Source organism: Tursiops truncatus, chromosome 21 (genome assembly GCF_011762595.2).
Source record: "Tursiops truncatus isolate mTurTru1 chromosome 21, mTurTru1.mat.Y, whole genome shotgun sequence".
Taxonomy (NCBI): Eukaryota; Metazoa; Chordata; class Mammalia; order Artiodactyla; family Delphinidae; genus Tursiops; species Tursiops truncatus.
Window position 1 is genome coordinate 21,440,333 of NC_047054.1, and position 72,089 is coordinate 21,512,421.

The 72,089-nt window shown below is 42.2% G+C and overlaps 1 protein-coding gene and 2 long non-coding RNA genes across 3 annotated transcripts; all 3 read left to right on the forward strand.

Annotated features, from left to right (window-relative positions):
• The first annotated feature begins 8,357 nt into the window (after positions 1-8,357).
• LOC141277485 (uncharacterized) lies at positions 8,358-15,954 on the forward strand. The gene is made up of 3 exons (XR_012328939.1): positions 8,358-8,489; positions 8,602-8,709; positions 11,837-15,954. It is a non-coding gene; the product is annotated as an uncharacterized lncRNA (long non-coding RNA).
• A 4,585-nt stretch (positions 15,955-20,539) lies between these two features.
• LOC141277518 (uncharacterized) lies at positions 20,540-55,693 on the forward strand. The gene is made up of 3 exons (XR_012329028.1): positions 20,540-24,849; positions 34,338-34,433; positions 53,025-55,693. It is a non-coding gene; the product is annotated as an uncharacterized lncRNA (long non-coding RNA).
• Positions 55,694-63,489: 7,796 nt separating this feature from the next.
• Positions 63,490-65,211, forward strand: CLDN23 (claudin 23). Its single transcript, XM_004312220.4, has one exon. It carries the CDS (start codon positions 63,893-63,895, stop codon positions 64,772-64,774), a length of 882 nt encoding a protein of 293 aa, XP_004312268.1. The 5' UTR covers positions 63,490-63,892; the 3' UTR covers positions 64,775-65,211.
• The last annotated feature ends 6,878 nt before the right edge of the window (positions 65,212-72,089 follow it).

Consider the following 72,089-nt stretch of genomic DNA (forward strand, 5'->3'; position numbering starts at 1 on the left):
TGCCATCTGCATATCTGTGGGAGATCTACTGATGGATGAGTCTTGGGAGGACCAGAAAGCCTAGGATTCTGAGGTTGGAGCAAATGAAACAAAGCAACAGGAATTTGTTTCCTGCCCCAGTGTGCGGGCATCCCATGACCAGCGGCAGTAATGGCCCATCTTAACCAGTCTCTTTCTGTAGTTTGGCTTTGCTGACCTTCTGGCTGCCAGCTGTCCTCTCCTATGACCTGGGGATCTGGCCTGTGTGTAGACACATAGCTTCTAAGAGTTGCCTGCTTCCCTCTTATAAACTTTTCACCTCCCAACCCCCCACTGCACCTCTACGGTGCCTTTTTAGACTTGTTTCCTGATCATCTCCCTGCCCCCACCCCCTCTCCCACACCTTTGACCATGAAATGTTACTACCATAGATAATATTCAGTATATCTGTTTAAATACAATGGGCCTTTGGAGGACTACAGACCACTGTATTATCTAAGTTTTTGTTTGCTCTGCCAAAAACAACATTCACCTGTTTTCTGGGTAAGGTCACTCCCACATGAATGAATGCATGTAGTCAATTCCCCTTCTGCTTAAGTGGACCAGAGTTGGTTTCTCTTATTTGCAACCATGAACCTTGAGTGGCACACCCACTCTGTGTTTTGGCACATTAAGGCAGAGGAATGGGGAAGTTTTTTAATGGAAAAATGGGAAAGCTTCAGGTGTGCCCTGGTTGGAGGCTGCTGGCGTGAGGAAGCTGTCGGCAGGCTAACTAGTAGGGCATCCGTGTGATTGGCTAACTAGTAGGGCATCCGTGTGATTGGCTAACTAGTAGGGCATCCGTGTGATTGGCTAACGGTGGATGTTTGGCTTTCTCTGGTTGGTCCTAAGTTGGAAGCAGAGACAGGGAAGCTGTCAGTTATCACCCAAGTTCTGTCCATTTGGGGCTGATTATTATGGAAGTTATTGTTTGTGTTCCTGGATTGTCACTAGAGAGAGCAGTCTGACCTTCTGTACATCTCACTTATAGCAGGCTGGCTTCCTGGGCTCGTTATGGTAGGTAAGGAGGTGATTTCCTGGGCAGTTGCTGCAGTTGGTGGGTCAGAGCCTAGTTTTACCTACAGCCTGGTCATTGTCCCTTTGTATGTTCAGTCTCTCAGTCTCAACCCAAAAGGCCATACAGCAGGACCAGTCATACCTTAGTGGCCATGAGTTTGGATGAGGAATAATCCAGCCTCCCCACAGCAGAGATTAGTGAGGATCCAGTGGATCTGCATGGACCTGAGAACACCCCTCCTCAGCCAATACACTGACTCAAGCTGGAAAAATGACCTTCCAGAAAGGGTAGCCCCAGAAGGTTGGTAACGTTGTTACACAGACTCCTTAGAGGACAGCCCCCTCCTTTCCATGCCCCCTTTTAGGCACGTGGGTTCTGCTGCTTGCTGGTCTCTTTTAGCTCAAAGGAAAGACTCTGATGTTGTTCATTTGTACTTTATTTCAAATTATGATGTGTATTGTTTACTACTTATTATTATATGGTTATTAACTTATTTACTCATGAAACAGGAAGCTTGATCTAATTTTAAGGTTATAGGTCCTTTGTAGAACTCCTGAAATCACACTGCACACGCAGTTACCAGGCTTTTAGCTGACTTATTAGGTTGACACTTATGAAATTGCCAATATTCAGTAGTTTTTGCCCCACAAAATGGTGATTTCATAGTGTCCAACCAAAAAACAAACTAGTGTCATGAGTTTTATTCTACAAACCAACTGGGCGACTAGAAAACACTTGTAAAAAATTGTAAGGCCAATTGTAAATTCTTGTTTTTATTTAGGAATTCCCCCCTCCCACCTCAGTAAACACACACACATAGACACACACACATGACTGAACCCTGCTATTAATTTTTCTTTACATCTTTATTGGAGTATAATTGTTTCACAATACCGTTTTAGTTTCTGTGGCACAACAAAGCGAATCAGCCATATGCATACACATGCCCCCATATCCCCTCCGTCTTGAGCCTCCCTCCCACCCTCCCTATCCCACCCCTCTAGGTCATCGCAAAGCACCAAGCTGATCTTCCTGTGCTATGCTGCTGCTTCCCACTAGCTAACTATTTTACAGTCGGTAGTGTATATATGTCGATGCTACTCTCACTTCGCCCCAGCTTCACCCTCCCACCCCATGTCATCAAGTCCATTCTCTATGTCTGCCTCTTTATTCCTGCCCTGCATCTAGGTTCATCAGTACCACTTTTTTTTTTTTTTAGATTCCATATATATGCCTTAGCATACGGTATTTGTTTTTCTCTTTCTGACTTACTTCACTCTGTATGACAGACTCTAGGTCCATCCACCTCACTACAAATAACTCAATTTCGTTTCTTTTTATGGCTGAGTAATATTCCATTGTAAATATGTGCCACATCTTCTTTATCCATTCATCTGTTGATGGACATTTATATCGGTTCCATGTCCTGGCTATTGTAAATAGTGCTACAGTGAACATTGTGGTGCATATCTCTTTTTGAATTATGGTTTTCTCAGGGTATATGCTCAGTAATGGGATGGCTGGGTCATATGGTAGTTCTATTTTTAGTTTTTTAAGGAACCTCCATACTGTTTTCCGTAGTGGTTGTAACAATTTACATTCCCACGAACAGTGTAGGAGGGTTCCCTTTTCACCACACCCTTTCCAGCATTTATTGTTTCTAGATTTTTTTGATGATGGCCATTCTGACCAGTGTGAGGTGATACCTCATGGTAGTTTTGATTTGCCTTTCTCTAATAATTAGTGATGTTGAGCATCGTTTCATGTGTCTCTTGGCCATCTGTATGTCTTCCTTGGTGAAATGTCTGTTTAGGTCTTCTGCCCATTTTTTAACTGGATTGTTTGTTTCTTTGATATTGAGCTCCATGAGCTATTTGTATATTTTGTAGATTAATCCTTTGTCTGTTGTTTCATTTGCAAATATTTTCTCCCATTCTGAGGGTTGTCTTTTTGTCTTGTTTACGGTTTCATTTGCTGTGCAAAAGCTTTTAAGTTTAATTAAGTCCCATTTGTTTATTTTTGTTTTTATTTCTGTTACTCTAGGAGGTGGATCAAAAAAGATCTTGCTGTGGTTTATGTCAAAGAGTGTTTTTCCTATGTTTCCCTCTAAAAGTTTTATAGTATCTGGTCTTACATTTAAGTCTTTAATCCATTTGGAGTTTATTTTGGGGTATGATGTTAATGTTCTAATTTCATTCTTTTACATGTAGCTGTCCAGTTTTCCCAGCATCACTTATTGAAGAGGCTGTCTTTTCTCCATTGTATGTTCTTGCCTCCTTTGTCGTAAATTAGGTGCCCCTATGTGTGTGGGTTTATCTCTGAGTATTCTATCCTGTACCATTGATCTCTATTTCTGTTTTTGTGCCAGTACCATACTGTCTTGATTACTGTAGCTTTTTGGTACAGTTTGAAGTCGTGAAGCCTGATTCCTCCAGCTCCATTTTTCTTTCTCAAGATTGCTGTGGATATTCGGGGTCTTTTGTGTTTCCATGTGAATTGTAAGATTTTTTGTTCTAATTCTGTGAAGAATGCCATTGGTAGTTTGATAGGGATTGCACTGAATCTGTAGATTGCTTTGGACACTATGGTCATTTTCACAATATTGATTCTTCCTATCCAAGAACTTGGTATATTTCTCCATCAGTTTATGTCATCTTTGATTTCTTTCATCAGTGTTCTATAGTTTTCTGAGTACAAGTCTTTCTAATTCTTTTTAAAGTATGTCGGAAGAAACTATAAAAGCACATTCTCTCTAATTAGCAGAGGGACTTAACTATTACAGGGGAACAGTTTTATGAACCATATTTTATGTCTTCTTTCATTTATCTACTCTTGAGTTGAGACTTTTTTTTAGATCTCAAAGTGATGCATTTGAATTCCCCGTCAGGATGGAGTGATAATGAAGAAAATTAAATTTAATCTCCTCTACAGAGAGTTGACTGAGGAAAGGCAGAGGGAGATTGGAAACCATGTTATTAGCCTGTAAAGAAATATAGAGGCCAATATTAGGTAAACCACAGGTAGTTGCACGTTTCTCCCTGGCTGTCAATTAAGGGGCAGCCATCACAACTGCCTGATGTTGAAAAGTGTGTTTGCCATTGATTTTCTAACGTGCAGGTAGAAATCTTGTCAGCCACTGTCAATTTAAAGCCCCCTGTAATTACATGTCTTGCAAGAGCGATTCTAATCTTATTTTCTATGCCAAAGCCTTGTCCCCAAATACTGTTCCATGGTAAATCAGAAGGGAGGCTGCAGCAATTGCTATCACGAGGGATGTGTAAGGCTCCCTGAAGAATTTTCCTTTAATTAATGAATTACACGTTACATCCCTCTGATGGAGGTCATCTTAGTCATTTTCCTTTCCTACTGGAGTGAAAACCTTTCATGTGCGAGACAAGTTCAAGGTCGGGGAGTGTTATCGGTGGAGTTACTAATATCCAAACTCTGAGCTGTCTACCAGGTGACATCACCTTTTTGAGATTATAGAGGTAAGGATGCTCTACAGACATAACCATGAAGTTTTGATTCCCCTCAGTTCAGATTTTCTTAGACATCACACTTAGCATCCATTACTACTTCTTCCACTCCCTTGGTACTTAATCAAAAGCAGCCTTGTGATATCTCTTATATCTGTGATATCTGTTAATGTTTCTTATTTCTCTCACGTTGTTAATCCAGTGAGCGAAGAAACCATGTGTTCTACCCCAGAGCACCTATTTCAGTGCTGGCCGTAAATACGTATCTGTTGAATAGTTAAGTGGACCTTCATCTACACACCTAGGACTCCATACTATTCACTGAAAAAAAAAATGCACAACCTAAAAGTTGAGAATTATGTTTTATTTGGCAGACAAAACTGAGGACTCAAGCCCAGGACACAGCATCACAGATGGCTCTGAGGGAATGCTCCGAAGAGGTAGGGAGGAGCAGGATATCTAGGAGTTTTAGTGACAAAAACCAGGTAGTCAGAACATCAAAAGGTTACTGTTCATTAAAGAAAACCAGACATCTCAAGTCAAGGAATTTAGCCCTTTTCTATATGGGAAGATGCAAGAGTCTGGGCTCACTGAAATCATTCCTTTGATATGCACCTCAGCTACCTGGAGCCAGTATCCTGTATTTTCTCATCCTGAGTCTCCTCAGGGTGCACCTTGGGGTGCGGGAGCGCTGCAGTGGCTGATGGCTTGATGGTGGGCATCCTGTTTCCATCCCGCTGTCCGGGCGGCTGTATTGTGCTTGCTTGATGGCTGCAACATCCTTTTCGTACAGATATGGAAGCAACATTTTTCATTTACAATGCCAAGAACCCAGGATAGACCTCAAGTTGACATTATTTCTAAAGGTATTGATTTGAATCCTGGATTCAAATTCCACGTGTTAACTTTGGTATTTTTCTCAAAATAATGGGGCATTTTGGGGAAGCAAGTGGAAAGAAAGCTATTTTACACATGGACATTATAGAGAAGCACACAGGACCTTAACCAAGGTTAGATGATTGTCAAATGCAAGAGTGAAGGGAAAGCAGAGGACGGACATAGACAGTGTCCTGTGTCCTCCCTTGGAAAGGAGCCCTGGGGTTCTGGCCTTTTGGCATCCCTCCCACTCACGACGCCTGCCGTGTGCTACAAAGCAGGTTTTGCTCTGGCCCCTTGGCATGATCTCTTCCCGTGAATTCTCTTATAATGTCTCTACAAGGCTTCTGTACACCAAAGAAATATAAAACCCAAGATATCCCGGGAAAAGTCAGAAAAAACTCACCCTCTGCTTCACCCCCGAGGGCCAAACATTCAGTTTCAGAGTTTGGCACTGAAAAAAGGAAAATGTCATGTAAAGAAAAACAAACCAAACAAAACCAGCCGACTGGTTCTTTGTCCCTTTTTGTTCCTTCTTTGTTCGAAATGGAAATTTCACTTTGGAAATCAAAAACAAATAAAATCCCCAGAAAACATATAAACCCTTCCTCAGTTTGCTTCAAGCACTGAGCTTCCCTCTGCTGCCCATTATAGGAGTAAAAACCTCTAAACCCTGACAAATAAATCATTCTGAAAGCTGGGGCTTCCCAAGGGTAACATCAGAGATTATCAGTCAGGCAGAAATGTTAACATCCATTTTCCCAACATTGTGAGGCCTTTTGTTAGTGCCGGTTTTTTTCTTTGCAGAAAAGGCACAGTGCCCTGCATTGTGGGGACATTTTATGCAAATAGCAGTTAACCGTGTGAAACTGCTCTGTCAGTCTCTAACCCAGTCAAATGCCCCTTACAGAAGGATTTTCATCTCACTGTAGAGCCAAAAGCATTGATGCCAGATGTGTCTGCTCCCAGGTGAAAATGGTCAGGCTTTGAACAGGCTGAACGGTCAGTGGTGGCCCAGGAAAGGGGAGGCTCTACCCAACAGCAGGAGAAGGACTCTTCCCTGCCTCCTCTGTTCCTGAGGCTGAAAATCGGGTCAGATCCTGAGTCAATCTAATACTGGGATCATGGCGTTTCAGAGCTGGAAGCACCTCTCCTTTCATGTACTCATACCAGTAGGGAAACTGAAGCCTGCAAAGGTGATGGGACTTGCCCAAGGTCAGAGAGTCCATTCATAGTGAATCCAGACCAGAATCTATATTAGCTGGACTGTATATTGCCTACATTCATTCATTTCTTTAATCAATAAAACTATCAAGGTTGGAGCACTGTGTAGGGTTCTAGAGAGACAACAACAAATGAGATGCAATCTACGCCCCTGGAAGGTGCTCACAGTTCAGAAGGGGTGGCAGGAGTAAAAAGATAGATAGGATGGCAAAAGACTGAACCTCACTGCCTGTCATCGGGGAACCGGTTAAATAACTTGTGGTGCATCTATGTTGCAGAATAGCGAGCAGTGGTTCAAACAGTTCTGGGCAGACCTGCAGGACTGATGTGTAAAGATCTTCAAGTTGTTTTGGTGGGTGAAAAAAGCAAAGTATTTTGCAAATATAAAATGAGGGGTTAGATTTGATCAGAGGCTTTCCAACCTTTTTAAAACAAATTATAGTAAAGTATATGTAACATAAAATTTACCATTTTAACCATTTCAAGTGTATAGTTCAGTGGTACTAAGTATATTCACATTGTTGTGCAACCATCACTGCTATCCATCTCCAGAACTGTCTCATCTCCCCAAACTAAAACTTTGTACCCATTAAACATTAACCTCCCATTCCTCCCCCACCCCTTGCAACCCCTGGCAACGGCCATTCTACTTTCCATCTCTATAAATCTGACTACTCTAAGTACCTCATATAAGTAGGACCGTGCAGTATTTGTTTCTTTGTGACTGGCTTATTTCACTCAGCATAATGTCTTCAGGTTCATCCATGTTGTAGCATGTGTCAGAATTTCATTCCTTTTTAAGGCTGTATAATATTCCATTGTATGAATAGACCATATTTTGTTTCTCTAGTCATCTGTCGATGGAGGCTTTGGGTTGCTTCTACCTCTTAGCTATTGTGAATGATGCTGTTATGAGCCTGAGTATACAAATATTTCTTCAAGTTCTTCCTTTCAACTGTTTTGGTTATATTCCAGGAGTGGAAATGCTGGGTCTTATAGTAATTTTATTTTTAATCTTTTGAGGAACCTCCATACTGTTTTCCATAGTGGCTGCACCATTTCACATTCTCACCAACAGTACACTGGGTACCAGTTTCTCCCCGTCCTTGCCCATAGTGGTTATTTTCTGGGTTTTTTCTTTCTTTTTTTCTTTTTTTTTTAACAGCCATCCTAATGGGTGTGAAATGGTATCTCATTCTGGTTTTGGTTTGCATTTCCCTAATGATTAATGATGTTGAGCATCTGTTCATGTGCATATTGGCTATTTGTATATTTTCTTTGGAGAAACGTCTATTCAAGTCCTTTGCCCGTATTTTAATTGGGTTGTCAGGGTTTTTGTTGAGTTCCAACCTTTTAAAAAGCTGTGGAAACTCCTACCTTTAATGAAATTGTATATCAAAGCCCAATATACAAAATAGGAAGATTCATGTGGAAGGCCTAGAGCTCAGACCTAGACCCACTCAAGGGCTTCACATGCCAACTCTATCCTTTCTGTTTGTCCTGTGCCTCCTCCCAACAGGAGGGGGCCTCTGGGACACCTGCATGCAAACCCCACGGTCCACAGAACTGAGCAGGTTTGAAAAACATTAGACTAGATAACCTCTAGATTACATCCCAGGTCACAGGCCATGTTGATGTGAAAAACCACCGAAGTTTAATCTGCATAAAGGAGAAGCTATGTAAAGTAAAGGAACTTTCATCAATACTTACTTTCAAAAAGCTCACTGTGATGTTCACTTCCTTCCAGGAAGACCCTTTGGTTTAATCTGAAGTCAGAGTCATGCAATATTCTGGAACACTGGGAAGATTTTGTCTTGGTCACATTACCAGATTCTTTATCTCCTTATCTCAGCATATTCTTTGGTGTAAGTGCTTGGGTAAGTTTGTTAGCTAAGTGTTTAAAAATAATAATCTATAAGATATATCCCTGTAGTACATGGATTGCAAAATTTTCCTTAATTTCTTCTCCCTTCTGTATATCCACCTCAGCTCCTTTGGCAGTGTCATTCGGTGGCTTCTCCCATCGAAAAGTGGAGGCTCTTGTTCCATCCCTGAGTCTGGGCTGGCCTGCTGATTGGATTTGATCAATAGAATAAGGTAAAGATGGTGTTAGGCCAGTTCTGAGCCTCATTTCTGCTCTCATTCTTTTTTTTTTTAATATTTATTTATTTATATTTTGGCTGTGCTGGGTCTTAGTTGCCGCATGCAGGGTCTTTTAGTTGCAACATGTGGTATCTAGTTTCCCATCCAGGGATTGAACCCGGGCCCACTGCACTGGGAGCGCAGAGTCTTACCCCTGGACCACAGGGAAGTCCCTCTGCTCTCGTTCTTTTTTTAAAAATAAATTTTATTTATTTATTTATTTTTGGCTGAGTTGGGTCTTCCTTGCTGCACGCGGGCTCTCTCGAGTTGCGGTGAGCAGGGGCTCCTCTTCGTTGTGGTGCGCATGCTTCTCATTGCGGTGGCTTCTCTTGTTGCGGAGCATGGGCCCTAGAGCACACGGGCTTCAGTAGTTGTGGCACGCGGGCTCAGTAGTTGTGGCTCGTGGGCTCTAGAGCACAGGCTCAGTAGTTGTGGCGCATGGGCTTAGTGGCTCCATGGCATGTGGGATCTTCCCGGACCAGGGCTCGAACCCATCTCCCCTGCATTGGCAGGTGGATTCTTAACCACTGTGCCACCAGGGAAGTCCCTGCTCTCATTCTTGAAATCCTGTCCAGCCACAGTGAGAACAAGCCTAGCCTAGCCTGCCTGATCATGGGGATCAAGCGGTTCCATCACCTCATTGCCCCAGCTCACAGGCAGCCAACAGCCACACGGGCTAATCCCATGAAGCCATTCTAGCTAATCCAGCCCCTGCCACCCTACCCACTGAATACAGATTATGGGGCAGCCCAGTGCAGATCCACAGAACTGCTCAGTTGTCCCATAAAGTCAAGAGCAATGATGAATACTTCTTGTTCAAGGTCAATGAGATTTTGTGTGGTTTGTTCCATGGTGATAACTAACGGATACTAATCACCAGCTATTTCTTTTTTTTGTTTTTTGGGGTTTTCTTTTTTTTGGCTTTTATTTTTTTTTTTTTGATGTGGACCATTTTTAAAGTCTTTATTGAATTTATTACAATATTGCTTCTGTTTTATGTTTTGGTTTTTTGGCCCCAGGGCATGTGGGATCCTAGCTCCCTGACCAGGAATTGAACCCACACCGTCTGCATTAGAAGGCAAAATCTTAATTATTGGGCTGCCAGGGGAGTCCCACCAGCTACTTCTTATAACAAAACCAAACCAAAAGAGACAGAGGAAGTAGTAACTAAGAGAGAACAGGTCTGAGCTCCTATCGAATCCTCTACAAATGAGATCTTTCTCTCAGTAGAGTTCTTCAACAGGTTCTTTGTCTTTCACTTATCAAAAGGAAAACACTACAACCTGAGTTGATTTGGGGATTTGCAGGAACCACAAAAGGGCCTGGGAAGAATGTCTCATTTAAAAATACTCCGAGATGGACAGAAAGAAGTATTTGAGTCCACCAAGGAAATACACTTTGCAGGGGTTTGGTCCCCTAACCCCGTGTGCTTGCATTTGATAAGCCACATTTCTATGTGGCATCCTCATATTTCAACAGCAATATTTCAAGAAAACATCATCTGAAGTCATTTCAGAGAGCATATACCTTTGTTTCTATTTGAATATAAACTGTAGTTAAAAACAAAAGCAGGGTTTCCCTGGTGGCGCAGTGGTTGAGAGTCCGCCCGGGGATGCAGGGGGCACGGGTTTGTGCCCCGGTCCGGGAAGATCCCACGTGCCGCGGAGCGGCTGGGCCCTTGAGCCATGGCCGCTGAGCCTGCGCTTCCGGAGCCTGTGCTCCGCAACGGGAGAGGCCACAGCAGTGAGAGGCCCGCGTACCGCAAAAACAAAACAAAACAAAAAAACAAAAAGCAAACAAACAATACTATATATAATGCCCTTTCCAAATCAGAGAGCAGAGGTCTACAGTTGATTAAGCTTTCAGCATCCCCAAATATGTGCTATCCCTGCAAAAATGAGTGAAAACCCCAAAATACGTTCTCTCTGAGGAGCAAACAAGGGTCTAGCCTTCTCTGTGTCAATAGCTCAGTTCATCCCCCTGCAGTCATTATGATGGCTAATTACAGGCCAACATTCCGCAATGTCAGATGGTCACCACAGCTCAGCCTTCTGGCTCCCATCTTCCCAAAGGCTGGGAGGTCTTCCTTTTGAGAGAGTTAAACAGGAATAAGGAAAGTGAGACTAATTTATGCAGATGTGTGCGACATAAATCAGGTTGTGTCCGCCAGATAGCACAAATCGCTGGGCTGATTTAGTGCTTTCCCACTCTGCACAGAAAGAGTTCCAGACACCAGCTCTTTAGTTTGGTGGCCGTGTACCTGGGTCACCAACTAGATTTCGCCACAGTAATTTGTTTCTTTACCTTTTGAAAATAAACAGACACGATTCAGTCTAATGTGTGACTTGAATAAGTAAACCCGTAAAGGGAGCTTCAGTGTCTGGAATAAATTAACCAGACCTGAAGAAAGTTAGAACCAGGAAAATTTTAACTTAAGATAAAGTAGAATTAAAAAGAATTTTATAAGGGAAAAAGGAAAGTGAGAGCTTGGTCAACATTGATAAATATCACAGAGAGATGGGAGAACGGGGAGTGGGGGCTACCTGAAAGGAAGCAATTAATTTTTGTGAACTTTATAAGCTCCATGGCAGTAGAATAGTGGCGATCGAAGCCAAATAAGAGTGGCTTTAAGAAATGAACGGGAATTGAATAAGTAAAGACAGTGAAAATGTTTACAGGAAACTTAGGTAAGAAAGATAAGAAATGCAGATGTAGCTTAAGGGCATGACAGGTCAAGGAAAGGATTTTTTTTGTTGAGCAGAGCAATGAGTCACAGAAGCATGACTAACACAGAGCAGCGAGTAGATAGAGATTTCCAGAAAGAAAGGGAACAAAAGATTGTCCTCAAACAGGCAATGGGGATTCAGAACGTGTTCATACAGCAGGTCAAAACTTAAACCTCAGGTGTTTAAACATGTAACTTTATCTCCTTTTCTGTAATGGAACCTAAATTAGCTCTTCAGCCCCATTTCAACACAGTACGTGTGTCATTTTTTGTTTAAATTAGAGTCAATTCAAGATTTAAACTCAGGCAGTTGAATATTAAAGATTGTCCTCCTCGCTCTTCTTCCCTCTTCCCCAGGAGGAACCTGAGTTTCCCAGAGGTCTGTCTGCTGGTCTGGCACCTTGGCTCCGCTGCAGGACGGGTGAAAGTACCTGGTCAGGGGCATCATCCTGATGTGCCAGGTGCTGATGATCTGTGGTCCCACCACAGTTTCTGGTCTCATGTTGTGTCTGCTCTGCATTCTCCTCAACTAGACCCTACTGCAACTTCCATGCTCAATCTCATTCTGGAAGATGCGACCCTCACCTGCCCCACCCACATCGTACTTTCAGGCCCACCTACCTACTCACCACACCTCTGGCATTGCCCATCCATTGCACACAAACGCTTCCAGAGTCCCCAGCTAAATCCAGTAAACCAAGTAATGGTCCCTTTTGTCTTGAATCCCTTGAACTTTTCTGGAGGTTTATGATGCTTCCCCATGAGCCAGCAGAATGTAGGGAGACCCCTACATTCAGGCAGCCTCTAGCTGGTCCAGCCATTTTCCTTCCATCCTCCCTGTTGGGCCAGTTGCAGGGACTTCCATGGCCATTACCAGTGAGCAGATGCTGCTCTTTCAATTTGGAGGAAAAATTGCTATAGTCAGTGCTTTCATTATTTAAAAATATTGACAGTGACTAACTCTGAATTCCACTCAAGAATCTAGAACAGAAAAAGCTAGGGGACTGCCCTGGTGGTCCAGCTGTTAAGACTCCACGCTCCCAATGCAAGGGGCCTGGGTTCGATCCCTGGTCAGGGAACTAGATCCCACAGGCTGCAACTAAGAGCCCGCATACTGCAACTAAGACCCAGTGCAGCCAAATAAATAAATAATTTAAAAGGTTTTTTAAGAAAAAGAAACAACTAAATAAACTAAAAGCTGGTTGGAAATAGGCATTAGTTAAAAAAAAAAATGCAGTCAAATATGTTACCTACTGATTCCCATGGACTTTCCTCAAATCCCATTTGTTAGCCCTGGAGGCCCTCATCCTTCCTGTTCCAGAAAGCCGTGTCTCAGTTGGCATCCCATCTGTGTCAACAAAACTGTCAAGAACTGCAAGAGGTCTGAGATTTTACTCTACTTGCAAACTAACAAGTTAACCTATGATCAGGGATGTTGACATGAGATATGAGACTCCTGGGTCAGAGACCAAGAACTTTATTACAGCAACAGCAGTAGCTAGAGCATTAGCATTTTCTTGCACTGATTCTCCAAGTCTCAAATCCCACCAAGTGACACGAGGAGGGCTAGGTGCCTCCTTCACATGCAGTGGATTGAGTTACAGGAGAGGAACCGTGTTCATTACTGTAGATGGAGGGAGAGGTTGAGAGAAGCTGCCCTTGAATAGAAATGTCATGTGGAAATATAGTAGCCTTGTCTCAATCATGCTATGGGACCTAATGCATAAGATGTCCACATCTGAACCAAAGTCCTGTAGGAGGAGAAAAGTCTCCCTAAGACAGCAGAAGAGGCACTGGTTTCCAGAGACAGAGTCCCCAGGGAAAGGTGAATCCCTGATTTGGTTAAGCTGCTCTTTCCCAGAAGCTCCTCCCTCCATTTTTTTTTTTTTTTTAATTAGCCAGCTTTTCTTTTTTTTCATTTTCTTTTTATTTATTTTTGGCTGCATTTGGTCTTTGTTGCTGCACGTGGGCTTTCTCCAGTTGCGGCGAGCAGGGGCTACTCTTTGTTGCGGTGCGTGGGCATCTTGCTGCGGTGGCTTCTCTTGTTGTGGAGCACGGGCCCTAGAGCAAGTGGGCTTCAGTAGTTGCAGCACGCAGGCTCAGTAGTTGTGGCTCGTGGGCTCTAGAGTGCAGGCTCAGCAGTTGTGGTGCACAGGCTTAATTGCTCTGCAGCATGTGGAATCTTCCCAGACCAGGGATCGAAACCGAGTCCCCTGCATTGGCAGGAGGATTCTTTAACCACTGCACCACTAAGGAATTCCCGCCTTCCTCCATCACTAAGATGGCAAAATCTTGGTTTGATTTAAAGAGAAAAAGTGGTCCCCTTTCCATCATCGATCTAAATCGTCTTTAATGGTTTTCCCTCCAGAGTCCCCGGAATGTTAGTTTCTCTACATTCCCATACCCAGCCCTCTTTCCTTTTCACCCTGGCTGATTTTAGTCGGCCGTATCTATTACCAGGAAGTCAACTACCTTGTGTAGATTGCTTCTATACCAATGTAGTTGCTCCCCATATATTGACATACCCAAGTCACATAGTCACTCGTAGTTCAGATGGTTTACTAGGGTTTTGGTTGGTTTTATGATTTGCTAAAGGTTATGTCATATGACACACCCTCTCTAAATAAAAAGAATTAACCTTTCACTTATGAACTTTGGCACATGTGAGCCCTTCATAAATATTTATTGAATGAATGAATGAATAAGCTAGATAAGAAAATAAGGGACCTACGCTGATAGTGGTTAATGATAATATGTCTTTATTTGTAAATAGTGCTTTTATATATTAGAGTTTGAGATGAACTATCCTTCATACACATAAATATGCTGCTACTCCACCATTAATGCAGTTTCCTCCCATGCTGGTGATGAATCTGTAGTGAGTGATCTGCCGTTACTCTTTTACCTGGGCTTCCTTGTAAAATGAATGACACACACTAGTCTATCTCCTCCCGCTCTCATTAAACACCACGCACCAATTCAGTGGAGGATGGGGTAGTCTGATTATGAAACAGAATCAGTAGAGGATGGGGTAGTCTGATTATGAAACAGAATACAATTAACAGTGTCATGTGGGGATTGAAATCAGGACCTCACGCGTATTATACTTGTAACCAGTGAAGCGATGACAAATCTTTGCATTTATAGGAGTTAGCTAAACATTCAGCCTTTACATGAATGCCTTGGGAAAGGGCTTCAAGAGCTAGACAGGTAAATACTCTAACTTTTTACTCACAACCAAATTTCTAAGCTGTATACTCACTTACTAGTAGTAAGGAAAATCTTGAAATATCATTGAAGTCACCTACATTTCCTAAAGGTGTATATCATACATCAGACAGAAGACACAGGGTAGGGGAGAGAAAGGAAAGAAAATGTAATTGAATTGAAATATGCGTGCGGTGTCTGCATCTTCTGCCTCAGAAGTCTGTGTCTCTTGGCAAAAATTACTTTCAGAAAGTATCAGTTCCCTATAGTCAGCTTAAAGACTTCCTGGAATGTCATGCTAAAAATGAGTCAAATTCCTGGCTAATTTCCTTCAAGACAACACAAAGAAGATATTACACTGCTTGCTTTGGCCCAGAGCTCCCCTTATCTAAAAATAAATAAGTATATTTAACAAGAAAGAAATTCTAAGCCTTTAAAGAAATCTTGATTTTACTTGTTATACGAAACTCTTGCTATATTTGTCCCGGCTTTGTCATAGTTTTAGGCACTTCTAGGCATACCAGAGAGACATCTCGTTTAAATTACCGAGGTTCTGTGCTTTTAGGAGACACTGGATTAGGAACGAGACACCTCAACCAGACTCCTCCGGCTCTTTCCGAGTATGGGCACAACCTCCTGACAAGCTGGCAACTTCAGATGAATGTCAAGTATTTGAAAAGCGAAGTTGGTTGACTGCCACCTCCTCGCTGTTTTGTCACTTAAACCTTAAAATTGAGGTATACTTTTTTAACTATATTTTTTTATATTCCCTATATAGAAAATGTGTTTTCTATATGTTTCTATATATTTTTCTATATTTTTGTACATCAGTGGACTCTCCATTCAGTTCATTTGTACCTCATTTTGGAAAGTAAGTTGGTAACTGTATCGAAAATCTCAGAGTGTTCACAGCTTTCCTCCCAGTAAATCCAGACCTGGGATTCTTTCCTAAACAAAGCATCCTAAACATCCAAAACATTACTGCAGCATTATAATATTGCAGAGGACCCAGGCGTCCAACAAGAAGGGATAGTTAAACAAAGCATAATTATATTTACAAAGGGTGTTTAATAATATGGGCAAATGTTTGTTTCTTCTATTAACTGAAAGGTTGGACGCAAAGTTATTTATATAATCACAGTATACGTATCCTGGCAGGTAGTAAGCATTTTATAAATATTTGTTAAATGAACCAAGGAATGAATCACAACTATATTAAAAAGAAAAGACTTAAAAAAAAAAAAAAAGAAAAGACTTGCATAGAAAAAGAGGCTGAAACATTTTATATATATGGATATGGTTATCTCTGGATGACAAACCTAGGCATAATTTTTTCTATACTTTGTAATTATAATTAACACCTAACCTTTTCCTAACAAGAAAAACAAAATTTATTTTGTAAAAGAAATATGTTCAGGAACATATTCTAGAGATAACAGAGAAATTCAACTGAATATTTAAGCCTTCTTAGTGTGATAACTTTAAAAAAAATATGGTCCATAAGGCTAAACTACATTTTTTGAGAAATGTCATTCATGGCAATAACATAATATTTATCATCATGATCACAGCTACCCTTTACTGAGTAGCTAAATGATGTCAGGTTACAAGATAACATTTTATTTGATTGTTGTGCGGGTCTCAGCCTATCAATGTGATGCTATCGGTTAGGAATGCCTGAGACACTCGCCTGGGGCCTGCTACTTACGGCAGCCCCCCAGACATTTCCCCAGCTTGAAGCAGTGTTGTGGCTGGACCAGCCCTTGTTTTTTTTTATCATGATGCAGCACACACCTCAGCAACAACCATCAGGGAGCTTCGAAGGACAAGATTTATTATTCACAGGTCCTGGAGGGTACATGGCATGCCCAAGAGCCACACAGTGAGGTCACGGTGGAAGGGAATGCAGACCAGGAGCTCTGCCTTTATTAGGGTTCAAAGGTTGGGTATCTAGCATTTTGAGAATTCACTCTTTATTGGTGAATTTAAAGCTCAGAGCTGGAATGAGGGCATGGGTAGGGAGAAGTGGGGTCACTCCAGTGATCAGTTTTCTATGTTACTCAGGGCTTCCTGAATAGGGACCTGCATGGGTGGGGGCAGCCTGGTTTCTTGTCTAGATGTTTTGATAATATCTGTGTCATGCAGCTGGCAATATGTTTATTCGAGATGAATGTCTTCAAAATGGCTGCCTTGGCAATAAAAAGCATACTGTCGGGCACTTACACTACAACTATTTCATTTAAACTTTATTTTATTCATTCATTTGATACATATTTTGAGCACTAACTAAATGCAAGGCACTGTTTTAAACATAGGAATATAAAGATGGATAACAAAGAGTCTTTACCATGAAGAAAATTGTAAGGAGATTAGACCTTGTAAAAATTAATAAGCAGAAATCTCAATTAAAATAGAATCAGGAAGCCAGACAGGGGAGCTGTCACTCCCTAAGAGGATAGCTGAGCTCACCAAGAAAAAGAAAAACTTCCTCTTCCTGCCTAGCAAGAGCTCAGCCAATGAGAGACTGTCAGGACTCAGCCAATGAAAGCCACTCTGCTTGGAACTCTCAATTCCTCCAATGGATTCTTTGTTTACTGTGGCCCTCCCAAATCCTTTGTCCCCTCTTTAAGTGTTCCTTTGTTGTATGTGGTCTTGCACATGGCTCGTCATGGTTATAAACCCTGAATTGCAATCTTTTGTTGATGCCAATTAAACCCATTTTTGCTGGAGAAATAGCTGGCAGCCTATTTGTTTTAGGTCAACAACCTTAATCAGATAAGGACAGTAGTGTTCTGGCTGCTGACAGACATTTGTGGGGGCACAAAGGAGGGGTGATTACATCCAGGTCAGAAATGTGGGTAATGGGAAGGGCTAACAATTGAGCTAAAACTATAGAATTAAAGCAAAGGCCCCTGTTGTCTGCTCCACCTGGTTGGAGGGAGGGAGGGAGGGAAGGCCAGTCTGAGACTCAGGTCAAGGCTACGAGACAAATGGCCTGACTCCTTCTTCAGAAACCTTTGGTCAGGAAATGGGCTTTCTCCACCTTCCTGAAGTCTTCCAATGCAGCCATTTGAGAAATTTTCCATTTTCTAATATATATATATATATATATATATATATTTTTTTTTTTTTGTATTTTCACATGCCATTTTACCAACAACATGCTTTTTTACAATCCTTGCTTCTCTCCTAGCAATCCTCTAAGTTTCATTGTATATTCTTAAATGCTTATAAAACACATGGTTTTTTTGAAAATAAAAATGGCCCTGAGAAACCTGTCTCCATAATGATAGAAAACCGTGACTTTAGACCTTGCTGCCAGGCTCCTGTCAGATATTTAAACCAAATGGTTTCCTTAAATTAAGGGCTAGGAGAGAAAGAAAAAATGGAAGGTAGTATTCCTGCAGATTTAAAACATTAGGTACAGTGGACAGTTGTGACTTTTTGAGACCTAAATTTGTACTGACTACTAAATATATCTAGACTGATCATAGATTCAAGCTCATTTATTAATGATGACAATAATGCTACCTAAGCTTTTTAAAGAACCATCTGTATGCCAGGCACTCTTCAAAATTCTTTATACAGATTACCTCCATCAACTATTATACCAATGCTACAAGGCAGAAAAATCTTCTAATCCTCATTTTACCAATGACTAATTGTGAAAACTTTATTTATGTTAACTATTTTCATAAGGAAACAAAATCAGACATACTGTAAAGGGTGAAGCAGTTTCTAAACAAGTGATTAAGTTGCAAGTTGGCTTGAATCTTCTGTTTACACATTATGGATTCTTCTCAAATTATCAGAATCCACTAACTTTTAGTTAGCTCTTATACACAGCAAATATAACATACCTTAGGCTAGGGGCATATTAATTGTACCTTTATATATTTGTAAAACAATCTGCCCTCAAACATGCTCTAATAAAAATATTCTTACAGTGATCCATCTTAAAAGGACATGGCCCCAAGGAAGTGACTTGAACATAAATAATTAAGTGAAGGAGGAGGAGTAAGCATTCCACAGGCTTTCTCACCTCCTGTTTGCATGGATTTTACCAGGGGGCCATCCAGTTACTAACTCTGGGCTGTTTTCAGGAACTGCCAAGCACACTAAGTTCAGGGACCTCCTTCCTCCCATTAACTTTATTATAATGGTTTCCAGGGCTTAATAAACAAACACAGAGCTTAGCAAAGGAATCAGCTATCGTATTATAAATTATAACAGCCACAGAACTTTACCATCTAAATAGATAATGGTATTCAAGTCAAGTATTTCTATGGGATGGATTTTAATAGTCCTTGCAGAATGGAATTTTTAAGAAATAGAATGCCCTTAACAATGGACTGTTACAAATCCTGGATACCTCCTCCAGTTTTTCCTGCAGGTAAATAAAAAATAGTACAGCTCTTCAGGGTGCTTAAGCCTCCTCCAACGAAGTGCAGGTTCTTCAACAGAGAGATGGAAAATTGAGACCCAGGATTGCAGGAGTCAGGCTGCTATAGAGTGAATAGCTGACCAACTTTGCTTCCTCCTTGATTCTCTTCACAAAATAATAAATGACAGAGGAGAATTAGAAAGTGTTACTTCCAGAGCAATATCCTTCTGTGATACAACAATAACTGGTGAAAGACAGATGATGGGAAGGAGTGTGGAGACTTCATTCAGACTTGGGTCTGGGAAGAGCTTGGAATCAGTTATCCAATCAGAAGCAGAAGCCATGTTTGATGGGCAAGTGGCAAAAAAAAAAAAAAAAAAAAAAAAGGAGCTCTGATCTTGTTTGTTTGTCTGTTTTTTACAGGATGTGTGCTCTTGAAGAAGGGATAGAAAATAATAAAACCTATGCGCATCAGAGGGCCTTTTCTTTCACCTTTACATGCAGGAGGTTCTTTAAAAATATGTCCACTATGCCTCTAATCAACAAAAACCAAAGATGTCCAATAGAATCTATTTGAGAAATCCTAATAGAAGTTTTAAAACTTCTTTCCTTTTATAATTCCATTTGATAGCCCTATCTTGAATACTAGGCTAATACAGTTGTTAACCAGTAACGCATCAATAAAATAATGTTCTCAGCTGTCCCTTGAAACAGGAGCCAGGCCTCTGAAGATCCTGAGGTATTTGTTAGTTGGTTGGTTGGTTAGTTAGTTAGTTAGTTAGTTAAGAAAATTATGGTCAATCCTCCTCAGACTTTTCACCAAGACAGTAAAATGAAGAAAAGTAAATTGAGATTGAAATAAGGCAGTTGTTTTCTCATCTGTTCACGTGGGAAAGGGTTGTTTGTCATCTGCATGCCCCTCATGACAAACATTTATTGAGAATCTATGGGCAAGACACAGCTGGCCTAATGATATTAGATCAATTGGGTGATGGCCCCGTGGGGGAGAGAGCTGGCCATCCAGATACTGATGGGAGAAGAGATCAAAGACGCCATCATGGAGGCAAGTGGCTGAGACAGTCTGTCCCACGCCAAGCTACGGACCACAGGGGTTCAAAAGGAGGAAGCAGTACTTCTGATCCTCAGAGAGCTCATGGGCCTTATGTGACCCGAGAGAGTTTAGGTCAGCTTCCTAGCACCACAGGAAGGGAAAACTAGATCTAAGTCTAAAACTCACTGTCCCATAACTGCTATAACTTTTGCAGCACCTACAGGAGATGATCAATTTGAGAAAGGAAATGGCTAATTCCATCATCAGGAAATATAAAGGAGCACCTACATATTTTATATAATAAAATAGGTAGCACTTATTGAGAGCTTACCTTGTGCTGTATATAATCCTAAACACTTTACATGCATTATTTCATTTAACCCCCATGGTAATCCCATGAGGTAGGTACCATTGTCATTTCCATTGCATAGATGAAGGAACTGAGCCACAGAGATATTATGTATCACAAGTGGCATTGTTTTCTTCAGAATCTGCTCTTTTGACCCTTCTGCTGCTCTGTACATTGTTAAGAATAATAAATACCTAATGCGATTAAAATAATACTATCACAAAGCAGTTTATATAACCCCAGGGCTTCTAAGCATCTGCATACTAACTACTTATTTTAAGTAATACTAAATAAAAGCATGTCCTAATATAATAGGAAAGTCATATACTCCTTGGACATTCCTAATAATGGAATTTGAATTATGGTCCAACTACTAATAATACGTTGAACTATCCAGAGGAAGACGTCAAGGACTGAGGTGTGATTGACTTTTTCCTTGGACGGCTAAGGTAATCGACAAAACGAAACCCTCCAAACTACACGGCAAGATGTTTGACAGGCTCTTCCTGGCTCTTCTAAAATGCAATTTTGGCAGCAACTTTTGACAGGACGTCATTTCCCGTACACAAAAGGAGGCCATGGAGTATCACAGGAGGCTAGTCCTGAGCGCACATATTTCCTATGAACATCTAAAGTAACTTCGAAAAAGCTGTGACTACTCTGAAAATGGAGGCACTGTAGGCTCTGAATTTCTCTTGGGAGCTCCCTCTGTGAGGAAACAAACATAAAGGAACCTAACCTAGTGCAGGAATCATCTCCAGGAGGCAACATTCAGATTTCTCAACTGGAAGGACTAAGGGTGGGGGACGGGAGAGGAGGGAGGAGTATTCCTGGAAGAAGGAACAGTTGACACAAAGGACTGAAAGCAAGAAAATGCAAGTGAGGCTAGAAGTTTAGTGTAACTGGAGGTCAGTGCTTGAGGCAAAGCTCGGAGAGTGGAAGCCGACTCCGATGTTAGGAATTGATCCCTGGGGCGAAAGGAAGCTATTGAAAGATTTTAGCAAATGTTAAGCATATCTACTATTTCCCGGGCTTGGTTTAAGGATTTATGAAATGATGTTTGTAAAGTGCATTTGCAGCCTTTCAAAATGAGTATGAAGGAAATACTAAGTTGTTTCTATCTTTTCCCCCAGATGGCAAATGCAAAACGTCATCCATAAGGTCTTCAGGAAAGGAACTCATGGATCTCCTTTTAATTGTGAAGAGGTTCCCAGACATTTCCTCATGGCGCATTTCCTCATCCCACGTAGTCCAAGTCATAGATCAAGAATCTATAAGATTTAAATGGCAAATATCCACACATTTATAAACGGCTTTGGTAGAATCATGCTTTCAAACATGTTTTTGCTCATAATTCTCTGGCAAGTGACAAAACCATTACCTTCCTGTGAATTAATTCTTCCAGAACATCTCAGTTTACCCAAGTAACAACCACGGAGGGCTCACGAAACATCCTTGGCGATTGACTTCTGAAGTACACGCAACAAACCAGGAACAGCATCCGTGATCCACGGAGCCCCTGTAACCAGGTAAAGCTGCAGAAGCTACTAAGCACTTGGGAGAAATGTGGAAAACTCCACTGTTGGGAAAGACAGAAGAATAAAACCCAATTCCAGGACCCACTCGGTCATCCTGCGACACACCTAGGTAATCACCACTTTGCCAGAAAGTACACACAATGGGCACAAATGAATCTTCATCTCTCTTTATCCTTTTCTAGCCTAAGGACAATGGATGGATGTTTATGACCACTTCTCCCTGGAACTTATAATCACTATGCTTTTCATCCATTCAACACACTTTATGAGCTTCTGCTCTGTTCTGGGCACCATGTTGGGCACCAGAAAAGTGAAGTTAAATAAGACTTGGTCCCTGACTTTGAATTTCTCACAGTGAGATGAAAGAGGTAGGCAGGTTATAGTTAGAGTCAGGGCTAACAGAGCACTGGACATTATTTGAAACTACCGGATATATGTTATCCCCAGAACCAGGGTCAGAATGAAAAATAAACAGGAATTCCCAGCTGCAAGGTCTTACCAAACAATCCCCTTTCCCCTGGACAACAGTTAATCTTTAATAGGAAAAACAGGAAGCATCCTATTCAAATTCCTGGTTGATGGATGCAGGCTGAATATTCATTAGGGTGGTGGTGGAGGGGAGCAGGAGGGAGAAAATAGCAGGAAGCCGAGAACGCCCGTGGCATGAGACGTTTTCAGATTGTTAAGATGTGTTTCCTAGACAGCTTCCATGGAGGAGGGTTGTCAAATTTTTCCTATGGTGAGACTACATATGACAATGATAATTTAGACAGTAAAATAGTCTTTAGCTCCTAATAATTGTCAGTTCACAAATTCTGTGTACATCTTAACATTAAGGCATATGAAAGTAAAAGCATCATTTGCTTTAGGACTGTCACCTAAAGTCAGATTAAAGGAATATAGAGATAGTATAAAAAGACAGCTATGATGTAGTGCGGCCACGGGAGCTAACAAAAAAGAATACACTTTCTTCTTGCTAGTTTTGTGGCTGTTATTAAGCTGCTGCTTTCCTGCTACTGATAAATACCATCCTTGGGCTTGGCTGGGTGGTTGGCAGACAGGTAAGCCTAGAGGCAGACTGCCAGAGATGGGATCATATATATACAGTAGTGCTATAAGCACAACACGATAAAGTAACTCTAGAAGAATGGATGTCTGTCTTTTTCTCTCTACTCTTTGAGAATAAATGCATATTGGCAGTATAATTAACAGTCAGATGTCTTGCTGGATTGAGACATCATCACTGAATGCAGCTCCTCAAAGGGACAGCTAGGAAATTTTAAAGGTGACCTAAAAATGGGGTTTGAATATAAAAACTGAAAAATTCTTGCTGGCAATATTTAAGTAGAAGCTTAATGCATTTGGCTGTGCTGCACAAAGGAAATCAGTGTTCTCTATTAGCTAAATTTGAGGTCATTTGTGTTTGATTTCCCAACCCCTGAGAAACCACAATTCTTTCATAGTGAGTCACAGCCCTCTCACCTTCCTTCCCCTCCTCCTTCCCCCGCTCACTTCACCTCCAGCCTGCATCCTTCTGACTAACACCCAGAGCTTGGCTGGATCAACCCTTTGTGTTCAGGCTCCTTCTCGCACATCTTCCTCGGGGAATGGGATGAGGCAGCGGCAGCCTGACTCCCTCACAGTGTCACTCTGACACCACAGCCTCTTATACAGAGAACACCCAGCTCCAGGAGCGGAGGGTACATAGGAGCAAATGACACTGCAGAATCACCTGACATTACTGTCACCTCCCCTTCCTCCCGGAAGAACACGGGCAAAGCCTTCAGGGGATAAAAAGGAGTCACAGAAAGGTGGCCTGCTAGAGGGAAGGGTAGGTATGGTAGGGTGTTAAGGAAAGTGGAGAAGCCTAGAAGAGGGGATTATTGATAATTTGATGAATACAGATCTCAAGGCTTGTTGTTTGCACCTTTTCAAGGTGCCCCACCTCCTTTCCTCCCTACCATTCCACCTGAATGCCCGCACACCCTTTCTAAAGAAGGATGGAGGAGACCTTTGGGAGGAAGGATGAAGTGGTCACATACCCTTATGCCCATGGGTTCTCTCCCCAGAAAATGAACATGCACGTTATACTTTTGCAAAAAAATTTTCAGTTTTGGCTCTCCCCAAATCCTTTCTATAGTTCACTTCTCCAAGTCAGAAATCCACCTCAGAGATCAACGTGAACTCAGCGGTCAGCGCCAGGATACTCCCAGGTGCAGTGCTGCCTTGGAATTCTGAACTGTCCTGTTTGCACACCTAAGACCCAACTAACTGCTTGTGCTACTTAGCGACTTTGCCCTTTATAAATCACTTAACACCTCATTCCATTGAAACCCTCTGGAACTTGGTGTGGTCGGTCATGCCATTTACAGATGAGACTCAGGGGTGTTAGAGCGTCGTGCCTGACGTCGGCCCCCTAGTGAGAGTGCAGCTGGAACTCCAACTGCATCTCTTGACTCCAGAGCCCCGCGTGGTCCTCCTTTCCCTGCACCTCATTTTTAGAATCTTGTATGTTTAATCCCTCACGACTGGGCGCTTAAAACGTAATTCTGATCCAGATATTTGCCCAAGAATTTGGGAACCCAGGAAGTTCCACCTTCAGGGTGAAAAATACTTTTTTTTTTTTTTAATTCAAAGCATTCTTTGGCATTTTATGGCACGAAAATAAATACTTTAGGCGCACACACCCTTCTCTATTGGCAGGTTTCACTGACACAAATGGGTCCTTCAACATTCTCGTGAGACTTGGCTTGGTGTTACTCTTCGACACCCCCAATCTGCTACTCATTTGTGGCCACTCCACCCCTGAGAATAGGGCAGCCCCCAAAGGCCAACCTTAAGGTGAGTCAGGAGCATTGGATGTGAGGTAAGTGGCTGGCAGACAATTAGCACGTTGGCAGAATTAACTTCTCTTGGCTTCGTTCTTTTAAAGAATTGTGGAAGAAAGCAATTTCTTTTTTTTTTTTTGATAAATTTATTTGTTTATTTTTGGCTGTGTTGGGTCTTTGTTGCTGCGCGGGCTTTCTCCAGTTGTGATGAGCGGGGGCTACTCTTTGTTGCGGTGCATGGGCTTCTCATTGTGGTAGCTTCTCTTGTTGTGGAGCATGGGCTCTAGGTGCATGGGCTTCAGTAGTTGTGGCATGCAGGCTCAGTAGTTGTTGCTCACGGGCTCTAGAGCGCAGGCTCAGCAGTTGTGGTGCATGACTTAGTTGCTCCACGGCATGCGGGATCTTCCCGGACCAGGGCTCGAACCTGTGTCCCCTGCATTGGCAGGAGGATTCTTAACCACTGTGCCACCAGGGAAGTCCCAGAAAGCAATTTCAAATGAATCATTTCATCTCTCTGGGACATCGTCTCACCATCTGTACATCAGGCCTGACTCTGGTTGGTCTTTCTGTACAAAGCTGAGTTGTGAAGAGGCCAAGAGTCCTTCCAAGGTTAGCAGGCTTCTGAACTCCTGGGTAAAAGTGAGTGCATTAGAGTCCTAGGGCTGCCGTTAACAGAGGACCACAAACTGAGTGGCTTAAATAACAGTTTAAGCCACAAACTGAGTGGCTCTCACAGTTCTGGAGGCTAGATATCCAAGATCAAGGTATCAGCAGGGCCATGCTCCCTCTGAAGGTACTAGAGAAGGATCTGTTCCAGGCCTCTCCCCTGGCTTCTGGTAGTTTCTTGGCTTGTGGCAACATAACTGCAGTCTTCACAGGGAGTTCTGTGTATGTTTGCATGTGTGTGTGTGCGTGTGTGTTGATCTCTTCACGTGGTGTTTATAAGGACACCAGTCACATTGAATTAGGAGTCCACCTGAAATGAGGATACAGTTCAGGTGCACCCTCTCCCCTCCTAGCATTCTCACACACATGCACACGCACTCATGTGCACACACACACAGACGCACAGACACACACACACACTTTTGCACTCAAGTAAGCCGGAGAAGACCTTTGGTATATGAGCTGCCATCTCTTGCAAAGCTGAGATGTTGGAGCCCCCTAGGTGTAATGCTGAGACTGTTCTCCACAAAGTTTCTGACGGCTGGGGTGTAAAAGAATATCAAGAGTTAATTTGATAGTTGTACTCCTATGAACATACTTCTAGAAAATAATTCCATTTTATTCTGCATTCTGTAATATGCTATTATATGTGTGTGTATTTGTGTGTTCACTGGAGCTTTTCTTTTATAATAAGAAAAATAAAAACTTAAGGGCTAACATTATGAAACACTTTTTTAAAAAACCTTATATTTCATCCATACAATGAATATGAATCAACTGATTTAAAAACATATTTTTGGAGATTTTTGCAATGTCTTTGGAAAATGCCCACAAAATGATTATTAAAAGAAAAAAGTAGGCTGTAAGACTATACTAAAATGATAAAATTCTCCAAAAGGTTAATGGTGTTTACCCTTGAGTTTTAGTATTGTGAGTGTTTTAATTTCCTTTTTTAGACTCTTCTGTGTTTTCTAAGCTTTCTATAATGAATATGTATTATATTTACAAACAGAAAAAACAACAGTAGTGGAAGCATAAGGAAGAATCCATGCCTAGTTCTTTCCCTTAAACCTTCCCAGCCCTCCCCTCGTCCTCCCCTGGGGGAATTTCAGGTTTCTTTTTCCTGCCTTCATTTAAGAAGTAAACAATGCAGGATCCCAGGTCAGACTTGCTTCGGTACAATAAGAGAAGACGCTCTGGCTAGATTCCTCTCCTCCTTTTTCCTCTCACTCCCCTTCGTGCTAACTCGGAGTACAGGGCATCTTGACAAACGCTGCAAACAGCAACCTGGTCTCTGCACCATGGCCCTCTAAGGTTCAGATTGCTGAGCCAGAGTTAGATCCCACGAGACAGCGAGAGCAGGGGGTGGGGCAGGGGAGAGAGGAGGGGAGAGGAATAGGTGGATCTGAATTCAGGCTGATGCAGGCTTCCTGGATGGAATCTGCACTTCGGGCAGAGATGAATGAAAAACTCAGGCCCCTTCCCACAGGTTTGGAACCCTGGCCCTGAGCCCTGAGCTGTGTATTTTATTTATCTTCTTTGTGGGCTGAACAGGTGAAACTGCTTTAGCTGAAGGAAGTGGCACAAATTTACTTATGTATTAGATTAGCAGGATGCATCCATCAGACCGACCTCTGGACCACCCGATTCAGGAGACAAGTCCTCCCTGGAGCTCACAGACAGTGACAGTCGCTCCGGCTCCAGGCGGACTGGGTGGGCAGGCGTCCCTCTGTCAGTGAGCCTGGCTGGTGGGCGGGGAGCTGGGCCGGCTCCCCTTCCCAGAGGTAGAGTTGATTGTTCAGCGATGTGCAGGAGATCACACAACTGGAGAGAGGAAAGGCTGGTTGTTAGGACTTAAATTTCCATCTTCCCACCGCTGTGAGGCTGTGACGTACGGCTCTGCTGAGCCCTTTAGCATCTTCACGTCTCCAGCCAAGTGTACAGTGCAAGACTCACCCAAGCAAACCTTTCCAGCGACGGTAATTCTTTATCCTCTTCTTTCCTTTAGCTCCTCCCCAGCCCCGCCTCCCTCCCTGCCCTCCCTCCCACAGACAATCAGCCAATGAACAAAAAGCACGGCTTTGTTTCATCTCTCACCTGTTCTAATAGATCTTAGGCTGAAACGCCACAGGGCCCACCTCTGATGAATATTAAGATTAAACTCCTCTCCCTCCCAGCATCTGTCTCTCCTCCAGGCTCAGGAGTCAGCCTCCCCTCCCCTGCCACGCTGCTCTCCCCAGTTCCTCTTTCTCACACTCCCCCCCTCTTTGGCCTACATCCTTTCCCAGACAGAGGCAATGTGTTAACTTGTCCCCACCTGAGACAAAGAAAGGGGCCTTTGTCATACCTGCAGGAACCTAAATATTATCATCATTTAATTACTGCCATTCTCCCAGGCCAACTTCTTGGCAGCAAGCTCTCCTTTAGTTAAATAGGCTTTTAAGTTTTCCCAGGGAGGCTGCATCAGAGATACTTTGTGAATGGAGACTAATTTGGGGCGTTGCTGCCGGTGTAAAGAGGTCACTCCAAGGTAATCGAACCTTAAAAGACAAACTGGGAGAAAGGTTACGCGTTTCCTTCGGGCACAGATCATCTTTTGGAAACGGCTGCTACTCTCAGATTCAACGTCTTGGGCACAAACCAGTGGACTGTGTTACTAACTGGCCTAGATTCAGTTCTTTTTTTTCTCCAAGGAGAAAAGGAGAGCTGGGTCACATTCATTGTGTCTTTGGTTGCCAGGAATTGTTCTTTTGGTTGTGCTCAGGCAAAAGGACAACTTGACTACAGTCTTCTGGAATGCGCGTCAGCTGGGTGTGTCTGGTTGACCCTAAAAGGTGCCAGAACCTTTCAAGTTCTGAAATGTCGCTTGCTCTGTAAAAAGACCAGAGGATTTCACACCTGAAGGGACAACATTCCAGACAAAAATGGCAGGCTCCTGGCCTTTGGAAACGGGAACCGTGATTTGTTGCATTTGTTAAGGTGACTGTAGGAACACAGATGCATCTCGTGCTGCCCAGATATTTCTAATTTTATGTGGTCAACGTCATAACTTTCACATTTCCTTATGATGTTCTCATGGGAAGTCTCCGATGATAGGTTCCTTTAGTGCTGCCAGCTGGAGTGATCCTTCAGTTGTTCGCATCTTGGGCCACCTAGATGGCAAAAAAAAAAAAATCAACACATCTCATTGACTATTCCCAGTATTAGAAGACTGGAGAGCGTTATTATCTGCATGCCCAGATTGTCTCTGTCTGTCCTAACCTTTTTTTCCTTTTAATATTATTACACAGATATAATTGATATAAAGTGCAGCTTTAAGGTGTACAACACGTTGATTTGATACATTTACATATAGTAGAATGATTACCACCATAGTATTAACTACATCTCTACCACGTCACATAATTAACATTCTTTTTTGTGGTGGGAACAATTAAGATCTATTCTCTTAGCAACTTTGAAGTTTATAATACAGTACTGTTGGTTATAATCTCTATGCTGTGCATTAGATCTCTAATACTTGTTTATTGGTTGCAAGTTTGTAGCCTTAAATGACATCTCCATAATTCTCCCACCTCCCAGCCCCTGGTAACCACCGTTCTATTCTGTTTTTTGTTTTTTTTTTTAATTTATTTATTTTTAACATCTTTATTGGGGTATAATTGCTTTACAATGGTGTGTTAGTTTCTGCTTTATAACAAAGTGAATCAGTTATACATATACATATGTTCCCATATGTCTTCCCTCCTGCGTCTCCCTCCCTCCCACCCTCCCTATCCCACCCCTCCAGGCTGTCACAAAGCACCGAGCCAATATCCCTGTGCCATGCGGCTACTTCCCACTAGCTATCTACCTTACTATGTTTGTTAGTGTGTATATGTCCATGACTCTCCCCCGCCCTGTCACAGCTCACCCTTCCCCCTCCCCATATCCTCAAGTCCATTCTCCAGTAGGTCTGCGTCTTTATTCCTGTCTTACCCCTAGGTTCTTCATGACAATTTTTTTTTCTTAAATTCCATATATATGTGTTAGCATACGGTATTTGTCTTTTTCTTTCTGACTTACTTCACTCTGTATGACAGACTCTAGGTCTATCCACCTCATTACAAATAGCTCAATTTTGTTTCTTTTTATGGCTGAGTAATATTCCATTGTATATATGTGCCACATCTTCTTTATCCATTCATCCGATGATGGGCACTTAGGTTGTTTCCATCTCTGGGCTATTGTAAATAGAGCTGCAATGAACATTTTGGTACATGGCTCTTTTTGAATTTTGGTTTTCTCAGGGTATATGCCCAGTAGTGGGATTGCTGGGTCATATGGTAGTTCTATTTGTAGTTTTTTAAGGAACCTCCATACTGTTCTCCATAGTGGCTGAACCAATTCACATTCCCACCAGCAGTGCAAGAGGGTTCCCTTTTCTCCACACCCTCTCCAGCATTTATTGTTTCTAGATTTTTTGATGGTGGCCATTCTGACTGGTGTGAGGTGATACCTCATTCTATTCTGTTTTTACGAGTTCAGCTTTTTTAGATTCCACTTATACGTGATATCACACAGTATTTGTCTTTCTCTCTGACTTATCTCACTCAGCATAATGCCCTCACGTTCCATCCATGTTGTCACAAATGACTAATATAGTGAGTGGATTTGGAGTATCATCAAAAACATGTTTTTCCTACATTTCCTCCCACAGTAATTGATTCCTAAGGAATCTAGAAGATAATTCAGCAAATGATACCTGTACCTTGGAAATATTTTTAAAACTCACTATGTCAATCCTAGCCTATAAGCACAAGAAACAAAATTTATTAGGCCAATCTAGAAGAAAGGGTGAATAAGCATAGAACTATTAACAAAAGTAAACAGTTATAAACATTGGCACAAGTATCACTGCTTCTTTGGGTCTTGGAGGCTTATTCAGAATCAAGGTGCTAGACAGTTGAGTTCAAAAAATTATCAAACCAGGGCTTCCCTGGTGGCGCAGTGGTTGGGAGTCTGCCTGCCGATGCAGGGGACACGGGTTCGTGCCCCGGTCCGGGAAGATCCCACATGCCGCGGAGCCTGCGCGTCTGGAGCCTGTGCTCCGCAACGGGAAAGGCCACAATAGTGAGAGGCCCATGTACTGCAAAACAAAAACAAAAACAAACAAACAAACAAATTATCAAACGAGACCTTCTGGGTGAAAACTGAGCACTGAACACACCTACTTGCCCCTTCTCCTTCCTAAAGCTGCATAAAGTAGAAGTACAAGGACTTTCAAAGACAAATGCAAAGGACAACAGGAGAGGAGAGAAGAACAAAAAACTTTTGGAAGCCAGAGAGCAAATGAAAATTCATAGCCATGAAAATCCTGTCTTACTTTGCAGAACCCTCCCAAAACTCAGGAGCTGGTAGTACCAGATACTTCTGAAAGTAGAGGTGAAGACGGAGCTAAAGACAAAATCAGTTGTTAGTTGAGAAAAGAGTTAGACCCCCAGGTGGCCTCCCCAAATCCAAGCACCAGGCAGATTCTCCCTCGCTCACCAGGAGAAGACTTGAGGCGTATTCTCTAGACGGGGAAAAACAGAAGGTCTTGGACAGGAGATGCTAGGCCTATTGAGAGTGGGAGCCATACTGAAAATGGGGTCACATACCAATCAACGTAGAGCTTCTCCAGCCTTCTCCCCCAAGTTGGCTCCCAAAGTGCTGGGAGTCAAGGTTAGATTCTGGCTTAGAAGTTCATTCTCTGATGAATGATAAAAATAACATGACCAGCTCAAGAGAGGGAGAGGGAAACTAAAGGTACCACATTAGGGATCTCCCCCACGAAAATAGTGCAGCAAGGTCCCCCTACAGTGAAGACCACCCATGGGCACAGAGCTCTAGCCATCAGCCTTTTAGCCCTTCATACATAAATATGAGCAGGAAGCCAAGGATCACCAGACTATGTGAGGAAATCCTATAAAGTAAAATACAAAGACTATATGGGTGTAAGAAAAAAAGTATTTAATATTAATATAGAGATAAGACAATATACTGGATCCGTAAAGCAAAAATAGATGATATACAAAATGAACATTTGGGACGCATAAATGGTATTTTATTCACACAGTAGCATTTCATACATCAATGAGACTGAATAGTTATCAGTGTGTGTTGCAATGGATCTCACAAACACGATGTTGAGTAAAAGAATCCAGGTACAAAAAAGCACATATTCTGTGATTCCAGCTAGAAAATGTTCACGATAAAGGCTACAGTGTTAGAAGTCAGCATGGTAGTTACTTTTTAAAGGGAAGGAGTGGAGAAAATCTTACAAGTTTCCAGTATGAAAATAAAAATAAAATAGGCTTTATGCAAAGGATCACGAATCAGAATGGCATTAAATTTCTCAATAGCATCTGGAAACTACAAAATAATGAAGCAATGCCTTCAAATTTCTGAGGAAGAATGATTTGTATATCCAGCCAATTATCAATTAATTGTGAAGGTACACTAAACGTACTTTCAGACATACAAGGCCTTTAGAGACTTACCTTTCTTCCTTTTCTCAGCAAGCTACTGGAAGCTCTTGGAAGCTAGATATGCCAGAAATATATGCAGAAAAAGGGAAACAAGAGATCCAGGAAACAGATGAACCACTGAAGAGAGAAGCAATAACAATTCCCAAGATGATGGCCAAGGGAAAGCCTAAGAAGATGAATTCACAAAATCTACTGATTAGAGAGGAAATTTACACAATTAGGGAAAGCTTAGGATTATATATATGTATTATACTATATGTACTATTATATGTATATATTGCATATGTGTACTATTATAATTAGTACATTATGCACATTATAAAACACAATATAAATAACAAAAGGATGAAGTAAAAATAAATATAAATAAGCATTCTATTATTTTTCCCTCCTCCCAGTGAATCTCTGATGCACCTCCTGCTTGCACCCCATGGGACACCCCTAATACAAGGGATAACTTCCTGATGTTAGTTGATCGGATTAGCCAGGGGAAATCATGCCTGAAGGAAATGGGCCAGAGAAAAGGGAAATGTTGACCCTGGGAGAGAGGATGGAACACGGGCCGAAGCCAGCCGCGTCTGTGGTGGGTTTTGCAAGGCACCACAAGGTAGGTTCTGGGAACCCAGACCAGCATGAGGGCCTGAGCCTCAGAGGCCTGGGCCTAGGGACCAGAGAGCCATAAACTCGGAAAAAGCGAGTGCCTTCAAGACCGTCTCAGTTACACCTCTCGTTTCACCAACGAGAATAACTTACACTTCAGAATCTTGCCTAAAGGTAGTGCTAAATCCACTTAACATATCTGCATTTTATGGATGTCCAAATAAAGGTACGAAAAGTAAATATAAAGAGATCTTACGTATGTTTAATTTTCTGCCTAATTGTCTTCCACCGACTACCTGTGCTGCCAGCTCTCTTGTTTGCCGCTGTCCAGGATATAAGTTTCCTCTCACTCGATGCCTCTACTGTTCCTTTACTCCTCTGAGCTGGAGCTGGGCATGTGTCTTCAGAAAACATTCTTTGAAATATTTTTGAAGAGCTTCACAGAGTCCTTGTTATCTAATAGATAGGCCAAAAATCTGACTCCAGGCGTGTTTTCCTTTTCTGTTCTATCAAAGGAAAATAAAGATGAAAAGCCTTTTTATATCTTATTAGGACATTTTTAAGTAAATAGTTTTAGTCAAAGATGTTAGAGGCAGTCTCCTCTAACTGAGGTGTATTTACGTGGCTAGATAGAATAACTTCCAGCTTACGAATTGAGCCCATTGACCATAATTGCTTGTGACAGTAGGCATGTGACACAGAGATTAGCATAATTGTGATTGTAACTCCTATTAGCATTTATAAATATAATTAGAGCCAAGTATTGGGCTATGTTAGGAAGTTTTCACTAAAATTTCTTTGGTGAAGAAAAGCACATGCTCCTCCCCCGGGAGGCGGCATCATGATTAGGGCGTAGACTGGCTCTGTGACCTTTAACCTCGCAGTGTCTCACTTTCCTCATCAGTAAAACATTGTGTGATTATTCAGTATTCATGTTAAAGGCGCACTGGTTGAAGAATTTTGCTTCTACTTAAAGGAGAAACAAGATCAGATTTGCCTACTGCCTGAAACAAACATACACACAAAAACAGCAAAATACATGACACAGGGGCTTCCCTGGTGGCGCAGTTGTTGAGAGTCCGCCTGCCGATGCAGGGGACACAGGTTCGTGCCCCGGTCCGGGAAGATCCCACATGCCGTGGAGCGGCTGGGCCTGTGAGCCATGGCCGCTGGGCCTGCGCGTTCAGAGCCTATGCTCCGCGACGGGAGAGGCCACAACAGTGAGAGGCCCGCGTCCCGCAAAAAAACAAAACAAAACATGACACAACAGTTTTTGAGACACTGCTTATCAGGCAATGGAGGACAGTGATCCCTGAATGATACCAACCAGGGTTCTTGGCCTTCCCCAATCAAGAGAAATTGACTCGAGGCCAGACAAGAAATTCAGGCAAGGCTTTACTGGGGCCCCTGTGCCGGCTGCAGGAGGGAGTGAGAACAAGTAACAGGTTCCCCTGATCGTTCCTTATATCGGGTGAGGGTAAGGGTGTGTCCAGGGGTCGGGCTAGAGGGGTGGCTTAGGTGGTGTGTCCACCCCTCTGTGGTGCTGAGGGCAGTGTGGCATGCACAGTACCCTGCTTTTGCTCCCTACACCCAGTTTTTGCTCCCGGCTCTTCAGAAATGGCAGTTGGATTTTTTGTCTTTTTGTGTCTTTTGGTCCAGAATTTGCCCCAACTGCTGCATGCACACAGTTACCTTTAGTCCCATATAGTTTCTTTTTATTTTGTAGCTCCAGGAGAGGTGTGTCCAGGTGCAAGCTTTGCAGCACTGCAGCAAAGGGTCCCAGGTCCCAGACCTGTCTCATGAAGAATGGGAAACAAATTAGGTGAGCCCTACTATTGTCCCAGCTTCCTGCCTTGAGAGGGTTTCTGCTCTGTGGCATAGGAAGGCGAGACCCGGGCAGAGCCTGGTGGACTCTCCGTAGTAGGGAGATGGGGATGAGAATCCAGGGAGCCCAAGGCAGCTCGAGTACCAAACAGAGTGCCAGAGAGGAAACAGCTGCATGGAGAGGGAACCCTGGAGATGTGGAAGATGTCCCCTGGAGTATACAGCAGAGTTCTGACCACTACATGAATGTGAAGATACTACCCCTTGCCAGAGGAAAAAGCAACCTGACAGGATTAGATAAAAAGCACCCAATTCTCACAAAGGGCCAAGAATGTAGCCTATTCCCACTAGTCAGCCTAGAAAAAAAATCAAACGTTTTGGGACACTGGGCAGAATACTCAGGAATGCTATGCCTCAGTAGTGGGAAAAATTTAGACACCTACCAAATACTGTACCAGATCCACTTCACAAATTAGAACATTGACCCGAAGAGTTCAAACGGCTTTCAAGTAACTTAATTGCATCCCAGAGCAAAGCTCAAGAATGACTATAGGAAAAGAAAATATCCAGCATCCAAAGAAAGTAATAATCACAATGGCTGGCATCCAATCAAGGATTACCAGACATTCAAAGTATGAGGAACACATAACCCATAATGAGGAATCAATCAATCAGAACTGAACTGATAAACAAGAATGTTAAAACAGTTATTATAACTATAATCCAGATATTCAAAAGGTTAAGTACGGATGTAAAGAAAGTTTTTTTTAAAAAACCAAAAATACCCAGATTGAACTACAGATGAAAACTGCAACATCTGAAATGAAAAATAAACAGATGGGATTAATAGTAAATTAGACAGTCATAAGAATACATTTGTAAACTTGAAAACATGGCAATAGAAACTACCCAAAATATAACACAAAGAGAAAAAAAAAATTTTTTTAATGAAGGGTATCAAGTCAAGTGGCCTAATACGTGTGTAATTAGAATCACCCAAGGAGAGGAGAGAGAGAGGTCATGGAAATAATATTTGAAGAAATAATGGCTGAAAATATTCCAAATTTAATTAAAACTGGAAACCCACAGATCCAAGAAGCTCAACAAACCCCCAAGCAAAATAAGCATGAAGAGAATTACATCAAGGCCTATCTTAATCAAATTGCTAAAGAAACCAGTGATAAACAGAAAATTTATAGCAGCCAGAGAAAAAGATGAGATGTTACACAAAGAGACACAAAGCTAAAGATGAGAGCAGATTTTTCACTAGAAACAATGTTAGCAAGACAATCTCTTTAAAATACTAAAAGACAAAAACTGTCAAGCTAGAATTTTACAACCAGCAAGGATATCTTTCAAAAACAAAGGTAAAATAAAGACGTTTTCAGACACACAAAAACTTGAAGAATTCACCAGCAAACCCACACGACAGGAAATTTTAAATAGTCTTTCAGGCAGAAGGAAAATGATACCAGATGAAAATATGCATCTATACAAAAAGCACTGGAAATGGTAAGTATATGTGATTTTTAAATTAAATCTCTTTATAAGATAATTGACTTTTTTTGTTTTTTTAATTTATTTATTTTATTTACTTTTGGCTGTGTTGGGTCTTTGTTGCTGCATGCGGGCTTTCTCTAGTTGCGGCGAGTGGGGGCTACTCTTCGTTGTGGTGTGCAGTCTTCTCATTGCGGTGGCTTCTCTTGTTGCGGAGCACAGGCTCTAGAGTGCAGGCGCAGTAGTTGTGGTGCATGGGCTCAGTAGTTGTGACTCGTGGGCTCTAGAGCACGGGATCAGTAGTTGTGGCGCATGGGCTTTGTTGCTCTGCGGCATGTGGGATCTTCTCAGACCAGGGATCAAAGCTGCATCCCCTGCATTGGCAGGCGGATTCTTAACCACTGCACCACCAGGGAAGTCCCGATAATTGACTGTTTAATCATAAATAATAGCATTGTATTGTGGAGTTTATAATATATATATATAAGCAAAACGTGACAACAACAGCATAACAACCAGGAAGGAGGAAATTGAAATATTCTCTTTTAAGGTACTCATACTATACATGAAGTCGTAATTATCACTTACAGGAAGACAGTGATAAGTTAGAGCTATATACTATACACTACACACTATATACACTACATTTGAGCAACCTCTGTGTTTGTGATAATTTGTAACACTGAAAAAAATCTAATATACTTAATCCTACCTGAAACAGTGTTTAAAACAAAGTCTATGTCTGAGCAAATGTTATCTTGAAAGTGTTGATTTTTTTTCTCAACCTGTTTTCCAACAAAGCTCTTTGTTGGTTTTCCTTCTTCTGCATCCCCAATACAGTATTAAAGAAATATCTCAAAGTTCCCAATCTGCTCAACGTCAACTCTCCAGCAGTGCTAAATGTAGCTATTCATCTCTGTACAATTATAAGCTGCTTCATTACTTTTGTTTCCCTTGTCCTCTTGGTCCATCAAACTTACTGAGTTATAGGGAAGGAAAGTTAATCCTATTATGTAATTACATTAATTATTGCTACATGAATCACTCAGTAGGGAAAAATAGCAAGCCTGGTATAATGAGAAACTAAAAGAAGTGACCATTTGTAACCCCGCATCCGATAGGCCAAGTTAAAGTCACCATGAATTGACAGGTTGTTTTCCCTGAAATATGACAGTTGTCAAAAAAAGTGTGATTTCCAGGTGAGCTGTGTGTGGTGTCATATCCACCTAATGCACGTGGGGGACCATAGGACCCATGGAAACAAGCAGCGTATCTCTTGGGATATTCTGTGAGAAAAAAAAAATCATAATCAAATTGCTTGCAAAGCACTAAAATACAAATCGGCCCCTTTTAGAGTTTCACAACCTTTAATAAAGATGACCCAGGTTTCAAGATGTATAGAAATCATGACTGTTATACTGACCTGGTGGATCATTTATCAGTATGAAGTATTCCTCTTCCCCCCTCAAATACCTATTAGATTCTAGTTTTCCTAATATTAAAAAAAAAAAAAAAAAAAAAGGCGATCCAGGTTTGTGCAGAAGAGAAACCTATTTACCTTGGTTTATCCCAGAAATTCCCAAACCTATTTGATATGTATTCTGTCCAAGTTTTATAGTTGAGCTCAGTGGGAGGTAAGTGGAGGTGTGTGTTTACTTCACATAGTCGGCGGAGTCATTTCTTTGGCACACCTATTAATCCCTGGAAACGCAAATGTTTTTGCATGGAAAATATTTGAGGGAAATGTGGGTCTAGAGATTAAATTCATCGTGTGTTTATTTATCCTATCCCTTCTTTATGATGATATTTCACTCCAGGTCAGGGGTTGATAACATGTGAATTTGTGAGAAGAATTCCTAGCGTAACTGCTCACCTCGACCCCACCTCGAGGTGACAGGAAGCACTGCTGCAGCCCACAGTCCCCCGAGATAAAATGCATCCACCGTAACTTAAGAAGTTCAGGCATCGCGGATCAGGCTCGGCTTATCGCTCTAAGGCATTCAGCAGACATTTTCTAAGCACCTACCTTGTGTTAAGCTCAGTGCATTACTAGCCTGCCAGCAGCACGCTGGTCTTTCAAGCTCTCAGAAGGTGTGGCCATGCCAAAGAAGGTATCCAGGAGGGCTGATGACTCACGGACCCCCAGCGGCTTCTGAGGAAGAGGATGGGTAGCCGGGCTGGCTGGAAGGTGACTGTCGTCTCCAGTACAGAGACCCTCAAACAAGGTCATGGGGTGGCACTGCCCTCACCACTTGTGCAGAACCTTGGATGGGTCTGGATGGGGTAGAGAACTCACCCACTCAAAAGCAAAGCCAGTTGACAGCAGACATTAAGTTAAATCAATCGGTGATGCAAATTTCAAGAGCAAAGAAGTAGGAAAGAGGGAAATGTAAGAAACAAAAAGAATAAATTACTTTCCATTTTGCATTGATTCTAAGATGCACATTTTTTTCACATTTTGACATGTCTGAACTCTCTGAAATTGAAACATATCTTATAATCCCAAGCATCTTACAATCGCTGGCCTCCAGGCATCAATGTGACCTAGTTGTCATTGCCAGCATGTGCAAACTTGTTCACAGCTGTTGCTGTTGTCATCACTTCAGCGGGATTATGTGCATTGTTGGTACTACATGTGCTAGGTTTAATTGCCGTGTGAGATGTCTTCAGAAAGATTATACCATGATTCAGTATTGAAAAGAAAACTTACAGTGTATTCAGAAAGGCAGGGAGACAGAGAAGCGGGGCATAAATTTGTTATTTGTGAACTGAATATTCATTAGAAGAGAAATGATTGTAATTCCATTATCTCTTGCAAAAAAACCAAAACCAAAACCCCAGTGCTTTACACCTGCTACTCAAAATGTGGTCCATGGACCAACAGCATCACCTGGGAGTTTGTTAGAAATGCAGAATCCCAGGCTCTACCATAAACCCCCCAAATCAGGAACAAGCAAGGAATTAATTCTCCCTGAGTTTCCAGATGGAAAATATTTCAGACTTCCAGTTTCCAGACTGTGAGAGAATAAATTTCCATGATCAGTTGTTACAGCAGCTACAAGAAACTAATAAACCCTCCTTTCACTCAGAGTCCAGTAGAGCCAGACACCTTCACAAGAACTCCCCAGCCCCAGGCAAGTTGCAGATTGAAAGGAACAGATCTCTACTTGATTCTCCTGCTTCCTCCACCTGGGAAAACAGAATGTCAAAGGGAAGAGCTGCATTTCATGCAGTTGCAACAAAGTGTATGTCCCAGGATGCTCCAGAAGACCCAGTGCTCAGATGTACCAGGAACCTTCCTGCAAACCAAGAAGTGTTCCATCTCTGCACCTTCTCCTACCCTCAGATCACCAATTCTATCTATGCAGAGGCTGTCAATCAAGTTTTTAGTATAAATTGAGTTAGTGCCGGCAGAAGAAGCAATGAGGGAAGGCAGTCGTGTTTCTCACCAAAAATGTTTTACTAATACTCTACTTCCAGAGGGTGCTATAGTTTATTTATTTATCTATTTATTTGTTTGGCTGCTCCTTGCGGCTTGTGGGATCTTAGTTCCCCAGCCCAGGATCGAACCCAGGCCCTTGCAGTGGAAGTGCAGAGTCCTAACCACTGGACCGCCAGGGAATTCCCTATAGTTAACTTTAAAAAGGAGCCTCACACATTCTGTGGCACTTCATCCTGAAAGGCAGGTAGGGCTTTGCTCTCATTTTCACAGCCGAGTAAGCGGTGGCCCAGAGAGTTTAAGCCACTTAAGAACCAAAAGTGACAGAGCCCTCGAAGGACTCTCCTGGTATTTAGACCCCAAGGTCAAGGAACTTTTGAAGAACGACACTCTACGTCTTTCACGGAAACCTTCGCAAACTCTGAAATAGACACTGTTTGTAAATCACTATCCTTTTTCTTCATCCCTCTCCCCCACCCCCACTTTAGTGACAAAAGACCACATCTAGGGACAGTGTATTTTACTCCCTGAGATTTGCTGACACCTGCTGACAAGTGGAAGGATAACAGTGGGTAAAGAAGTTTTGTAAAAAAGGCTGTCGTACTGCCCTGCCAAGCGAGGAGGCCAAGGTAACCGTCGCCCAGGAGAAGAAGACGAAGGTAAGAGGTACGAGCAGCCTCCAGGTCTCTGGCCAGGTGGATAGAGCCACAGGACCCCCAGTCGTGCCGCATAAACACCTATTGCCCCGTGGGTGGTCTGACGCGAGGCATTGGATGTTCTGTGTTCTGGGCAACGTGTAATGAGCATTAATTTCTAGCAACGAAAGTCATAAAACTCACTGGAGTAACCCGAGGAAATTACCGCACGTCCACGCCTCTGCTTTCCTATAGCACTCAGATGGGACACATTCTAGAGTTATGCTAAATAAGCTCATATTGGTACAAGGTATGTGTAGATTTATAACAAATATAAACATAAACGCACACAAAAAACGCCATCCCTTTTACTGATAACAGTTGGGTCTAAAGATGACCGTAAGATCCAGACTTTTCAGAGAATGAAGTACCACTTCATTCCATTAGGTGGAACCCAAAGTCAGCTGAAGTATATTGCAGGTCTGCCATCCTGGGCCTTGACAAGTGTCTTCCAGTTATTTTTCCAGCACTTGCCAAGCATTGTATTTGTTGGGATCAGTGAACGAGGTAGTTGGGAGCCCATATCAATCCACCTCATTCATCTTCCCCTCACATCAGCCATCCTTTTATTCATAACAATCTACCAAAACCACCTCACTATGTATAGATGAGACCTCGGACCTCCCACACCTTGCCTCCCTCCTGGTTGCCCTCACCGAGTCATTCTTTCTCCAATCTCAGGCCTAAACTGGAAAATCAGGGTATCAAAACACCAAAATGTTCCACCTCACAGATGCTACTTCGTCAACCCTGCTGACAAAAACCCAACCAACTGGGTTTTTGTCTATTGAGTACCTGCTATATTTCAGGCATTTTCATGTCACTTGATCCCAATAATAATAGTAATGATCATAATAGCTACCATTCGTTGGGCATTTACATGCACCAAGTGCCATGCTGAGTGCTTACATACATGATCTCATCTAATTCTCTTAAGATCACTAAGTGGTATCATTATTCCCACTTCAGAGCTCTAGAAACTGAAATTCAGAGAGGCGAGTAAACACAAGGTAGCACGTTGGGGAAGGCACATCCCTTACATTTCACAAACCTCCATCTCACTTCTACTGTTTCTGCTCTTATGAGTCTCCTGCCCACACTAGGGCTTTCACTCCTGGACAAGTGTCCCAGGACAGTCCTGGACACTTCCACATTTAGAAATCCACCAGGGAACCAGAGAGACAGAAAAAGAACTGTGCAGTTGGAGGAATTCCAGACAACAGTGAAGTCTTGGAAGCCTGGAGAAAAATGTGTTTCCAGAAGGACAGAGTGTTCAGCTGTGAAAATGCTACTCTAAGGACAGAAAATTGACTGCGAGATAACAGATAGAAGTCATGGGTGAACTTGATGGGAGCCATGTCCATGGAATGTGAGGGACAGAGAACTGACTGGAGAGGGCTGAGGAGAAAAGAGTGAGTGAGAACGTAGGCATGAGGGCAGCTCTTTTGAGACTTACTTTGGGGAGAAGCTGAGTCCTGGGGCAGTATCTGGAAGGGGATGTGGGAAAAGATGAAAACTCTAATTCTAAAAGATACATGCACCCCAGTGTTCACAGCGGCACTATTTACGATAGTCAAAACACGGAAGCACTTAAATGTCCATCGACAGATGAATGGATAAAGATGTGGTATATTTATACAATAGAATATTACTCAGCCATAAGAAAAGAATGAAATAATGCCATTTGCAGCAAGATGGATGGACCCAGAGATTATCATACTTAGTGAAGTAAATCAGAGAAAGATAAATATATGCTATCACTTATATGTGGAATCTAAAAAATGATACAAATGAACTTATTTACAAAACAGAAACAAACACACAGACATAGGAAACAATCTTATGGTTACCAAAGGGAAAGGCAGTGGGGGGAAGAATAAATCAGGAGCTTGAGATTAACAGACACACACTACTATATATAAAATAGGTAAACAACAAGGTCCTACTGTATAGCACAGGGAACTATACTCAATATCTTATAATAACCTACAATGGAAAAGAATCTGAAAAAGAATATTTTTATACATATGTATAACTGAATCACTTTGCTGTACTCCTGAAACTAACACGACATTGTAAATCAATTATACTGCAATTAAAAAAAAAACTAAAGGGCTGTGGGATCTAAGGACAAATTTGTCATCTCGATTCTTTTCACCCTGTGATACAAATATCATTGTCCTCATTTTACACCTCAGAAAACTGGAAACAGAAAAGTTAATTTTCCACTCATCAAAATTTTTATAAATTAACAAACAGCAAGTGCTAATATTATACAAAACCTAAATTATTTCCTCCTGACCCTGACACTTGCTGCTAAAGTACAAAAAGCAAAGATTAAGTAATTTTTTTCCTGTGCCACACAATGACACAGTGTAATGCCAAACATATAAGTGTAAATGACCTTATTTTTAACTTCATTTATTTATTGACTTAGAATCTTTCATTAAATACAGAAAGTTTTGTGACATTTTACTCACTATTCCGTGTTTGCCTTTATCAAGTCTGAGTTTGGTTTCCAAGCTGGCAGTCCTCCTTCGGGGTTTACCTCTCAAATCTTTGTAGGATATGACATAAGTTTTTAAGTCCTCAGAAGTTTCATGTTGTATTGTGTGATCCAGCAATTCCACTCCTGGGAATATATCCAAAAATAAAATTAAAACACTAATTCAAAAAGATACATGCACCCTAATGTTCATAGCAGCATTATTTACAATTGCCAAGATACAGAAGCAACCTCAGTGCCCATCAACAGATGAATGGATTAAGAAGATGCAGTATATACATACAATGGAATATTACTCAGCCATAAAAAAGAATGAAATCGTGCCATTTGGAACAATGTGGATGGACCTAGAGGTATTATGTTTAGTGAAATAAGTCAGACAGAGAAAGACAAATACTGTATCACTATATGTGGAATCTAAAAATAAAACAAATGAGTGAATATAAAAAAATAGAAGCAGACTCTACAGATATAGAGAAGAAACTAGTGGTAACCAGTGGGGAAAGGGAAGGCGGGAGGGGCAAGATGGGGTAGGGGATTAAGAGGTACAAACTATTATGTATAAAATAAACAAGCTACAAGGATATATTGTACAGCCCAGGGAATATAGCCAATATTTTATAATAACTTTAAATGGAATATAAGCTATAAAAATTTTGAAAGCATCATAGGAGTGATGGTGGGCCAAAGGAGCACCCTGGAGAGAGAACCTACCTTAATCTATGTTGAAAGAGAGGAAGACTTCACCTGAGAAGATCGCCTGGGATGAAGAGGGCAGATGGTAGCAATCCTGACTTACAGGGAGTCAGAATAAGTAGGAGTCAGAGGGGCCAGGCAGGGAATGGTAGTTGGCTGAGTCCAATGGGGGTCTCCAAGATCCCCACAAAATGCCTCCAGGAGATAATGAGCCCTTATTTGGCCATCTGCCACATGTAAGTGGGCAGATTATAACAGTCCGGGTCTGATCCTACATTTGCGGCCCCTCAGCTCTTCTCTCTCTCTTCCCTTGAATCCCAAAGGAGAACAGTAAGTAGGGGACACCAAGTAGAGAGTCCAGGTGAGGGAATAGAACGGTGCTAACCCTCTCCTGGCCACACTGCAGGCTTCCCAGCCTCAGCCAGGATGGACCTGAGGAGGGGAAAGACTGTGAGTTAAGTGTGTGGTTGGCATTTTGCTATTGGACTGTTTCATATCCAAAAGGGACAAGAAATGCTATGGATCGGATATCCATCCAAGGGCAGGGAAGAACAACTCTACAGAAGAGTGTAATGATGCAGTGTTGAGAAAGAATGGAGTTGGCTTCTGCTTGGATGGGGGGCTTTGGGAGGTGGGTGGGGAGAAGCGGAGCAGGCAACAGAGCAGTGCTCTCTAAAGGAATGCTCTCTCCCTAGACATTTTTAGTGGACTTTTTCACTTTCTCTTGTGTAGCTTGGAGGTGGTTGATGGGTGATGGTGGCAGAACTGGTTCTGCAGAGATAGTCTGGCTTCTGTTGCTCTCTAGCTTTGAAGCATCGGCCAAACACACGGAGAACACAGGAAAAGTCACATTTCACAGCCTGTTACAAAAGGATAAAATGAGTTGATGTGAGCTAAATATTTTGCACCTTGCCTGGTACACAGTAGGCACCAGGGAATGGCAGCCACTGTTGTTTCTTTATGGAAGATAAATTATCTCAATTTTATAGTAGGCAGAATAGTTGCTAAAATTCACCAAAATCTTTAACTGTACCTATAATCTTAAATTCCACTCTCTGAATAATAACTTTTTTTAGAAAGTGGTTTTTCATTATGGGAATAAAAATGCTGAATAATTGCCTCTAAGTCTAAAATGTGTCACCGGAAGAATTACAATAGCCTCCTAAGCCTGCTTCTCTTCTCCCAGTTCTCTATTCTGCTCCAGAGTGATGGCTCAAAAACAAATCTCACCACTATTATACAACATAGTTTTGGAAGTCCTAGCCATGGCAATCAGAGAAGAAAAAGAAAAGGAATACAAATTGGAAAAGAAGTAAAACTGTCACTGTTTGCAGATGACATGATACTATACATAGAGAATCCTAAAGGTGCCACCAGAAAACTACTAAAGCTAATCAATGAATTTGGTAAAGTTGCAGGATACAAAAATAATGCACAGAAATCTCTTGCATTCCTATACACTAATGATGAAAAATCTGAAAGAGAAATTAAGGAAACACTCCCATTTACCATTGCAACAAAAAGAATAAAATACCTAGGAATAAACCTACCTAGGGAGACAAAAGACCTGTATGCAGAAAACTATAAGACACTGATGAAAGAAATTAAAGATGATACCAACAGATGGAGAGATATACCGTGTTCTTGGATTGGAAGAATCAATACTGTGAAAATGACTCTACTACCCAAAGCAATCTACAGATTCAGTGCAATCCCTATCAAATTTACAATGGCATTTTTTACAGAACTAGAACAAAAAATCTTAAAATTTGTATGGAGACACAAAAGACCCCAAATAGCCAAAGCAGTCTTGGGGGAAAAAAGTGGAGCTGGAGGAATAAGACTCCCTGACTTCAGACTATACTACAAAACTACAGTAATCAAGACAATATGGTACTGGCACAAAAACAGAAACATAGATCAATGGAACAAGATAAAAAGCCCAGAGATAAACCCACTCACCTATGGTCAACTAATCTATGACAAAGGAGGCAAGGATATACAATGGAGAAAAGACAGTCTCTTCAATAAGTGGTGCTGGGAAAACTGGACAGCTACATGTAAAAGAAAGAAATTAGACCACTCCCTAACACCATACACAAAAATAAACTCAAAATGGATTAGAGACCTAAACGTAAGATCGGACACTATAAAACTCTTAGAGGAAAACATAGGAAGAACATCTTTGACATAAATCACAGCAAGGTCTTTTTTGATCCACCTCCTAGAGTAATGGAAATAAAAACAAGAATAAACAAATGGGACCTAATGAAACTTAAAAGCTTTTGCACAGCAAAGGAAACCATAAACAAGATGAAAAGACAACCCTCAGAATGGGAGAAAATATTTGCAAATGAATCAATGGACAAAGGATTAATCTCCAAAATATATAAACAGCTCATGCAGCTCATTAAAGAAACAAACAACCCAATCCAAAAATGGACAGAAGACCTAAATAGACATTTCTCCAAAGAAGACATACAGATGGCCAAGAAGCACATGAAAAGCTGCTCAACATCACTAACTATTAGAGAAATGCAAATCAAAACTACAATGAGGTATCACCTCACACCAGTTAGAATGGGCATCATCAGAAAATCTACAAACAACAAATGCTGGAGAGGATGCGAAGAAAAGGGCACCCTCTTGCACTGTTGGTGGGAATGTAAATTGATACAGCCACTATGGAGAACAGCATGGAGGTTCCTTAAAAAACTAAAAATAGAATTACCATATGACCCAGCAATCCCACTACTGGGCATATACCCAGAGAAAACCATAATTCAAAAAGACACATACACCCCAATGTTCATTGCAGCACTATTTACAATAGCCAGGTCATGGAAGCAACCTAAATGCCCATCGACAGACGAATGGATAAAGAAGATGTGGTACATATATACAATGGAATATTACTCAGCCATAAAAATGAACGAAATTGAGTCATTTGTTGAGACGTGGATGGATCTAGAGACTGTCATACAGAGTGAAGTAAGTCAGAAAAATAAAAACAAATATCGTATATTAATGCATGTTATGTGGAACCTAGAAAAATGGTACAGATGAACCAGTTTTCAGGGCAGAATTTGAGACACAGATGTAGAGAACAAACATATGGACACCAAGGGGGGAAAGCTGCAGGGGGGTGGGGATGGTGGTGTGATGAATTGGGCGATTGGTATTGACATGTATACACTGATGTGTATAAAATTGATGACTAATAAGAACCTGCTGTATTAAAAAATAAATAAATTAAAGAATTTAAAAAAACTAATACTACACTCTCTTTGGGTTATTTGTATGGAAATATGTTAATATAAATGTTTCAGACATTACATGAAATTTCTAAAAATCTTATATGTTCTGGTATAATGTTATAAGTCATAATTCTAGTTATTATTTTAAAATGTGTATCTCAGAAATAACTGAAAAAAAAACCCCCCCCAAAAAAACCAAATCAGAACATGGCATTGCCTTACTTTAAAACCTCTGATACTTCTGTTCCCAGTGGAATGAAAACCACACACCTCAGCATGGCTTGCGAGTTCTTTTGGAACCAGCCTTAGCAGTCTCATAGCAATGATGATGAGATCACACACACACACACACACACACATGCTTGTACAAATACACATGGGATGACTCTCAAAAATCACTCCTCTGTGCTTTTGCTCCTACTGTTTCCTCTGCCTGCATTCTTTATCTGCCTAATGAAGTCTTGTCTTTCAAGCACCAGCTCACCTGAATCCCCTCCGCAGCTTTCTGCAAGGCGTCTCTTGCTCCCTGTGTTCCAGGAAGAGGTCTCACCACATCCTGTGATAGTTAGATATTCTTCTTCCTAAGAATCCAGCACAGTACCTGACAGAATAATTGTGTGTGTCTAGAATGGCAGGGACTGGGGGTGGATTACGCTACTCAACAAAATCAAAGAAACAAGAGGACATATTTTTTTAAATGACAAACATGGAAGCAAACTAAATGAATTTAAAATGTCATTGAGGGACTTCCCTGGTGGCGCAGTGGTTAAGAATCCGCTTGCCAATGCAGGGGACACAGGTGCGATCTCTGGTCTGGGAAGATCCCACATGCCGCAGAGCAACTAATCCCGTGAGCCACAACTACTGAGCCCACGTGCCACGATTACTGAAGCCCGCGCACCTAGAGCCCGTGCTCCACAACAAGAGAAGCCACCGCAATGAGAAGCCCTCACACTGCAATGAAGAGTAACCCCTGCTCACTGCAACGTGCAGCAACGAAGACCCAAATGCAGCCAAAAATTAAAAAATTAATTAAAATGTCATTGAAATGAGAACGAAGCATGTTTGACAATGTGTACATACTTTCAACCCACAAAATAAGGAGACAAGATGATATCACGACCTTTATTTTCAAGTGGTTTGATATGATATTCTGTCCAGTTTTACTTTAAGCACTGGAATAGTATAATCCAGCCTTAAAATAAGAGCTATTTATTTCTATATTCATCAGGAACAAGTAATTTGTCAGGTGTTTAGAAAAAACCTGATTTCCTTATTACTGTCAACAGTACAACCTCTGAATGAGGATGTGGGCTAGTAAAAATAAAAACAATGTTTGTTACATTTTTTCCTATTTATCTACAGGGATAAAAAGATTAGCTAGACTTTAGACTGGAATTTTAAAACTTCCAGAAAACACATTTCTCTAGTTATGTCTGTAGACAATGAGGAACAATGGGCCAAATTCCAATAAATGATATTCAGATTCACAGCACGGAAACCAAAGGGCATGTTTTGATGACGCAGGGAGACGTGGGGAAGCAGAGTGGGTGTGAATTAGTAGGTTTCTCCTCTTCCATCTTCTGCCCAGAAGGAAATAAATCAGTTCATTTTACAAGTGCAGATTATCTCCAGAAGTTATGCTGGGAATTATGTTCACCTGTCTATTAGGATAAAATTAATCAGCAGCGAAACGTATGACATAGTAAAGGCAGAACAGCAGAGAGGAGACAAAGTATAAATTCTGAACCCTCTAGCAAGATATTGCAAGGTGTGTCCTTTTAAATTTACAGACCCTGGCGGGAACTTTTTGCAAAAAGGTTGGTGAAGAGTTAGCTGAAATTAGGATTCTCTGGGGGAGGGTAATCCAAAATGGATTGAAGAACTAGGTCGACAAAGGGCAAAGGGCAAATCAAGTCCTCCTGTCACCAGGCTGCAGAGTGCTCATGATTCCCCACACCAGGCTTCACTTAGACATTTCTGGGCCTTCGCTCCCTCTGTCTCTGCCTGGACTGTCCTTCCCCAACCTTCTCTGTTGCACAACATCTTACTAATCCTTTATGACCCAGTGCAAATGTCACTTCTGTGACCCTCCCACCCTGCCCCTGAGTTCCCGGAAATAGCACTTTGTACATGCCTTTCTTATAGTGTCTATCTCTGCATCATGACTGTTTACTTATAATTCTATCTTGTCTTCTAAACGGAGCCAATTTGATCTTTCTGTTGCCAGCACCAGGCTCAGTGTGAGCACTCAATGAATGCTTGGTGGAATAATGAATAAATTAATGCATTGATGGAAACTAGATGTCTGGACCAAGCCTGTCAATGTCATCCCTCATTTAAACTCTCTAATCCTAGTTTCTAGTATCCCTTTGTTATGAGGGAATGCAATTCAATGGTTTTTAAAATAATTACAACTCTAGGATTCTGTGGCTGTGTTCTTTATCAGTTAATTATTCTGCATAACAAACTACCCCAAGATTTAATGGTTTACTATTTATTATTTCTCTAGACTTTAATGAGTGCTTTTTCCTCTGGTCTGGTCTGGGCTCACTCATCCAACTGCATTCAGCTGGCTGAGATGGAAGGTCCAAGATGGACTCGCACGTCAGGGGGACTTGGTGCTAGCTTTCAGCTGGGTGCCTTCATTGTCTTCCAAGATTCCTCTCATCCTCCATCCATCCACTAGACGAGCTTACTTACTTGGACAGGCTCCATTACACAAGCGTTTATCAAGCCTCTGTTTAGTTATACATGGTGTTCTCGTTGGCCAAGGCAAGTCACATGGCCAACCCCAGCCAACGAGGGAGGGAACTTAATTAGACTCTACCATTTGATAGACAAAGTGGCAAAGAATATGTAGTCATTTTTAATCCTCTACATCATAGAAATCCTATTAAGTTAATTGTATCATTGTCGCTGTTGTGAATGGACCTTTTTTTTTTTTTCCTGTTTTGCTTCTTCCTTCCAATATTTCTACCCTTCAATTTAGGTTCTTATCCAATTTCACTGCTTAGCCCTTCCAGGTCATTGCTGAAAACCAGTTCTGAACTTATCAGGAAAGCTTCTGCTATTTCACCACTTATAATATTGGCTACTGATTAAAGTAGATATTCTTTACCACCGAGGGAATTCTCTCTCTCTCTCTTATTTCATTAGGGTTTTTGTTGTTGTCGTTCATTTGTCTTAATTAGTAATTCATGTTGCGTTTTAACAAAAAAGAACCTTTTAGTATGATTATTTGTTTTCTTTTGATTTATTAATATGATGGATTATATTATGGGCATTCATTCCATTTCTTAAACAAAGCCTCCCTCCCCCACCTCCCACCCTCTGCTGCCAGGTTTGTGTGCATGGTTGGGAGGGGGACGACTGCCCTGAATACAGACTGTCCATTAATCCCAGTCTTCCAATCCCCCTCCTCCCGTTTGCCTCATCTGTTAACATCTCCATCTGTGCCGACCAGTGCAACGGTGACCAGCCGCAGGAAGCTATTAAGCACTTGGTATGGACCAAGTATGAACTGAGGTGTGCCATGAGTGTAAAATACATATTGGATTTGAAGGCTTAGTACAAAAAATAGTAAAATCCTTCATTTGGAATTTTTATCATGAGGACATGTTGAAATACTACTACTTTGGATATACTAGGTTCAATATAAGTATAGTATTAAAAATTAATGTTGCTTGTTTCTTTTTTTAATGTGGCCACTAGAACATTTTAAATTACTTTTACTTAGATGAGTACATATGTACATACCTAACGACATATATCTGTATTGGACAGCAGATCTAGCTGAATTCTACTCTTTAGTTGTAAACATTCCTGAGATAGTTTGACATTCCTATTCGAAGATGGGTGAACATGCCTGTGATAGATGGTGGCAGTAATGGCCCGGATTTGCTCTCATCACACTTTATCCAGACCCCAGAAAATCCCTTCCCCACTCACTCTAAGCTTGTCCATGTGACTTAGCAAATGGGAGCAGAGGCTTGAAGAGTGCCTGTGCATCAGAGCTGCCCTCTAGTGCTGCTAGAATCCTGAAGCCACGGGTGAAGCAGCCCTAGGCAGCCTCCTGCAGGATGACCCTAAGGAGAAAGGCCATGCTGTGCTAGGCAACCCAGCTGTCCCAGCATAGCCTGGCCCCTAGCCCAGATACCACAGACACGTGACTAAGCCCAGACAAGACCAGCAGAAGCATCACCCAGCCAAGCCATAGGATCAAAAGAAATAATAAAATATTATTGTTTCAAGCCATGAAATGTTGGTATAATTTTTATGCAGCAAAGGTCAACTGATTCAGTATTTTCAGTCTTTGAGATATCATGCTATCTGTGTAGTGAGGATTGGTCATAATTCACTTTAACTATATATAAATGTAAAACACATTGCCAAATTATCTCAAGTCTGTTACAAATGGATTTTAAACTAGCTAAATCTTCACCAGTATGTCATTTCTTACCAATGTTCTCTCTTTTACTTTCACCTGCCTTATCACGCAGTTCACAATGTACATACCTTATAGGTTTCTCTCAAGAAAATTCCTCCTCTCCTAACCATTTATAGATAAGCACTCTCACCTCCATGAGGGAGGTTTTATTGCCCCAACAATAAGTAACTTTTCATAGGTGATGTGACTAACGATTTAGCACTTCTGAATTAGGTCATTACTTCTCCAGGGAGCCTTCCAGCTGACTAATCCTTTCAAGCCAACCTCCTCCCCATGGGATCAGCAAGTCCCCAGGCAAAAGAGGGAGCACGCGTCTTTCAATTAATTAAATCTGTTATTTAGAGCAGAGCGACCAGCTAACTTGGCCAGCAGCCCAGTAACATCATGATCAGAATTGTTCATGAATTGTACCCTAATGAAATCAATTGTCCATGAAATTTAAAACATATTCAAATCAAATACCATGTAGCTGGGGTCTGACAACAGAAGAGGGTATCTATCGACTGACCATCCTCCAGGTTTCTTAAAGAGAGATTCCAATCCCAATGTGTTCACTTTCTTTTGATTCTGTCTTCCTCATTATACTGGCTGTGGCTGTATTTTGCATCCCCTTAACAAAGTATTATTCCAATTTGGAATTTACATTTGAATTGTATTATTCCAATTTGGAATTTTGCATTTGCATTGTCCAATTATATATGTACATTCTACTTTCAGAAATGCTCCATTACATTTTCAATGACTGAGAAAAAAAATTTAATAAGCTTTAGACTTCTGTATCAATACTGGCCAGATATTGGGAATTCCCTGGTGGTCCAGTGGTTAGGACTGGGTGCTTTCACTGCTGTGGCCCCGGGTTCAATCCCCAGTTGGGGAACTAAGATCCTGCAAGCAGCAAAGCATGGTGAAAAAAAAAATTGGCCAGAATCAACTTCTAACATTTGTATATAATTCCTTCTGCAGAAAGAACTCAATTTTAAAAGCGTCTAGGTTTTCAACACTTGAATTTGACTTACAGAATGAATACCTCAGGTCTAAAGACAAAAGGAGTATGAGCCCAGGGTTCATGCTCTCACTGGTTTGCAGACTGGACACCCTTGTTCTAATGCCACCACCTCATATGTTGCCTCTTTATCATATATCCTGCAGCTACGGAAAACTAGATGTACCTAAATATTACCTTTTATTTCAAGTCACTACCACATCACCCATATGAACACACTGCTCTCCGCTATGCTCTTAAGACTTCTAGGTTCCCATTTTTATTATAAATTTTAGAAACACTATATAAAGAGTATAATGAGGGCTTCCCTGGTGGCACAGTGGTTGAGAGTCCACCTGCCGATGCAGGGGACACGGGTTTGTGCCCTGGTCCGGGAGGATCCCACATGCCACGGAGCGGCTGGGCCCGTGAGCCATGGCCGCTGAGCCTGCGCGTCCGGAGCCTGTGCTCCGCAGCGGGAGAGGCCACAACAGTGAGAGGCCCAAGTACAGCAAAAAAAGAAAAAAAAAAAAAGAGTATAGTGAGGTTTAAGCTGATATCACTCAAATATAGATTAATTCAGTTTCATTAATGTTAATAAAATGTTATTTTAAGTACCTACTTTATGTTACCTATTTTATAAAGGTTATCTCATTCATCATTATACCAGTCCTGTTGAGTAGAAACTAACTGCTCCATTTTAACTTGAAGACAAAAGTTAAGCTTCTGAGAGCTCAGATGGGCCCAATGGTAAGCAATGCACAGCAGAGCTGGTTGACACAGAAGGTCTGCTCTGTGTCAAAGCTGGTGCCGGTTACCTTCACTCCATCATTCTGAAGTCGCCTCTCCTCGCTGCACCTCTGATTTCACATCAGGAAAATAAGGAGATTAGAGTCCCTGCTCTCTTGGTCCTTCCAGCCCCAGCATTAGCTTATTTGCACATACCATGGTGGGTTTGCCCATTTCTCCATTGCTGGGTTTTGTCCACGTCTTTCTGACGGGTAACTGGGTCATGAACTGAAGTATGCCTGTCCGGTTGTAATCATTATGTGTTGTTATTGATCCAGGTGAACTGAAAAACTGATAAAATGCCTGAGTGATGGCATCAAGCTTCACACTGACAAGTTCTGCAAGTTTAACAGGTTCTGTTCTGAATTGCTTCTACAAGATTGAGGTGGAGAGGAATGCTGAACTGAGGAGAAAATGGTCTTTCTCAAAAGCTTATGCTTAGAAAGGTCTCAATTTTTTAAACATTTGCTTCCTAGCCACTAAACAAATCTCATGCCAACCATAAAGTGAGTAATATGCATTTCTGCATGTTTCGATAGCCATCTAGATATTAGTGATGTGTAACTCCTTTATCTCTCATATTTTAGTTGTTTCAGTGAAATTCACCCCACTTTTGTCTGCTAATGTGAAACATAGCTGTGCACAGGAGCAAGACAGGACAAAAAACTTTCCAGAACAATTCTACACTGTTTTCTACTCATCAAGGAGTGTCAGAAAGCAAATATGTTCTGCAAGTGTCCAGGCAAGGGGATTATCTTGTCCTCAAATCAGGAGGGAGACCCTTTTTCATATTCCTTTTTCATTCCCAAGTCCAGAGGACCCTTCAGTCAAAACAACTGCTTGTTAAATTTATTCACTTTTACTTCATCCAAAATAATTAAATCTTATGGGATGGAGCAATAGTTCCCCATAAAGCCACTATAGTTCTGTTTGATATTTTTAAGCTAAAATTTCCTCTTAAATCTAATTTAAACTTCCTAACTGAAGTTTATGGACTAAAAGTATATGGTCTTTGCCTGTGTTAATTGGTTCAATGCATTGCTCACCTGTATTTAGAATTCACATAGCATGACATTGTAAACATAACATTAGGTCATTCATAGGATTGTCCTATCTGCTTAGCTACCACAGGAAAGTGTATTCAGAGTTCCAGGAAGATGAAAGAAAATATGTTTCTTACTATTTCTAAGTATACAGTACTCACCACTGTTATGAATAAGACATTAATAAAAATGACCTTCTGAAAGAAGAAATAATGTAAAAATGAGAAAATTTGTTGTATGGTACTCTGTTTACCAGTCTACAACATATTTGCCAAATATATTCTTGAAGTTCAAAGTCAATGCCAGATGTGAATTGTGAGGCTCATGACTGATTTATATGTTGAATTTTGCCCTTACTATTTGTTGCTAGCTAAAGAGTGTTTCTGTATCATGCGTAAACATGAAAAATACTTAGAAATACAGAAAAATACCACCCAGTTTTTCTTTCTGGTATATGTACATATTGTTTATTGTGTGTACATTTCTGTGAATGACTTGATTTGACATCAAAAGAGAATTCAGCTCTTCCACTTTTTACATAAGACCAGGCCTAGTTTTAGCCATAAAAGACTGCACATTCACAACTATGGAAGAAAAATTAGTGTCATAAGAATATGGGACTTGACTTCAAAGTTAGAGAAATTGAGAAACTTAGTTGGCCATGAACTTTTAAAAGTAATCTTTTTCAAATTTAAAACAATCTAGAAAAAGGAAATTTGAAAATGTATAAAAGCTCAAAGAAAATAAAGATCGGTTGTGAATCCCATCACTCCAAGAACAGCTAACATTTTGGTATATCTGCTTCTAGTATTTTTCTATACACAAATTTTTTTTAACTTAATTGGTTTCATGCTTCAGTACTATTTTATAATCTGCTTATTATAAAGGGTACTACAGTGAATATCCTTATAGCTAAATCTTTCCACATACTCTGTTTATTTCCTTGGAGAAAATACCTGGAAGGTTAATTGAGAAATCAAAGAGAAGGCACATATTTAAGGCTTTCAGAACAAACTGCAACGTCTCGTGAAATATAACACTTACTCTACCTCCTCCAGTGACTTTTCCCCAAATTTAGCCAAAATTGGTAACATTTTTTTCCCCTTAACTTGTCCAATTTAAAAAGAGAAAAAATGGTTCCCCCATGTTTTATTTTGCATTTATATGAGTAAAAGCGTCATTTAGTTGATCACCTTTGAATATGCTTATTAGGTGTTTATTCTCTTCTGTGATTGTGCATTTTCTTTGCCCATTTTTTGTTGTGATATTGTGTTCTTATTGATTTACCAGAGAGATATGAAATATTAACCTCTTTTCTGCCACAAAAATGAAAAAGATTTGTCCTAATGAAACAGAGTAGGGTCCTTGCCCCTCATGTCCTCAACCTGCCTTTTGTCTATAGAAAAACTTTAGCTAAAGAATAAGTTTAATCAGAGAAGTGAGAAAATGCAGAAACAAACAAAAACAGCCCAATAAGACTAAATAATAATAGTTTAGTCATTAAGCAAAGTCAAAGACCTTTAGTTCCTCCTCAAGGGCTATAGATCATATTCTGACCCGTATCCTGCGAGCTGTCTTGTAGATACTGAAACCCTCACCAAGTGGAAGAAGTTAACTACATGATGACCAGCCTGTAGCATCACATAAGCTGCCACAATTCTGAGAACTGGCCTCAAAGAAATGGGAACAAATTGACCCTGGAACTGAAGATTAACTGTACTTAAAACAATCAAGATGAAACCGTTCAGACCACTGCATGACCATTTGAAGATGACTGTCAGAGCTGACTGTGCTGTTTTTGCATGCAGCCCCCTCCCTCCGTCTATAAAACCTCTTGCCCCTGGGCTTCCCTGGCGGTGCAGTGGTTGAGAGTCCACCTGCCGATATAGGGGACACAGGTTCGTGCCCCGGTCTGGGAGGATCCCATATGCCACGGAGCGGCTGGGCCCGTGGGCCATGGCCGCAGAGCCTGCGCTTCCAGAGCCTGTGCTCCGCAATGGGAGAGGCCCGCGTACCGCAAAAAAAAAAAAAAAAAAAAAAAAGCTCTTGCCCGCTGATTGTCAGCGGGGTTGGGGGGGAATCCGTCTTTGGACAGGAGTCTGCCCTCCCCTCCCAGGTTGCCGCCTCCGAAACAAAGCAGACTTTCCTTTCCACCAACCTTGCCTGTTTATTGGATTTAGAGGGGCGAGCAGCGGGATCCCCACTTTTGGTAAGTTTCTTGAGCTTCCAACGTGAGGCTGTACTCTCGCGACATCTGGCTCCCGGGGCTTTCCCCAAGCAGAGCCGCAGCCATGGCGGCGCGCCAGGAGGGCTGTCAGGAGCCAGCTGCTCAAGGCTTGCTGGCCCCAAGAAGGGGATTTTGGGGGACGTTCCTAGCAGCTGCCAAAACCATGTGTTACGGGGATCCTTCCTGTTTCTCCCCTGCTTGGCATTGCGTGGCAATGTATGCTTTTCCTTGGTGGAACGGAAACATGCATCTGGACAAGCGGACGAGTTCCAAGACCGAGTAAGTCCACCGGTCACCCCGGCAAACTTCTCTTTTGAGCACGAAGTGCTATTGGTCATTTTTGCTAATTGGTTCTGACGTGTGTCTACTGTTGAGGACTGTTTGTGAGCACGAAGTGTTACCTGGGCATTTTTGCCAATTGGTTCTGACTTGTGTTTGACTTCGAGGGCAGTTTGTGAGTACAAAGTGTTATTGGTCATTTTTGCCAGTTGGTTCTGATGTGTGTCTGACATCAAGGACCGTTTGTGTTGGGGAAGTGTTTGGGACTCCGTATTGGTCATTTTCTTGGCGGATTTCTGACAGTTCTGTCTTCCATGTGTGAATGTATATTCCATTTGTGTGATTGCTACCTTTGTTGTCTTTGGTAAAATGGGAAATTCAGGTTCAATTCATTAGAAAAAATTTAGCTATGAATTTTTTTTTTTTTTCTTTGCGGTACGCGGGCCTCTCCCTGCTGTGGCCTCTCCCGTTGCGGAGCACAGGCTCCGGACGCGCAGGCTCAGCGGCCATGGCTCACGGGCCCAGCCGCTGCGCGGCACGTGGGATCTTCCCGGACCGGGGCACGAGCCCGTGTCCCCTGCATCGGCAGGCGGACTCTCAACCACTGCGCCACCAGGGAAGCCCCTATGAAATTTTGACTAAAGAAAAAGAAAGATGATTTTTAAAAAAATTATTTATTTTATTTATTTTTGGCTGCGTTGGGTCTTCATTGCTGCGTGCAGGCTTTCTCTAGTTGCGGCGAGGCGGGCTACTCTTGGTTGCGGTGCGCGGGCTTCTCATTGTGGTGGCTTCTCTTGTTGTGGAGCACGGGCTGTAGGCGCGCGGGCTTCAGTAGTTGTGGCTCGCGGGCTCTAGAGTGCAGGCTCAGTAGTTGTGACGCACGGGCTTAGTTGCTCCGTGGCATGTGGGATCTTCCCGGACCAGGGCTCGAACCCGTGTCCCCTGCATTGGCAGGAGGATTCTTAACCACTGCGCCACCAGGGAAGCCTGATGATTTTTTTTAAAACAATGTATGGCAACAGTATTCTTCAAACTCCAGAGAAAATTAGTTAAGATGAAACTTTTGAAATTCCAAAACTGGTTCTTTTTGCATATGCAGTTAGAGAAAGCTAGCTTGATAAAAATACTGTTTTCAGACTTCTCACCCTGAGAGAACAAAAATATGCCTTGGAGAAAGCTTAAAGTTAACTCTTATCGTGTCCTTGAAATACAGGCACATCCCACTTTACCTGAGAGTTTAGCCTTGGGTTAATTAGCAGTACTTCAAAAGATGTTTGGGTTTATTAAACATGCATCATATACCACATTAAAGAGAAATGATGCAATGAGAAAAATGTTTTTAGAGGTTATGCAATATGTTCTTGAGTTTGCCAATCAGTAAATGCTGGTATAACAGTTCAATTACTTGTTTCTTGGTTTTGTTAAGGCTTTTAAGGGTTAAAAATTGTCATATGTAATTAAAGCTACTAAAAGTGACAAGGGAAGCATTTCAGTGTGTAAATCAAGTAGGATATGTGTTGTCGGTGAGAGAAGGTACAAAGAATGGAGATATTTTTGTTGAGGAAAAATGATGATAATAATTTTTTCCTAGCACTGGTTGTTTCAGGATGGGGAAAAATAAGGAACAAAGCATATGGATACAAAAAGTGATAAAAGGTTTGTGGAAAAATGGAACTTTGAGAAAAGAATTTTGTACATTGTCAGGAGCAATTAGAATTAGACTGGATTTAATTAGGTCAATGAACTTTGTTATTAATAGCAAGCTGGTATAAGACAGGAATTTGATTTTCTTTCACCCTGTTAAGAGAACAAAATTTTCCTGGAATACTGAGCTGCTTTTGGTAACAGATTATAAGTTTCTTTCTCTAGCTAACTTTGAGTATTTCAAAGGGCCCCTAAGCATCTTAGAAGAAACATTAAAGTAACTATTGTTATTTGGTATGTTAAATTATATGGAAAACATTTGATAACTTTCAGCTCACACTACTGAACTGGGTAAGAGATTTAAAGAATTCTAATGGAAAAGTATTGTTTTGCTTCAAATCATATTTTTGACCCCAATGTTCAGGATGGAAAAAACTGTCTAGTGAGGTTGTCACAGCGTATAACTACTCATGATGTGTATCACTGCTGGCTTTAAGTTTCCTGCTAAACGCACATGTACAATGCTTGTGTGACAATTGGGTATAAGTGATAAAACATATAGCCTATAAAATATTTCTCCATCAGCATACCTCTGTACTTGTCTGTTATGTCTGATTAGTTTTCCCCCAATGTGGATAACTAGGCCAATATATAAACAAAAAGTAGTCCTAGCACTGAGGGACATGAATGGACCCAGAGCAGGCAACTGAGCCACTCTGGCAAAGCTGGAAAAATACATTGATTATCAATGCTTTCTATGGAAAGATTTGCGATTAAAAAGGGGAAAATGATGGAAGAAATTTTCACATAGTGAGGTATGGGGAAGTCATTCTGGCTTATACATGATTTAATTTGAACTTTAGGCTAACCAAAACAGCCTGTCTGTGGCCTATTAAACATGCATTGTATATCTGCTTTAACCATTAAGAGAAAAGAACACATTCCGAGAATAATACAAAGATGCATTTTGATTATCATCCTCATTGTAATATGCCTACTAATTTTCAACTGTTTGTCCAGGTACTATGACAAAGTAATCAAAGGGAGATGTAATGTTTTCATAATATAAAATAATGACCTGAATGAACCTAGTCTGTGGCCTGGTAAATCTTCTTCCCCTGCAGTAGATGGAAATGGACAGGGTTGAAGAGAAGCAGGCTGTGTAAGCACAGCTACTGATTCCTGGGACCAGCCCTACCCCCACCATGCATCCCCACCTTTGTAAAGGAGGCAGCCTTGATGCTAGGCCAAGAAGGGTTAGAAGCCTCTAGAAGATAAAACTTATGCAATTTTTTTTCTTTTTAAGTGGCATGATATCCTGTGGTACCTTCTGATAATGTACAAGAGGGATGGCAAGTAGATTTTTGCTTTAGATAGTCAATCACTACACAGGAATGATATAGAATAAATTTACTGGAGACTTCCCTGGTGGTCCAGTGGTTAAGACTCTGTGCTTCCACTGCAGGTGGCACGGGTTTGATCCCTGGTCAGGTAACTAAGATCCCACATGCCGCGAGGCCAAATAAAAAAATAAATAGATTTACTAATATGGCATCATTATTCACAATAGACAAAAGGTGGAAACAACCCATGTCCATCGATGAATGAATGAATGTGGTCTATACATACAATGGAATATTATTCATCTTTAAAAAGGAAGAAAATTCTGACACATGCTACAGCATGGATGAACCTTAAGGACATTGTGCTAAAAGAAATAAGTCTAAGGATAAATATTGTGTAATTCCACTTACATAACTTGCATACAGTAGTCAAAGTCACAGAGACAGAAAGTAGAACAGTAGTTGCCAGGACCTGGGAGGACAAGAGAATGGAGAGTTGTTAAATGGGTAAAGAATTTTAGTATTGCAAGATGAAAACATTTATGTGGAGTCAACAATGTGAATGCCCTTAACACTACTGAACTGTACACTTAAATGGTTAGGATGATACATTTCATGTTCTGTGTATTTTACTATGATTTTTTAAAATGATGTATGCTGTATCTTCCTTTCACTGTGTAGGAATTTTACAAAATTTCTTTCACTGACTTAACAAACTAAGACTATTTATTGAGTACCTCCTACGAGCTAGGCACTATTCCAGGTGCTGAGATATAGCCACAAACAAGACCAGCAAGGTCCCTAGAGTTTGGAACTTAACAATGCAGTGGGAGATACAGAATATAAATAGGTCAATACACAATAAGAAAACATTTGGTAGTGATAAGTTCTATATAGAAAATAAATTAGGGTGATGTGATACTGAGCTAATTGGGGGCTACTTTAAATTGGATGTCAAAGGTTATCTATTTATTCTCTACAATATTGGGCACACAAAACTTGAAACCAGTTGTCAGGCTATAGGTCAACAAGGAAAGCTAATGACATGTGGATGGTCTTCGTTCACTTCAGGCTGTTTTAATGCTATTTAAAAAGAGAATGATCATAGTTTAATTTATTTTTTTAAACAGAACAGAGTCACGCATTTAGTTTTTTTGTTTTAATTTATTTATTATTGGCCGTGTTGGGTCTTTGTTTCTGTGCGAGGGCTTTCTCTAGTTGTGGCGAGCGGGGGCCACTCTTCATCGCGGTGCGCAGGCCTCAAACTGTTGCGGGCTCTCTTGTTGCGGAGCACAGCCTCCAGACGCGCAGGCTCAGTAGTTGTGGCTCACGGGCCTAGTTGCTCCGCGGCATGTGGGATCTTCCCAGACCAGGGCTCGAACCTGTGTCCCCTGCATTGGCAGGCAGATTCTCAACCACTGCACCACCAGGGAAGCCCCATGTGGTTTAATTTTTATTCTATAACCTACTGAACTGGATTTGCCACTGGAAGACCAACAACAGTGTTTAGGGCCTTATTATGTGGAGAGAGTAAAATATAAAGACCTGATATAGGGACTCTGAGGACACCCCATAACAGCACACTGATCTTTGCTCCCCGGAGTTTGCAACATAATGGTATGTAGGCTAACAGGGGCCCCAGCATTAGTCCGTTTAGAATTAGTCGCTGGGAGCCCCCTATTATCTGGAAACGTAGGGCACTGTAAACAGATTCCTGCCTTACCATAGGGCCTCTCTGCAGAAAAGAAAGCTATTCTAGGGCCTGAGGATCAGTTTACACAGACGGGTACTAATCTCAGCAATAATTCATTCCTGCCACATTGTGATTCATGCTTTGTTTCTCACTCAGCCTTGTGATAAACTCAGAGGCCCAATGGAACAAAGAGCCCAGATCTAGAATCAGACGCCACACTTAGTGCAATCATCTTTTATTACCGTAGAAAGTTACCCCCACAGGGCTACACTTTTTTGTCATAAATATTGGAGCTACCCTATATCTCATTGTTTTCTATGCTGGAAAAAAAAAATCATTCAAACAACCAACAACTTTACTAAAATGCATTAACTATATATTTTGACCAGACAGTCATCTGTAAGAGAATTCCGTGGATACTATGTGAAAGGAGACATGGCGGAAAAAGATAAAATGGATTTGTTGAGTGGCTACTATGGGCCAGGCCATCAAGATGGATTTTAGGGCGGAACCAAACAACACTATCCCTACCCTCAAAGAATTTATCCTTGCCCTAGACAACTAAGTGATTCAAGTAATAAGGAATTGTGGCAAGTGTTACAACAGAAGAGGGTGTGTATAGAAGTCCAATAGGAAAAGCTAATCTATGAGATTGAGAAACCTCCCAGAGAAAATGGCATTTAAGCGAAGATCTGAAGGATGCACTGGGTTTGGGAAGTGGCAGGCAGGACTCTAGGGAAAGAAAAGAGCATATGCCAAGGTCTAGAGGCAAAAGGGAGCACAACACTTCGGAAACAATGAGGAAAAAATCCAGTTTTCCTGAGTTGTGGGGTAAGGAGGTGGCGGGGTAATTGGAGAAATTGTAACCCTCGTGTACTGTTGGTGGGAATGGAAAATGATGCAGCTGCTATGGAGAACGGTAGCGCATTTCTTCAAAAAATTGAAAACAGAGTTACCATATGATCCAGCAGTTCCACTTCTGGAGAACTGAAAGCAGGGACTCCAGGAGATAGTACTATACCCTTGTTCGTAGCAGGATTATTTGCAGGAGCCAAATGGTGGAAGCAACCAAAGTGTGCATCAAAGGATGAATGGATAAATAAAATGTGGTAGATACATGTGACGGAATATTATTCATCCTTAAAAAGGAAGGAAATTCTGACACACTATGAACATGGATGAACCTTGAAGACATTATGCTAAGTGAAATAAACCAGTCATAAATACTGCATGATTCCACTTGAATGAAACATCTAGAGGCCTCAAATTCATAAAGACAGAAAGTAAAATGGTGGTTGCCAGGGGCTGGCGGGTAGGAGGGGTGTTGGTGGAATGGGGAGTTATCGATAAATGAGTAGAGTTTCAGTTTGGGAAAATGAAAAAGTCTGGAGACGGATGATGGTGATGGTAGCACCACACTGTGAATATACTTAATTTCAATGAACTGTAACTTGATGGTCAAGATGGTAAATTCTATGTTTATGTATATTTTACCACCATTTTTTTAATTTAAAAATCTTCAAAAAACAAAAGACCCATCCTTGATATTGTCTACTCTAGAATGTTCAAAATTACTTCAAACCAATGCTTAATTAACTTTGATTTTTAGAAATAATAATTTTTAGGAAACTGTAAAATCATGATTCTCACACAAATGTAAAATGAACGCGTGTCAAAGATTTTATTTAATTTATTAAGGGAACCAGTATGTTACAACCGATTTAAAGAACAATGCAAAGGACACACATATATAGGCAAACAGGCCTGCTAAAGTGAATTTACAAACCAGTGCCAAAGCAGTCTGTATCCATCGGGCAATAGTCATTAACATTCTACTGACAAACTCATTTGCGTTACTATGGACAAAAATCACTTGTGACACTACAGGTGTTCTGTAATTTACAGAGTTGTAAACAGCTCAAAGACAATGAAAGTCTCAGGACCCTAGAGGTGGACAAACCTGAAAAGTGTGCTAGACAGGGCACACACACCCCCCTTTATTTTTTCGTCAGTTTCAAAATCTTTCAAGAGGCCAAACAAAGAAAATAAAAGCCTCGGTAATTCCTCATCCCAGAAACACAGTCGCTTTGATTCTTTTCCATCAAGGTTAATCCGGAGTATGGCGTCTTTATTAAGCAAATTAAACAAAATACACAAGTGCAACACTCTGGGACACGCTTCTCGACCGGGGGGACCCTCGGTGCACACCTGCCCAGCGCATCTCGGGCGGTTCCGCCCACTCAGCCGTGGGTTTCTGCAAGCTAACAGCGCAAAATTTCGAGGGGCCATCGGATCCCCGCTGGGGGTGGAGGGAGGACAGGCTACAGGTGCAGGGTCGACGGGCAGGGACCGGAGAAAAACTTTAGTTACCGAGATCTGCTGAGAAGCAGGGACCTGCGCAGTGCCCGGGCCAGGTGCGGCCGTTCGGGCGGCGCCTCTTTCCTTCCCCGCCCCAGGCCGACCTGGCCCCCGCCGAGCCGCGCAGAGGTGCAGGGGCGGGGCGACCTTTGCTCGGTCCGAGTCCCGCAGGGCCGCGCAGCTTCCTGCTCGCCACTCCAGCCCCTCCCACCCGGACGGGTTTGGCCGCGGCTGCCGCCACCTCTGCGCGCCGGCATCTCGGGCCCAGGTTTCGGTCAGACTTGCCCGCGAGCTGGTTTCGATTAGGCGGCTGGGCGGGAGGTAGGGCGGAGCGGCCGGGACGCGGGGAGCAAACTAGGGACGGGTAGCGGAGCGCAGACGGCCCCGCGCCGGAGACAAAGAGCGGCCGGAGGAGAGCCGGGCGCAGGACTCCGGGCGTGGCGGCGACGAGCGTGTGGACTTCAGGGAGCCGGAGCCTGGAGCGCTCTCCGGGGGCGCAAGGGCTCGAGATAGCAAGCCGGCGGCGGAGGCGGAGCAGTAGGCAGGTGCGCCGTCCAGGATGAGGACGCCGGTGGTGATGATTCTGGGCATGGTGCTCGCACCCTGCGGGCTGCTGCTCACCCTGACCGGCACGCTGACGCCCGGCTGGAGACTGGTGAAGGGCTTCCTTGACCAGCCGGTGGACTTGGTGCTGTACCAGGGCCTGTGGGACATATGCCGCGAGCAGAGCAGCAGCGAGCGCCAGTGCGGTCAGCCAGACGACTTGCGCTACTTCGCCGCCGAGCCCGTGCGGGTGGCGCGGGGACTCATGATCACGTCGCTGGCCGCCACGGCCCTGGGGCTACTGCTGGCGACGGTCGGCGTGCGCTGCTGGCAGGACGAGCCCCACTTCGCGCTGGCCGGCCTCTCCGGCGTCGTGCTTTTCGCCGCGGGCCTCTTGAGCCTCATCCCAGTCTCCTGGTACAACCACTTCTTGGAGGATCGCGCCGTCCTGCCCGCCCAGTCCAGCCCGGTCACCGTGCAGGTCGGCTACAGCCTGGTGCTGGGCTACCTGGGCAGCTGCCTGCTGCTGCTGGGCGGCTTCTCGCTGGCGCTCAGCTTCGCGCCTTGGTGCGCCGAGCGCTGTCGCAGCTGCCGGAAGGTGCCTCCAGGCAGGGCGCGCCGCAGCAGCATCAGCACCGTGTACGTCGACTGGCCGGAGCCCGCGCTCACGCCGGCCATCAAGTACTACAGCGACGGCCAGCACCGGCCGCGGCCCGTCCAGCTCGGCGCCGCCAGCCAGCGCAAGGCCGGCTTCCCGATGCCCCGGCCGCCGCCCAAGGCCTACAGCAACCCGGTGGAAGTGCTCGATGGGGAGAAGGCTCCCGAATCCCACCACGGCGGGTCCTCCCGCAGCACCCGGTCATGCGGCAGCGCACTGCCCTGCGACTCCGACCTGTAGGCGGCGCCCCCAGCCTGCTCTGGCCGGGCCCTGTCTGGATGAAGGACTCGCCCCACCACGGTCCAACCTTGAACTTGGCTGTTACCTTTCAGCTGGAAACACCTGGCTCGGAGTCGGACCCCCGGACACATTCCTGTAACTGGTTTGGAGGGCGATCTTCCTTTCCTAGCCAAACTCGACTCCTTGGACGATTAGTTCAGGTTGGGTTTGGTTTTCTTTTTACAGAGTTTAGTGTTTCTCCCCCGAGGGATCAGGGCCCTCTTCTGGACGACAGCCTTTTCATACTTTTAGCTGGAGACATAGGAAGGGTGACTTTGCATCCTGCTGATAATAACAATGTCAGAATCAGCAAATGGAGGCTCAAAACCGATTTAACATCTCCAAACAACATTCTGAAATGCTGATGAACCTTGCATCAATATAATTATTATTAATTTATTTTCTGCTGCATAATTCATTTTCACACAAACTGTCAAGAGACCGGTACCTTTCTGGTTATATTTGAATGGGGCTGTTAAAATAAACATAGAGCCATGCAAATACCAGCAGCTTTAGTGGCTTTTATGGAATGAAATAACCTGATTAACTCATATTTACATTTCTTCATATATAAATAGGATCTATCATTTTTATCACTTATTTTTGGTGTGAAAGGTGAGGTCACTGCAGAGTTTCTCTTCTAGAAGCCAGAAGGAGAATGAAGGGACTGATGCTGTATTGTTCTATTTCTTGGCTACCTCACCCTGGACATTAAAGACTATATATTAAATATTTAGAACAAAATGGAACCTGTTAATCACATTAGGCTACCGTACATGTATATATATCTCTTATTTATAAATAAAATTTGAAAGCAAGAGTTTTACTCAACTCACACAAGTTTTCTTTTGTCTTCAGTATAATCTTTAGGAGTTTAAGCATTCATTACTAACAATTTTCTGGCTGCCTATGCACTGTTCTGAAATCTAGCACTCAGATCTTTGCACCTCTTAGCATAAGATTACTAAAAGTAGCCAATGGGCCCCACTTCAATCCCTGATTGTTTTATTTTCAGGTTCATGCTGTTTTCTGTGCAAAGCCAAGTCTATTGTTGAAAAAACTAGAAGCACCAGTTTCCACATGAGGTGAGACTAGAAATCTTTTCCTCTTGTAACGGTGCTGCCTAAAATCACAGGTAGGCAGCTGTGTGTTCCATGCTCAGGACTAAATCTCTAGCAGGACCGGCTCCAATTCCAATTAGTTGGTTTTAAGGGCGTCTTGAACTGAACTGAATCTCATCTTTAAAACCTGCTGTCGAGGGATTTCCCTGGTGGCGCAGTGGTTAAGAATCTGCCTGCCAATGCAGGGCACATGGGTTCAAGCCCTGGTCCAGGAAGATCCGACATGCTGCGGAGCAACTAAACCCATGCGCTACAACTACTGAGCCTGCGCTCTAGAGCCCACGAGTGACAACTACTAAGCCCACGAGCCACAACTACTGAAGCCCGTGCGCCTAGAGCCCGTGCTCCGCAACAAGAGAAGCCACAGCAATGAAAAGCCCGTGCACCACAACGAAGAGTAGCCCCTGCTCGTGGCAACTAGAGAAAGCCCACGGACAGCAATGAAGACCCAATGCAGCCAAAAAATAAATTAAATTAAATTAAAAAATTAAAAAACAAAAAAACCCCACACCTGCTGTGGGTAGCCAATTCAGAGGTAGGAACATTCAGTGCAGTGATTACTGACAACACAGCTATAGTAGAACTAACTAAACAGCACACACTGCTTGTTAGCAGTGGAAGGGATATTATAGATTCACTTCCCTTGCCATTTTGTACTGGAATCACCTATTTCTTTTTGCATCCAAACTTCACTGTGCTGGCATATCACTCAGGGATCTTTTTCAAATGCAAATTCTGATTCAGTAGGTCTGGAGTGAGACCTGAAACTGATTTCCTAACTAGCTCCCAGGAGGTGCCAATGCTGCTGCTTCACAGACATCTGCTGGGGCTGCATGGCTTTCACTGTGACTGTGCCCCACTCAAATTTCAATCCCAACTGGCAGCACGTAATCAGACCTTTGAGAGCTATTGCCTAGATGAGTTAGGGGACTTGATTTAGGGAACAGAGCCAGAATGGAGAAAAGGCAACCCTGCTTTTTTCAGCTGACACCTCAAAAGGCAGGAATTGGGCACCTGAGAAGTCAGGACCTGGCAGGCAACATAAAGATTTTGGGTTTCTGGCAAGTACCGAATCTACTGAACTTTGCCTGCATCACATTTCCATTGTTTCTAGGGAATCTGTGGTAAAAACAATCAATACTGGTGCTTTGTATGTTTTTACTTCTCCCTGCCCAGTTACTGTCCACTGGCTTATATCCAAAACACTTCCTCTTTGGTGATTAAGATTTGCTCTGAGTTAGAAATGCATTTTTGCCTCATCCACAGAAATAAAACCAAAAATCCCTTTAAGAAAACTTAACTTCTTTTTGCTATAAAAATATTCAAGATGGCATGAGACTCCTACATCAGGCAGGATCTGGGTTTGACCTGAGTCTTTCTGTGCTACAGCAGGAAAAAATGACAATGGGCTTGAGATTCAAGATGCTGGAGGAGGCTGGAGCCTCAGGAGTTGCTGTCGTTGCTGAGCACTTATCCTAAATCTAATACCCAACTAGCCAAGCAGCTACACCCCAGTGAGACTCTAACATGAAATAGTACTGCCTCCCGGCCTCAAGCCCTTCACACCTCTGACGCGCATCACGACTCACTTTTTTTCTTATTAGACTCTTTTTTTAATTGAAGTCTAGTTGATTTACAATGTTGTGAGGACTTACTCTTAATCATCCTACTGACACACAGAGTATGTGTCCCCATTAATGGGTGAAGTCTTTTCAAGATTACTCAAGCTCTGCCTGGAGCAGTGAGGAATCTGTGAAAGTAGAGCAGACCCTGCACTAACACAGCTTCTGCTCTGCCCATCTGCCAGTCGGGCTCTGATCTAGACACCCACCCTCACTAAGGAGAAGTAAGGTTTTTGGCACACAGGCTGTTGATCCCTTGTGGAGGTGCTGTCAGAGATGCTTCAGCAGGCACCCTCCTCTTCATGGCCTAGATCATTTGTAAGTTTGGGGGCACCTGTCATCCTGTCAGGACATCTTTGGATGCCTTGGAAAGCAAATTTATTCCAGGCCCAAGTTTGTAGAACTTGCATACTCTAGAGTGAGAAAGATAAACAAGGAAAATGAAGAATAATAAACCAGGGTCAAGGACTGGAGAAAAAAGGCAGTATTTTAAGAAAGGTGGTCGGGAAGGAGAGGGGGCTTGTGCAGAGAACTGAAAGAAAAGATTGGACATCAGAGAGAACAGCAAACTCCAATTTCCCAGTAAAGAAATATTAGTGAAAACAGGTTTCCATAGTGGTCTTGGTACTGGCTTGCTTTGCTTCTCCTTCACTCTAGACAGGGATGGTAAGGACAGGAAGAAGCTGGGGGTACAACTGAGTGAATCTGAGGGCCTCTTCTGGTCTAATAGCTTTTTTTGGAGGGAATACAGTCTGGATTCAGTCTGTTGTATAGAATATTTTCAGAGGCAAATATAAACAATTTGATATAAGAATAGCAGGTGAAGAACATTCTATTCTGCCAATGTATAGACAGCCTCACAGCACGGTAGGCAGAGAAAGATCTTTCAACTTCAGAGCCTCATCACATCCGCAAAGTGATGGGAAAGTTTAATAACCAGAATCTCTCTCCCCACACTCACCTCACATCTTCACCCTGACCTTCCTAAAATGAAGGACTAATTCATCTTCAGAACTCTCAGGATCTTCCTTACCTATCATTCACTCTTAGCTTAAATTCCATTCATGATCTGGCCAAGGCTCAGGTTTTTCACCCTCATCACTTTCTCCTACACACATACCCTAAACTACTTTCCCCCATCAGCTTAGAGGTGTCATCTTTGAACATGTCATTTAAATGTTCAAATGTGTACTTTTCTTGGTGTACTTTCTCATTTTACCTCAGAATTTAAGGTAGGGGCATGGACGGCTTCTGTTTATTTTTGTAATCCTAGAATGGTTATAACACTTCTTCAGAGCCTGTTAGAAATTTAATAAATTAAAGTTGCCTCTAAAAGCCGTTTCTGTACCCAAGTACTTCCTCACATTATGCATAGCTTATCAGGTACTTGGAAAGTAATTTGTGGCCTGAGGCCATTGGCTCGAAACCCAGGGGCAAGGGCTCACCAGCACTGGTGGGGAGGAGGCCACGGGAGCAGCTTTGTCAATTGGGTTACGATTGGCTTACAAAGACCAGTAGAGCACAACCCATGCCTCCTCTATTCCCAAGACATGACAGATGAGATCTTTCTCCCTTTGGGAAGGGAGGAAAGTAAGGAATTCAGTCAATATTTCTCCTCTCTTTTTTTTAAAATTTGGCCACACCACGAGGCTTGAGGGATCTTAGTTCCCCGACCAGGGATTGAACTCGCGCCCTCGGCAGTGAAAGCGTGGAATCCTAACCACTGGACTGCCAGGGAATTCCCTTAATATTTCAAGTGAAAACTTACGTGAAATTCTCACCCCATCTTCCCAACAAATTCTGCCCACATTCTGTTCTTTTTTCACTAAAAACAATAAAATGACCTCCTCCAGAAAATCTTTATGAAGCAGGACTGAACACAGGAAAACAAGGTTTAATTTGCACAAATAAAGGAAAATGTAGACAAGGCTGGAGGTATGGGGCAGACAGTACTGACCAGAGGGCTTGATTCTCCAGTGGGGCAAGGGGAGAGAGGGGCTTAAGTACAGTTCTACCGCATTCTTGTCCAGTGGCCAAGCACCTTGGCCATCCATGTGACAGATGGCCTGCCAACCCTCCCCCACCACATGGTTGCCTCCAAAAGAACTGCCACTCACCAAAGGGCTGAAGAAACTGCAAAAGTCACTGCAATTTTTCTAGAATGTGGGTAACAATATATTCCCTAATTATCGCCTAAGCCCTGCTCTTGCTGGATTTCAGTTTCTTCAGCTGTGTAACTGGGAAGACTGGATTCAGTGTTATCAGAGGGCCTTCCTGAATTTAATATTCTGAGAGTGAGGGTTAAGAACTAGAGGAGGCTGAGAGAAGAGATGTGAAATTTGAACAGTGAACGTTGGGGAAGCTGATTGACCCATAAAATTAGTAACTGACCTGAGAGCAACAAATTCCATATTCTAGTTCTCATTTTTCCTGAATTTCCTAAGCCACCCAGCAGTTAAAACAGTTGGAACTTAGCACAGCCCACCCATCATCCATGACCCCTCCCCTAATTTGTTTCCTAAAGAGAATAAGCACAGTCCATTTTCCGTATCTGCGGGCTCTGCATCCGTGGATTCAGCCAAATGCAAATGGAATATTTTCAATGCACAACCCATGGATACGGAGGGCTGGCTGTAAGGACCTTGAGCATCCGTGGATTTTGGTATCCACGAGGGTCCTGGAACCAATCCCTCGCGGATACCAAGGGACAACAGTATAAAATGCCTAATTTAACTCAACTGCTAGCAATAGACACAAAAGGTCAAGTTTTGTGTAGGGATCTTTGAGCCTAAACCATAAAACAATTAACTTTTCCAAAGCTCTTTTTCTTCTAGAAGAAAACTCAAACGTATTTACCAGGTTACAGAAGTTCAGTTTCTATAACGAAGTTCAAATTTTCTATCTTCTACAGGCTTACTGCTATGATTATTAGCTGTAGAGAAATTAAGAAATTAATGTAGAGATTATCACACTAGCAAGCTTTATGCTTCATAACATGCCCGTTGCTCCAAATAGATAAGGTCATGAAATTGACATATTACAATCAATTTAGGGGATGGGATTGTTAGGAATTAAGTATAAAATCTTAAGTGTTCTTTCATAAAATTAAGCCTTTCTGGTGAAAAGGACATTGAGATATTTTGTGAATTCTTGAATAGAGAAAACGTAACAGGATGTGTTAAGTAACTTCAGATGGGATAACACCTAGGCACACATTCATAAAGGACCAAAAATAGGAAAGATATAAATAAGAGTGGGCAAGGTGGAAGGAGTGCATATGTGACAGTTTGGCTGCAGTAAGCTCCCTTTTCCCCAGGAAGAGCAGACAGGGGGTGTTTCTGGGGCCCAGACAGGAAATGGGTCTGCAGAGCAGAAGGGAGGGCTGAGAGTGCCATTCCAGCAGAGCCTACAAAAGTGGACTGAGCCAGCCAGGACACCAGCCCTACAAGTCTGGTGGAGGGTTAGGGTCTAAGGAGCCAAGGCAGCGGCTTAAGCATGTCCAGAAAGTGATAATTCTGTTGTATATCTTCCATACAGGCTTTCAATCTGGATGCTTTTGTGTCATTGGTATGCATTTTTGCGGACAGAGGCAGAGCTTTGCCAAGGGCAGGCTTGGCGGTGAGGATGGCTCTTGGGCGAGATGGCAAGAGAAATGTGAGATTCACCCTGTGGATGAGAGGGGTCTAGGGTACTGTGCGTCTGAGATAGGTTCTCTCAAGTACAGCTGAGCCCCAGAGGCAATTTTATGATGTTCCACGTTGTCTCCCAGCCTCAAGGAAGGTGAGCCCCCAACGTGTGTTCTTCAGGTCAGGTTGATCTGTACTTGGGAATTTTTATACTTGACTGCAAAGCACAGTTTGTTTTATGCACTACAACCCCAGTAATAAGCCTAGGACTTCTCTTTATCCTTGGCATCCTATACAAATTCATTCTGCAAGAAACTAAATATGAATAGTCTGGAAAAGCTCCAAGCAAGAAGTCTTCCAAATCATTGTGTTTATTAAAATTTAGTCTCATGTCATCAGTCTCAGGTACCAGGCTAAGCAGGCATTTTTGTGTTTTAATTCGATACCCAAATGGCCTGATGTAGGTTCTGTTAATCCTATTTTTATCATTGGGGTAACAGCTCTATGATTGAGTGATTTGCCCAGGGTTGCTGCTGTTGAACTTTAGACCATACTCCTGCTTTGTTACCTGTGTCCCGTCACAGATTCAATGCCCTTGATTCCTTATGTGGGTATGAATAAAGTAATGATCCAGGAAGACACACAGAGGTATTGGCACAAAGGGGCTTTGGGATCTAAGTAGCGTTTACATGTTTCCCTAACGGACGTGAGCTGGTTGAGATGACTTCTGCTCCAAAGCCCCTTTGTGCCAATACCTCTGTGTGTCTGGTTTTAGAATCCAACGTGAATAACTAGGCCAAAAGATAAACAAAAAGTAGGCCTAGCACCAAGGGACATGAATGGACCCAGAGCAGGCAACTGAGTCAGTCTGGCAATGCTGGAAAAATATACTGATTATCAATGCTTT

What these genes read in the sequence shown, in the direction of transcription:
- CLDN23 (XM_004312220.4), top strand. Translation starts at nt 63,893, where the DNA reads ATGAGGACGCCGGTGGTGATGATTCTGGGCATGGTGCTCGCACCCTGC.